This window comes from Pyrgilauda ruficollis, unplaced genomic scaffold, assembly GCF_017590135.1.
Source record: "Pyrgilauda ruficollis isolate IOZ18807 unplaced genomic scaffold, ASM1759013v1 scaffold43, whole genome shotgun sequence".
NCBI classification, from domain to species: Eukaryota; Metazoa; Chordata; class Aves; order Passeriformes; family Passeridae; genus Pyrgilauda; species Pyrgilauda ruficollis.
The window spans coordinates 5,048,161-5,120,249 of record NW_024525823.1 but is presented as its reverse complement, the minus strand read 5'-3'; positions in this window follow the sequence as shown (position 1 = coordinate 5,120,249).

The following is a 72,089-nucleotide window of genomic DNA, read 5'->3' as shown; positions in this document are numbered from 1 at the left end:
ATTTGTCTTCCCAAGTCACTGTTAAGGGTGATGAAGTCCTGCTGTTCTTGAGATGGCAGAACGCCTGCCTGTCCATGGGAAGCTCTGAATTAATTCCTTGTTTTGATTTGCCTGTGTGTGGCTTTTGTTTTACTTATTAAACTGTCTTTATCTCAACCTACGCATTTATGTAGTTTTACTCCTATCATCCTCTTCCACACCCCACCAGAGTGGGAGGGAGTGAGCGAGTGGTTGTGTAGTCCTTTGTTGCTAATGAGGGTTAAATCATGAGAGTAGTGGTTGGAAGCTTTTTAATCATGTTATCTGTACCAAGCCTTTCTCTTCTTTACCCTGACTGGTGCAGATTTCTATATTTCACTTGTGCCTTGTTTCCCTATTAAGCATCCTCATAAGAAAATGTCAGCTGAGTGATAGATTCCTCCTGACCAAGTATGCGTTGCTTGGGAGAAAGACTGTGGAAAGAGACAATGTGTGCGTGGGTCAACTCACAGCAGAGAGAGAACCTGCTGTGTGACCAGGTCACCGCAGAAGGAAAGGACAAGGAGATCAATACCAAATTGCTCTACCCTAAAGTAAGCACTCCTCCTAAGAATAACCCAACCAACCCCAACAATTTTTACCTTGTATAGACATAGGTTAAGCTGGCCAGTATCATGCCTGGCAATGAAAATCTACTATGTACACAAGGAATGATGGGCTTTCTGGGAAAGATAAATACTTGGAGCAGGTAGCAGTGCTGTGGCTCCCATTCCATGGTCTCATTTATTTCTTGGACCCTTGGAACCATGACATTTTTTCTTTCCAGTGCTGGCAACTTACCTAGTATCTTTTCATGAAAAATATGACAGGGCAATCATTCTGTCTTGTACAAGGAATGTTCTTTTTGTCAGGCACAGTACTATTGAAATAATGATGCAGTTGACTTAATAAATGGAGAGATAAGTGTTTCTGTTTCTGTATCAGTAAATGAAACAGTGAGTGAAAATGGTCCTGAGTATTGTAACAGCATAATGTTAAATACTGTTAAATAGGGAATCTTATTACCCTCCCACAAATTCTTTTGTGTAGCTCAGGCTACAGCTCACTCCCAGTATGCATGATCCATCATTTTGTTGTACAGAGTAAGGACATAAAGAGAGCATGGTATCAGCCTTGCAGGACTGAACCTTGCTGGTAGCCACAGGCCTTTCTAAGACCAGATGCTGCTTACATCTGAGTTTCCAGGCTGCTTGGGAGAACATACTAGAAGCCAATCTGGAGTTTTTGAATTTCATGATGCCCTCAAGTATCTGACAAATATTACTGAAGGTGAAATAGCTTGTAATTAGACAAAATATTTACTAAAAAAACATTTTTATATTTAAATTTTCCAAATCCCAACCAGTTTTTAGATCACAGATTTAACTAAAATGCAACTTAAATTACAATTTTAAAATACTAATTAGAAAATTGCAAAAAAAAAGAAAATATGCTAATGCATCTTGGAAACATATGCAATTTCCAAGTTTTTGGATTTTCTTTGCAGTGTCTCAATTTCCAGCCACTAAACCACCCCACAACAGGTAAGAAATGAGAAATTCTCAGGGATGTTGAATATCAGCTATTCTTCCCAGTGGCTGAGGAAAAAAAAAATTATATAGTTCCTTTCTTTACATAGGGTAATTTGACACCAAATAAGCATCCTGGTCCAGTAGAAGATTTCTCTGCAATGAGTTTGGAATTAGATGATCTTCAAAGTTCCTCTCCAATCCAAACTATTCCAGGATTCTAAGGTTTTGTGGTAATTAGGAGTAAATTACATAAAAATATTATTTTCCAGTACAGACATGTTTACTTTAGCGTTTATCCACTCCATCTATCTCTACTCATTTCACAACCAAGTTTTTTTAGAGCTAAAAATACATATTTTTAACTGAAATATAGTGATTTTTTATTAAATGAAGGAAAATTTTCTACTGGCATCCATGGAATAACCATATTATTGTGTTGAAATGCATTATTTTTTCCATTTGACCTTCTCTTTTGAAACTGTTAATGGTTCTGATATGGTAGTAAAATTGTTTGGAAACTTCTAAATCTCTAGTATTAGCACTCAAAAGTAAACTAAAAGTTCTTTAGCATTATTTTGTCTCAAAACATTAATTAGCTGCCAAGCACCAAATAATTATGAAATTAAAGATTTAGCTAAGAGTTGAAATTAATGTAATAGCTGTACTGCAGTATTAAAAATGTAAATAACCATGTGCAAAGCTACTTATAAAATAACTGCTTCAGCTTCTTCTGAACTGAGTGTTCTCTTCTGATATCAGCACTATCTTTATGAATAAGAATACATATCTAAGAGTGCTGAAATCTCCACAGCAGAACAACCTGTGGCACTAAGTCTAGGTCTTCTTGAAGTATCACCAGCTTTAAATATCTGTGTAACAAAGAACCTTTCACAGACATCCAGAAACATAGAGATTTTTTTTCAAGACTGAGACTAAATATTGTACTTAATCACCATGACAAAAAATTTAGGAGGACTGTGTGTAACATCTGAGGGTTTGCCACAATACTGACAGGGTACTGTCTTTCCAAAGTACTGTCTTCCACCCTGTTCATAGCCATGAATCTGCATCACACTGCAGTGCATGCAGGCTTAGCTTCTTGGGCTCATATTGAATTTCATCCAATTTGAACTTCACCAACATTTCGGCATTCATTCCCAGAGTATTGAAAAATTCATCACTGCAAGCTGAATAAGAAATGTCAAGAGGTACAATCAGTAGGAAGAGAGTTCATTTTAGTGTTGTAGCTGGAGCTACTCAATAAGTTTTTCTTCTCTCAATTAATTTATTTTAGAAACTTATTTGAATTTGAATAAATATTCTAGTACTTAAAACACTTAATGTTTTGAAGACACTGTTGGAATATTAATGCATTCTCTCAGCAACTGTTGTGATAGGCTCTATGCTACAATATTTTCTCACGCAGATAAAGAAACAAGCATAGGAAATGGTATTTTCATGTGTGCTGAGTTGATCTAGAAATAGAAGGTCTGTCAAAAATTGTTAGTAGTCAGGTATCCTTAGTCAGATAGCCCTTCTCAGACATTCCCTTATTATCTTCTACAGATCAGGTATGAAGTGATGTTACTTCGGTCTTGAATATCTTTCACAAGATCAGAGTTTTGGCTATTGGAAGGGTAAATGTCATGGTGTAGTTGTTTGCAGGGTTGAAGAAGAAGCTTTGAAATTTGTGAGGTACTTGCCCCATTTCATACAGTCATCTGTTTTTAGAAAGTTATGGCTAACTGCAGAAGGATTAAGGTTAAGGTCAGAAAAGCACTCTGGAAGAACAGCTGGTTAGTGGTTAGCATCTTATGTAATCTGCAGCTCTCTAGTCATGGGTATAAAAGTTATTTGGCTTGTTACAGAAACACTATAGATGTCTTGCTTTTAGCTATTGTGTAATGTTTTTTCAATTTTCTTTCAGATTTTGTTTTCTTTTTTGATTTCACTTTCAACTGTTTTCTGTTGAAAGCCCTCAGTGGAAATAAGCTGTTGTCCATAAAATGCTACTTAGAAAAAGCCCTCCATTATTCACAACACTGTAAAACTTGCACCAGACCAGTTAAGTAGGTTATTATGTCTCATTCTTCACAAAATTACAGAATCAACTAGGTTGGAAAATACCTTTGAGATTATTGAGTCCAACCCATGACCTAACACCACCATGTCAGCTAGACCATGGCACTAAGCGCCACATCCAGTCTTTTCTTAAACAGCTCCAGGGACAGACTCCACCACCTCTCTGGGCAGCCCATTCCAACACCTGATCACATTTTCTGTGAAGAACTTCTTCCTAATGTCTAACGTATTCCTCTGCCAGCACAGTTTAAGACTGTGTCCTTGTTAATTTACTGTCTCAGAATTTGTTCAAACTTCTCCTTCCTGAAAACCTAGATAGAAAGATTCACACTCCTTAGACAAAAGTTTTAATGATTTTTAGATTTAACTGAAAATGAATAGGTCTCTTCTCTATTTCACACATTATAATGGGAATTAAACTAGCTTTCTTCCTCACTCTTGATCTTGGAGTATCTGATCACTGCTTAATCTGTGCACTTTAGCCCTTGAAGTGGTTATGCAGCCCTTATCGGATATTGAGGAAGATACTTGCAGGCCCCAGAAAGAGTTGTTTATGGCCTTCATCTCCCAGAGAGTCAGATTGTTATGAACAACCATCTTTATAAAAATTAAACTTTTGGGTATCCAAGGGGCTTTCAGTCTTTACAGTTCTAAAATATTTTAACTAAATTTCTGGTGTTATTTTTTTTCCTAGTATAATCCACCATACAATTGATATTGGAAACTCCCAGCATTATAAAGACATCATTTGATGTTGGAAGTAAAATGTGTAATCTCTTCCTTCTACTTAGCTAAGTTTTGTAGAACAGGATGCAAACATTAATTCAGTTTAATTGTTTCAAGACGCCTGGGGGAAACAAATAAAGAGATTGATATACACAAAAAATTGATATTCATCAACATAACTTATTCTATCCAATGAAATTGTAATTACTTCTGAAAAGCATATTATATGTTTATCCTTTAAAAACCCCCAATATTAGGCTGCAGAAAAGAACAAATTATAGACCTGCATTATTCAAATGAAATATGGGAGTTAGTCCTAAGGTATTTCTGTTAGTTATAATTACATATGTTCTTTAATGTTTTAATATGATTGATTGCTAGTAATAAAGTTGCTATTAGACACAAATACTAATATGTAGTTGTAGCATTTATGTCCAATGGGAATGAAGTTCAAAGCAGTATGCAGTACTATGGAATGACAAAAGTATTTGCTGATTGACAGCAACCCTGTGGAGAAGGTCTTGGGGACACTGGTCAATGAAAATTTGGAAGAGACTCGGCAATGTGAGTTTGCAGCCAGAAAGGCTGTAGCATGACCAGCAGCATGTCAAGGGACTTGATTCCCCTCCCCCCCACCCCCACGTTCTCTTATTATATTATTTTTAGCAACAATTATTATTAATAATATTAATGTAGTTGATATCATTGAATTTTGGAAAATATTTCATATAAGGTGTATGGTGATTGCACCCACATACACCTTAAGTATGTTGGTAATGAAATAATTTAGCAGATTAGTTTCTGCTATATAAACACATTGCAGAAAATTAATTATTGAAATAATTCAAATTATAGACATGGTTGTCTCTATATCAACATCACAAATAAATTTTGATCAGGAGAAAGCATATGAGGTTGGAGAAGAACTTTTGTTCATTCACTGTCTTTTAAAGATCCTTCCTTCCTTCCTTCCTTCCTTCCTTCCTTCCTTCCTTCCTTCCTTCCTTCCTTCCTTCCTTCCTTCCTTCCTTCCTCTTCCATATAGACTTTGTTTGTGAGAGGTACCCTAATGTAATGGAATACAGTATCAAGTCTAACAGTAATGTCTAATCCACATCATGTCAGAAGAAAGTGGAAAGGTAGAGCATAAAATACAGTGTGCATTAAAAACAAAATATCTTTGCTACAAGTTCTATAGAAATGGAGAAATGTAAACAGTCTGAGTTTTTGAAGTGTAATTTAACAAATAATGTCCCACTATAGCTTTAATTTTTGATATCTTGGCCCCAAAATAACTATTCCTAATAAAGCGTGTTTTCAACTTTTTTTCATGGAGATCTTGTATATCAGGTTCCAACTCATTAATTCCAACTCATTCCAACTAATTAAATTTTTAAGCCATGACACTTCTTAGAAAAACATTTTCACTGAATATAAGGAGCAAGAACTCATACTACTGCAAGAATACCAGGTTCTTTCAGACAACTGCATGCCCATTAATTGGCAAGATATACTGTAATGTATTCTTTCTAAACTGTAAGCAAAACCCACATGTACACCCAAGGGAGTAAGGAAATAATGCATTTGTTTAAACTTCTTTTAATGATTTCCTCAGAGATATCTAGTAAGAAAAAGATAGAATATTTTTTCTCTATCTGTTTGAAACAGGCTTTTGAAAATCACCGAAGCGTAGGTTGCACTGCTGATAGATAGACATAAATATATGTAATCTTTAAAAATAAGTATCTTATATTTTGAAAGTCACCTGACTTTATAATTAAATCATGCCAAAATATTAAAAGAATGCAGTACAAATTCTAGAGAGACAGAGCAATTTATAATATAATGCATACTATTCTATCCTGTGCTGTACTATAACTCTTGAAAACTCTGAAGATTAACTATTGGCTCAAATAGTTTCCTGCACAATAGTAAGCATCAGGGAATAATAAGACTTTTAAAGTTTTTGTGTTACACTTGAATGTAGGGGCTCTTTTTCCTGACATATATTGTTAATGCTTTTGTAAAATATTAAGTGAAAACTTCAAGTTTTTAGTTCAGAATCTGAAACTTAGTTGCTTGATGAGCTCAAAGAAATCAATTTTGTGCTTAAAAATTCTGATCTTTAAAAGAAGTTTAAAAAGATCTGCTTCTTTGATTTATAGATTTGAGGTCAATTTTTTTTTCGCGATTTTTGAAAACTAGCCTAAATAGTTGGTACCCTTTTGCTCTCAAACTCCTTTCAAATTAATGGTGACAAAAGGAGGAATGGGAGTAGTCCTAAGGAATGTTACACAGTTTAAATCTGTTAGGAATTCTTCAGTATCATTTTCATGTTTCCAGTTAGGGCCACATTCCCATCATGGCTGCCCATACAGGTGAGAAAAGTAAAAGCTGTGATGAACATTACTTTAGAGTTTAATACAAGGATACCAAAATACTAGTTTACCAAAACTTTATGAACCCTACTTTTGAACAAAATTCTGTAGGCCATGATAGGGAAGTTATCAAACACAGGCAATTTCTCTATTAAATCTTTCAATCTTATACAAATTTTGATTAGTATTTAATACACATCAGCATTATGCTAAGTTATATAATCTTATTAATTATTCAGCTTATTTTGCCTTCTCTCTGGTTACATAACTAAGGCTAAAGTTCAGTCGCTTTTTGTGCTGTGAGGGATTGGAAGGATTGGTGGCTGAAAACACTTTGTGTGTTTGTGTGGGAAGAGACAGAGCCTTGCTCTGCTGTCCCAATGCCCTGCCCTACACACCCCACGCCCCTGGGCCTGTGTCCCAGCCCTGCAGTGGCCACCAGTTCCTGGCACAACGGTGGCAATGCTCCACACCTGCCCCCAGAGCCCCTAACCCAGCTCCTGAGAGCCCAAATGACCAGAAGTCACCCCTGAGGGAAGGGCTTAGGAAGGCCAACATGTATTTAAATCTGGACACAAGGCAAACACGTCTTGACCCTACATCCTCTTGGAATTTTTGTCAACTGAGCACTATTGGAACCAGGAGTCATAGCTATATCTATTCTTTTCTTTATCTCTTCTGCCTTTCTCTTTCTTCTTCAAATTCCATCTTCTTGGAATTTTTGAGTAACCGAAAATTGGACAGGCTTAGAGATTTCTTAATTGAATGGGCAAAGCTAATGCTTTGGGAAGTGTTTTATGTATATTAAATGATGCTCTAAAACTTTTTCCAAGGTTCTTTAATTTTCTAAAGTTTCAAGTAAAGTTTCTTTTGTTGTTGTTTTGAAAGGTTAAGTTTGACAGTAAGGAATGTCTCTTCTGCAGTAGAAGCAGCTACAGAGCAACTATTTCTTCAGTCTTAAAACTGATAATTTTGATAGTGCATAGTTAATTAATACATTTTAAAAAGCCCTAATTTTTCCAGGCCTTCTTTTATTACCAGCTGGAAAGTTTTTTAGAGGAAACTTTTTCCTCTTTCAACAGAGCAGAAATAATGGTAATCAATACATTAATACCATAACTAAATTTGACCTCCTGTTTCTATGAGGTTGCAGGGAAAGGAAGGGACTTTTTTTTATCATTATATAGATATGAAGCCTTTTTTTCAAATGAAACTATTTAATATCCCAATTCAAAACTCTCTGTTTTTGAGTCTTATTTCTTAGCATGTTAAGTGAGCTGTAGTGAATGAAATATAAAGCAAAATTGGGCAAAGCCTAGGTTTCATCTGTAATATTTATCTCTTGATATTTGCTGTCTTTTTCCATCTCTTTCCCTTCACAAAATGTTCAAGTGCTTCTAAGTAGAAAGATGGTGAAGGTTTGCTAATTTCATAGTATGTAACTCTTGGAAATGTCAAAAGAAGAAAGGCACTGAATAAGTTTCTTGTTCAATATTTGTTAAAAAGGACTGAGCTTGCATTTTTCCCATTTAGGAGCACTAAAGCATAAAAAAGTGGAGGCAGGGAAAAGATTTAAATCTCCTAGTAAACATAAACATGCTTATGAAATACAACGTATGAATGAATTAAGGTAAACAACCCTGGAACAGTTTACAGTTTTCCATAGCCCTTTCATAAAGATTTCCATTTCTGAAGCTGTTACTGAAAAACTCCACAACACTGTGTGGAAGATGATAATCTTTTTGTTATTGAAGGCACTGTCTTATATAAACATTTACTTAAAATGCCAGTAGACTGAAACAGGCAATTTCTTCCTTATCCTACAGAAGCATTACATGACATTTTAATTAGGGAAATATACAGATGGATGTGGGGGAAAAAATTACATTTGATACTATTAAAATTAATTTAATACCATATAATTACCCTCCACATCAAACAAGAATGGGCTATTAATTTTCATAAGATGACATTTACAATAGAATTTCTTCCCAAGAAAATAAAGCACCATGAAAATGCTCATGAGCGATATATACTACAAAGATATTAATGTAAAACTGTAATTAAATTGAAATTGTCATAAATCTGTTACAAAATACAACCATCATTGTTATAATACAAATAATTAAAATAACTATGAAAACTGTTTTGGCAACCAAGTATATGTGAACTTACCTTAAAACAAGGGCTCAGGGCATGTAAAGGAGACAGAGGTAACATAGATGGACAGACAATCTCTTTTGGTATAGATTTTACTTCTCTCCACCGACTGGATAGGAATTATAAATGCTTGATCTGTGAAGGCAAAACTGATCACTCAATTGGATGAAATTGAGGTGAAACAAATGCATCTCATCAGGAGATCTGAGTACCTTGCCAGGTTAAGATGGTCAAGATAAAATCATAAAAAAATTCCACTTAAGAACATACTGTTGTATAAGACCCCCATAAACCAAATTAAAGATAGAATCCTATGCCCAAAATCAAAACCAATCCCACATGTACAAAAAGAAAGTAAGAAAGAAACGAATAAAACCCACCATCACCTCTCCATAAACAAACAAAAAATTTCAGAAAAAATGTTTAAATGTTTCACCTCTATGCAATGCAAAGTCAGTGATGACCCATTTACCTTAACTCAGGTACTTTCATCTAATATTGTTGAACAGAAGGAGATAGTGGATATAACTTGGGACAACTGTGAAAACACTACAAAGAAACAGTTGTTTATATCACTAGCCCTCCAAATGATGCATCATTTATCCTACCAACTTGTACAGTTTAATAAGTGCCTGAGTGTCTCATTACATCATAATAGGAATGCCTCTAAGAGTAAGAAAACTTACTGCCAGGAGACATTAATATTTTCTCTCCATGTATTTTTTTTTTGTGAAATTGAATTGTTATTCCTTAATGCTTCAAGAAAGGTAGAGAACTGAATCTGTAAGCTGAAGTGTAAAGTATGAATGGATTTTCCTCTTTTCTTTTGAAGGATAATTTCACAATGCTCCTGTGTAAGCACTGTCTCAATAGAGAGGGTTCTTGACAAGAGTGGATCTTTCATTTTATAGGCTCTTGTAAGTATAATAGTCAATTGCCAGCTTGCAAAATTGTGCAGTATAACTCACAATATTTTTTGCACATAGCAATTTCTTAGTGCTTTGCATGAGACACAGAAGAAATGAAAAAACAAATTTTTGAAAATTAGCTGAAACAGATTAATGCATGAAAAGTGAGTGAAAACATAAAAGTTTACAAGCCACTTGTTTCTAATTTTTAAGGAATTCAGTGACTAAAAAGATAACTTAGGGAATATTGTAAAATTATTTCTACTAGAAGTTAATTTTTCAAGCTGGAGTCAGAAAGTCACTTTCAGTCTTTTGTTATCCAAAAGCTCACTTACAAGCCTATTTGGGATTGCCTATTTTTTGCTTGCCCTGCTTTGAATTGAGTGTGGTACTCTAACTGAGTGTTAGAGTTGTTAATTGAGAGTGCTGCTCTAACTAGGTCCCTCTAGGTGGAATTATCTTTTTCTGACTTGCTCATTATTCTACCAGATTAATGTCAGGATATACCAAAGAAGTTGCAGATGACAGAATGTCCAGTGATTTCAGATCTGGATTCTTTCAACATCCAGGTACCCTGACGTGAAGGAAATTTAGCTGAGAAAAGAGACAAACAATATTTACAAATGGCCTGGTTAAATTTCCCCTCAATTTTATAAGGAAACCTCACATATCCTTTAGTTAGGTGAATCTATGGCATTTAAGAAATCCAAGCATCTGGAAGGCAATTTAATTTTTCAAGTAAACTTCCAAACCTATATTTATTTACGTAAGAGACAACAATGCGCTTCCTGTCTTGCTGAGCATTTTTAGGTTGTTTCTAGTGTTGCAGCAAAGGGGATGCCTGCAGAATCACTTCTAATATTTCTCCTTATCATGTATAAAGAAACCCAAAGCTGAACACTGAAAATGTAAGCATTTAATTCCTATTCAAGATGCACATGCAAAGATGCATTGAGGAGAAAGTGCTTCTCTTCAGAACATATTTGAAGTCTTTCTCATTGGGATTATGAGTTCACAGGACAGCCGCAAATTTACTTCAAACACAATGGTAGGGAAATAAAATAACAACTTCTATTCATATTGATTTGTTCAACGTGCAGTGAATTGCACACAGAATTTAGCATCTAGTTGACATGTCAGGGCAAGAAAGGGAAGAAACATAAAGTGTTCTCCCTTTCATTCGTATTTATGGTTTTAAACCTCAAATGTGTCCAGGAACATGTGAGTATGTGCACTGTATGACATATTTGGATACCAATGGCACTTTCCACCTCAAGTATCTGAGGAGGTATCTGAGTTTTGGTCGGCTTTACTGAATTATTAATGTTCTTATCTTGGTCAATTGAGGTGGCTAGGAATTATCAAAATCAAATTCCTTGCTCTCGGATGAGTGGCTGTAACTGAAACAGCAGGTATTGGAGATTTTGCCTGTATTTAATCACCAAAATAATATTAAGAAGTGAAAACGAGTCCTGTGGAATTTGTCAAACTTGATTATAAATCAAAAGAGGAAAATGTACACCAAGAATTTCATACTTTCTCAGTGCAACTCAATTTTTTTATAATAACTGCAATTCTTAGAAAATTATTCAATACAGTCAAAGTATGGATCAGAACATGAATGAAAAATTATAGTACAAATATAAGTTTATGACCATTTGTATGTAGCAGTTATTATTAAATATTTTGTTTTGAAAACATTGGTCATAATCCACTGAGCTGATAAAAAGTCCATCACAAAACACTGTTGGAGGAATTTTATTGTCAATAAATATAAAATTGCAGCTAGAATTTTCAGGTATTTGAAACCAATTCATATAATTGTTCCATAAATAATGTGTTTCTCTCTGTGGGTAATAATATATATTGATTTGATTGTATAATGGTTAATTATGTATTTGAGAGAACAGAAAATACTATTAAAAAAACAACAAAAAAACCCAAACAACCCAAAACCCAGCAACATCCAATACCACAATGATACCACAATACTTCCTAAAGGAAATTTATTTCTATTGCTCAAATTCTCATTACATTTAACAAATATGCTGGTTTATTCACCTGAAATTCACATTTTTTTTCTTCACTAAAACCCCCCAAAATGAAGGAACCAATCAAAGGAACCACCCCCATAAATCCCTAGTTAAAACAGCTTCTGAAAACCAAAAAAAGCATAAACATGGATTTTAAATCCTGCACATTATTCTTCAGAGCAGGTTGTCTCTGAACTGTGTACTATACTCTTTTATCATATAGTCCTCAAAATGACTGGATTTTTGTAAGAAATTGTCAATTATCTTAGCAATTTTAAGATGAAATTGAGATGTTGATTTCTGACCAAATTTATATGCTGATGCAAAAGTCACGATGAATTTTGTGTCTAGACTTGTAATCTACATGTTTGTCCATATACATATATATATATATAAGGTTTGAATCAAATATCTGCATACTCAAAAATTAACATGCCACTTAGGCCCACAACCTGAACATCCTCAAATAAATTCCTATTCCAGCTGGATGAGAAACACTTGGATAGGCTTTCTAATTCTTGACTGACAGCAGAATTTAAAGAGATACAGGAGTTTTCCTGTGATGAAAATAGTGTAACATTCTTCTCTTCACCAAGAATGAGCAATTTTCGACATTTCAATTCTCTCCATTTCTGCTTCAGCTGTGGCTCAGATACTTGCAGGAGACTTTCAAAGTAACTCAAAATCTATTTGAAATGAAAAAAAAAAAAAAAAGTTTCAGAATTCCAAATTGAGGATGGATTAAGTCTCCTTTATTTGATGTGAACAATTGTTTGTAATTTGAAAGAGTCTCTGTTTAGCTATGCAATTAATGGTAATCCAAGTCGACTATAAATTAGAAGGTTAAAATTAATTAACAACCTGAACATTATTTTTCCTTTTCATTTCCATTTCCTCAGGCCTTTTTCCTCTTTTTTTTCAAATTTTTTTTTAGTAAGTTGTAAGAGCTTATCTCCAAAGGTTAGTTTTCTTGTATTGAAACTTTTATGTGACAAAAGATTGCAGTTGCAGAATCATTTCTCATTAGCGAATGTAAAATTCAGTGGAACAAAACCATACGTACCAGTGAAATTTGGATTTCTAATAGAAATATAATGATGGAGATTGGATTTTTGATATGAGATGCAAAAATACAACTGTACATCACTGGTAGCAAAGTTTTAAACTACACAGGGTAATAATTCAGAAGTTTCTTACTTTATTTCAAATCAAATAAATCACTCTGTTCATCTCATGTATGTCAGCAAATACATATTAATTTCATATCCATAGAAACCTTCTTCAAGAACAAAGAAAATACATTTTGAGAATTTTTTTTTTTTTTAAATTCCACATTTCATCTTTTTTGGCTCTGGCAAGAAAGGTAAGAAGATTGATTGCTAAATTTTTGTACCATGTTTGACCCAAACAGGTGACAAATAAGAAGCTAAAAACACAGTTTATATTTGAAATGCTAAAGGCACCTTAGTTCGATCATCATGGTTCTGTCAGTGCTGCTGCAGCATGGGATACATTTCAGTAAATTGGATTGCTATGTATGGCAGGCTCCTATAACCATGACAGAAGGTACAGTAATGAGCTAATTTCAACAGCTTGTTATGTAATGAATTAGTAATCCATTATTTATAAAACTTATAATTAAGTCACTTCTAAAAAAGGGATGGATAATCATTAATTTTCATCAAGTAATTTGCTATTGCCTAGCTTAGGATGAAAATATAGCTGAGAAAAAAGAAAAAAAATTTCTCACCTTCCGTCATTTAAACAGCCTTTCATATGAGAGCAAATGACAAAGGCATAACAGTCCAGATTCTGACAGAGGGTAGCTCATGGCATGAGAAACTCTAGGCAATTAATTTTGGCCACATTTGTGGAAAACTGTGCACTTACCACTGAAACAACAGAGCCAATGCAGAAATTCTACATAGAGAAACTTAGAAACTTCCATACGCAGCTGTATGCTTCCTTTTGTAGGAATATATTTAAAAAAGAAAGAAAATTCCTTAATCCTTTTAAATAGTGTGGAAAACATAGGGAATTATATAAACATTTCATTTAAAAAGTCAAAAATGTTTGCTCTATAGATTAATTGTAATCTTTCTTGATAGACAGGAATATGCTTACATATTTTTCTATAAAATGGTAGGTACAGACCTAGTCTCCTGCCTCTCACTGTACATACATTCCAGTGAGCTAGGTTGTGATTTTATCACCACTTCTCAGAAGATATGGCACTGATAGATGAACAGAAAAATTGGCATTTTGAGTTGGCCTCATTTTTCTGAAATAAGTCTGCTTTAAAAACAGGTAGATGACTGCCCAAATTAGTCACTGTCAGAATACAATAAGCTCTGTGAGGTTTGACTTTAAGCTCCAAGGTGCACATATCTCTTTTAAAGGAATTTAAAAATTAATATTTGTACCTTTTAAAACTCTCAGAAAACAATATATGATGTCTGTAAGCTGTGAATATTTAAATGCTTTTGTTTCTTTTTTAGAGAAGATTTTACTTATTTTTTATTTTTTATCTTCCTTTTTCTTTTGCTTTAAAAAAAATACCAAAAAGTTTCAAATAGCTAGAGACCTGACTAAATATACTCTTCTAAGCAAACATGCAAGAATTCTTTAAAGCAATAAAAAATCTGTAACTTTCCTTGAGTCATAAAATATAAACTTTGAATATGATAGAGAGCCAAACTGTGTGTTGATTATAAATCACTATTTTCCATGGAAAGAAACATTTACAAATTAATTTGAGATTTTTTAATTTAGACATACAGAACACCAAACACTGAATCATCCACATCCAACATGACTTACTTTAGAAAGCAAATATGGCAACACTTTAATGTCCAACCTAATGAGTAATAAAATATTTATAGAAAACTAAAAATAGGTAAAAATAGGTAAACAAAGGAACTCATAGACTATTACAATTTTTTAGATTCTAAAAAGTGAGAAATTTAGGTTCATATATATCCAGACATGTAAGCCAACATTGTGGTACTTCTGATATTACTATCTAGGTCTTTTTACTACCTCAGTCCTAAATAATATCATGGATATGGTCAACAAGATACTGCCGGCCCTGCAAAACTGCTCCTGAAAAGGCATCAATACTCCCCTTCACTATCTGGGGACCTTGTGTGTCTCTCACATAACTTTCAGTGTTAGTGAAATCCAGCCACCTCTCAGTACCGTATTCGGCTTCCTACTGGTGTTATTGCAAGTTTTAGGGTGAGGTGGCTCAGATGTTCAGCTTAAAAGCACATCTGACTCCTCTTCAGTTTTAGGCGAGGTGACTCAGTCCCGCAGTTGTGAGCCTCTGAGAAGATCCTGCCTGTTTCCTTTTCGTGTTCTCTTATGTGCTGTGTAGGCTGCACATTACCTCCTATAACTCCTCCAACCCAGCCACTCAGCTCTTCACAGACAGCACAGGTCCTGCAGGATGAAAAGCCATCTCTCCTGGCATTAAAGAGAGGTCCCAGGCACATCCTGAAGCCTGGGGATTAAAGGGCTGCATCTACCATCTGGGTTGGAACATCTGGTCCCACAGGGAGAGTTCTTCCAATGCCTGCTGGTTATTTGTTGTGTCCAGCAGTTTTCCCTGTGGTATTCAGTGATTTCTCATGATCTGTTCAGTAAGCTAAACCTTATCCAAGGGCTTGTTCATCTGCCTTCTTACCTTAATATTACTAAGCTGAAAGTATGTCAGCTTCGTACTCCTCTCAATAAAACATTAATTAATGGCTTCAGCAATTTAAATTCATCTGCTATTTCTTCCAGCAAGACTGTTCATGTGGTAATAATGTGAGGGTATCCTCATGGGCCCTATTATGGGCTTTTCTTTCGTTGCAATTTAATTTTAACTTAGCTTTTCATTTACATTCAAAGCCTTTCTTATTATTTAAATCATCAGCCTGTATACATACAATAAAAAAAATTAAAATCAATTTAAAACCTGGAATGGTCTGAGAAGCCAGATGCTGAACAATTGTATTCAGGGGAGCTGAAGACAGTGATAAAAAATAACAATTTTGTAGTCTTTAAGCTGGTGTAGGTAATTTAGTTAAGTTTTGTTTAATCAGTGAGACTGGAACCCATAATTGGAAAACATAAAGTTAATTTTATTTAGAAATGTATTACATTTCTTGGTCTTTAAATTGTAATTGATATTGCTTTTAGCCAATAAGCATGATACATACCTATATTGCACTCACAGACAATGACAATGCATATATATATAATATACATGTGTATATCATATTTATAAATCAATGAGAATATTGATTGCTCTAACTGTTAGTGCTAACTGAATGCTGGTGGCTGACATCAGATGAAGCAAAAGCATAAGGACAAAGGAATTTTATTCATGATCAAAAAGTTGTCATGACACAGTAAAAAATTAATGCCTTTCTGAAGAAACAATTATATTACAGCATTGAACAAAACAGCCTTAAATCCAGTATTGTTACTGAATTCATCTTGGTTACAGTAAATCAATTCAATATCCTCCTTTCATTACATTACATTTTACTGTTTGTTGGTATATATTATTTACAAACCCTTCACGCGAAAATCATTGTTAGTTTTGATTTAAGATTACTGAACTAAATGATTCAATGACAGACTACCACAAATTGTGTAAAACCAGAGCTATTATTTATTTAGTTTTTCCATTTGCACAGTCACATCTATCTATTCTTTTTCCTAAAATACTTATATATTTTTCACTTCTGTTCTCAAGGAAAAAAATTTCACCTGGAGTCTTTGGCTTTTGCTACATAATGTAGTGTTAAATTTTATATCATCAGGTCTCATTATCCCGAAGAGATTACAGAAACCTGGTTGGTGAGTAGATCAGAGTTTTCCTAGCAGAGATGGCTCCAGGTGTGCCTCTTATTAAGAAAAGCAGAGAACAGTAGAAGTAGCATGGCTGTATTATTTATCCAAACTGGACCCATTATCAAGTCTACCTGGATTGTTTCTTTTTGTTTTGTACTAATGCTTTGGTGTAACGGGAATACCATGTCTACCCACTTGCCTGGACAGAGAATTACTGTTCCATGAAATGCAAAGCTTCTAAAAATATAGTTTTGCTATTTCTACTGTTCTCTAATGTAAAGGTGTCACAGCAGATGTGGGTAAGGGCTTGGAAAGGAGACATATGTTGAGAAATACAAGTTCCTGAAAAGCACTGAAGACATGGAAAAATTTGTCTGGTTTAACATATTACTAGTATCTCCTGAATAGGCGTTGTAGATCAAAATATTACTCCTACATTCCTACTCCCATACTACTGGGTCTGCAAATTGAATAAATTGGTATCTATTAGTGTGGTGGGTTTACCCTGGCTGGATGCCAGGTGCCCACCCAAGCCACTCTATCACACTCCTCCTCAGCTGCACAGAGATGAAGGAAGGGTCAAGGAAAGGACAGGGAGAGATCTCACAACAATTACTGCCACAGGCAAAAAAGACTCCACTTCGGAAGACTATATGAAGTGATTACTAATAAAAAAACAGAGTAGGACAATGAGCAAATAAAGTCCAAATCTTAAATCCCACCTCCCCACCACTCTTCTTCCTGGGTTCAACCTCAGTTTTGAATTTTTCTCCACTTCTGACCAGTGGCTCAGGGGGATGAGGAGCAGGGGCTGTGGTCAGTTCATTGCATGTTTTCTCTGCTGCTCCTTCTTCCTCAGGGGGAGGACTCCTCACACTCTTCCTCTGTTCCACTTTTGCTCATACCTTCGACAGTGGTTCTTCAAGTGATCTGAATCACTGGTTCATGCCAATGTGCTACCCATACTTATCCTGAGGACAACGGTGTGTGAATAGAGAACTGGACGTTTTGCATTTTCTTTTCTTTCTGTGTTAAATGGAAGCTATTATATTTGTATTCAGTTTGTAATATGTGACTGAGACCTACGAACTTTTTATGCAATAAATACTTCTTATGGACTCTAAAATCAGTAAATAAGTACATATGATGTGGAAGTTCATTTGTCCCACAAATAAAGTACAAGCAAATGTAGCTTAAATCTGTAGAGCATTCCCAGTGGGATGATATGCCCAAGGCATCATACACATTGAGGAATGATGGATTTTCTTCTGCTTCATTTTGTTCAATGAAAAAACGGTCAATATCATAAAAATGAAATATAAGTGGATAAAATAAATGAAACAGGAATGAGAAAAGCTGGAAATATTAAAAGTTAGATCAATGTTTAAGGTGATAGTGTTTATGGAACCTTTCTCAATAGTATTTATGATTATAAAGGGGTCTTAAAAGTTGGATGCTTTTTCCATATAAGTAAAATGTCTATATTATTTATATAGTAATTCTATAGACAAGTCAACATCAGTACATTCCTGCAATGTATGACTCCCAAACATCAAACAAATCTGTACACAATTTATGAAGATGGGTAAGATGTCATGTCAATAACATTTTATTTAGCAACATATACCAATAAGGAAAACTGTATTGTATCTGATCTATTTTCCCCAATTAAATGCCCTTGGACATTTGAGACAATATTAGAAGAAAATTCTGTCATGTTTAGTTTCATGAGACTATAAAACTGAAATCATATGTCAGCAGAAAAGCTCATAAGTTAACAGCATCAAGTTCTAATAAAACGTAGGAAGAACTGATACCGATATTTATCATATCTGATCTTGTTCTTTAGAGATTTTCAATAACATCATTAAGGAAGGAGTAAAAACTGACAGTTAATTTAAAAACCTGGTTTAATGCTTAGACATCAAAACAAAAGACCCATGTATTTAATTAAAGTGATGGAAAGTATTTTGAAATTAAAAATTTATTCCCTTACATCCTAAGAGGTGTATATATTTATATATATGTTTATACATAGCAAAAGGAGGATTTTTATCAGAAAAGCCCATAACACTGTTCCCTATATCAATATATGTTGTTTAGCAAAGTATTAATGCAAGATAAAGCTTTTTTATATGAGAGGACTTCTATATACAGTGTGTCATGGAAAGCTGTATTTTTTTTATTTTTAATATCATCCTTCCCATAGGATGGATGCACAAAGCTTACACTTTTTTTCAGGACCTGTAATGGATTGCCCTGAACTGAGAGAAATAGACTTGCCATACTTTACAGCAACAGGATAATCAATCAACAGGACCCTCTGGCTCTAACATATAATGACAAGAAACTAAAAATAATCTAGAATGCAGAAGGCTTATCTCACAGTTGGCCAGGTAATGAAATAATAATTTTGTTTAATGTTACTTTTTTCTGTCTTGAGGGATCATGGAAACTGCTGAATGGCAGTATCAGAGAGGGAGCTTGAGAGGTCTATGCTGAAGTAGATCTGTTGTCTAATAAACTTTCAGCTGACAATATTTTAGTTTGCACCTAAAATTCATCTCTAAGTGGCAGGTACTGCTCTTCTAGTCTTAGCAGTCACTGTCATTTCTAGCTTGGAGAGACTTTCATTACCCTAAATTGAAGAGATGACAGGAGAGTGTCTGTTCTGTGCTTCTTTCTTCTACACTTCTCTGTTAGGTACAGCATTTAGAGAATTCCATAACATCTGAAGATGTGGAAAGGTTCAAATAAAGTCAGAAGCTTGTGCTGAATTTCAGCATCTTTCATCTCATATGTTCAAAAATTCCCACTGATTCCCTTTACAATATCTCGAAATTTACTTTTACCACTACTTTTCTGTTTTTCCTTCAGACCTTTGTACATAAGGATCCATCTTTCCATCTTCATCAGTTTTTTAATAGGTGTCTGCCAGAGAAAAATAACCTAGCTGGATTTTAATGATTTTTTTTTGTGTTTGTATATATCTTGGCATTTTCCTTTAAAATACAGGGAAGAAACTCTTCAATAATATCCCCAACAACAAAACAAAGAGCGGTAAACCAATATTAATAAAATTGTACATATTGCTAAATAGTACGCTCATTTTTTTTCAAATAAAAATATGAAACTGTAACTGCATAAATAATCTCTTTGAATTCAGTACAGAAATGACATATTCCAAAGCAGTGTTTCAAAACTTAATGGACAAGTGTAGTCACAAGTGGTAATTTAACTAAATTTTAACACTAAATTTAACAGATTTTTAAACTGAAGTATTGATTATCTTATAAATAATCATATTACTTATAAAATCTAGTGAAAATATTCCCCATTTAAGTCAAAATATGTTGGACAAATGCCAGGACTAATAGCAAAAAACCCCCAACCTATCATATATTCAATTGCTTTAGATTAAAATGAGTTAATTCACTGAGAAGTCGTAAAGCATGTTCAACAATTCACTGAAATTAAAAATTTATTTGGGAAAGTATGTAAGACAACAAAGAGAATATGATCTTTTTTTTTCTTTTTTTTTTCAAACATACTTATTTACTGATTTTCTGGTTATTTAAGTTGCAATATTTTACAAATCTTGAATACTGTTGGTAGGTCTAAAACTACAAAATGAAGTTGCTTCTTTAGACTAATGAGAGACAACCACCAGAAACCAGAACAGGATATATCACATTTCAGAACAGAAACAGAACATCATATAAGCAGAACAAAATCTGCATCCAAAAATGGAAATTAATAGCAGATTTACATTACTTATTTCATTCTTATTTTTAATTATATTTTCCTGTACAACTATTCACTGAATTTGGTAAATAGCAGAAGTTACCGAAACTAAGTTATCAAAAGTTTTTGTGAGTTCTTGAAAACTAGGAAATAATTTTAAATAGACAGTTTAAAATCATTACAATCATGGTGATAGCAATTCTGCCTTTCACAGTTGATACTGTGCATGCAGAAATTACAGGTACTTTCTTTCTGGGAGGAAGAAACTTGTTCTTTATTGTCGGTTTATTTTAAATATTAGTGGATTCATAGACAAAAATAGATAAACATCATAGTGTGATGTTTAATGATTAATTCTAGAGATGTTAAGAATACAGGAGGAAAAGTTAGGTATTGAAAGTGCAGGAAGGTTATTTGTCATCCTAATGTGAAGTCAGTTGTGGAGTGCGGGGAATGCAGAAAAAGTATCTCATTGGCTCTTAGATGAAGGTTGGTGCAACTCGCTAATGCCTTAAAGGATAATTTTTCCTATAAAGAACAATGAGGAATTTTGGATAACACTCTTCTACCCACTTAGTCATTTTAGACAAGTATTGAATAATGTTAAATTCATGTGATAACTATAGACCAAAAATAGAATAAGGTGATTGAATATTCTGTTGATTTTAAATTTGTAAACTTGACAATAAGATCCCTCAGGAAAATAGCCACAAGTTGCTGAAATTGGTTTAAGTGTTATCTTTCCATCACTATTGAGTTTGAAAGGGATAAAAACACTTCTGGGCTAAGCAGATATGCACTATCAGTATATCAATAATTATATAAGATTTTTAGTACAATATTACAAGAAAGAAAAGAAGGGGAGAAAAGTATGTCTTTCACAGAAGGAAGATCATTCAACTTCTAAATTTTTCAGAAAGAAATTAAAGCGGGGTGGGGGGGGATGAAAATACGGAATATACCAAGTGGAAACATTCCAGAGCAAAATGTGTACAAATACCTTCTCTTGGATTGATCAGTCTTTCCCAAGGTACAGGTTGAATCTTTCTGGGCCCAGTAAGATTATTCTGCCTCCACTACTACATCCTGAAAAGCTTTCAATCAAGATCTCTGTGGATTGGTGGTGGCTGGTGTTTTTAGATGAGGTTCATCTATATATTATCCTGTACTCCTGGCTGTTTTATTGACCTTTGAAGCAGTGCTTTCTGATTGAAATTATGATCTGAAATCAGTTGAAATAGTAATATTTATTTAATGATGCTTGCTTTTGAAATCTTTGATCCTGTCTTAATTTTAATCTGTTTGACTCATAGGAAGTAGGAGCAAGTTTTCTGAGTTTGATCCTGTTTCAGTTTATGGTGTCCGTGAACACCTCTCATGTTAACACCTCTCTTAAGTAATTTGATAGCCTTACACCTACGAGCACCTCTAACTCCATTGGAAGGTGCAGTATGGACTTCTGCAAGTGATAAATGAAATGCCAGAAATCTTAAATTTTGGGAAAAATGTTTTTTTTTGTTTTATTAGAACATGGGAATAGCACAATCAAAAGCTTGTGATGATGTAAGTTTTGTTACTGTTTGATAATTTCAGAATATTTTTAAAATTTAATGTAAATTTAATGAAGCTATGACAAACCTCATTGGTTCTGTACTTTCAATGTTATTGTAATTAATATATCTTCAAATATTCAAGTTAGGGGCATATTCAGGTGCATAAGAAAATAATTAAATTGATTTAAATGCAAAATTACTAGATGCCCACAGACTGATATATTGAGGAAAAAAAATGGTAAATGTGATGGAATGTTACTGCAACATCCCAGAAGTGCCTAAGTAAAATACTATGATAATAATAAAACTCAAGATTTTTCACATCTTTCTCTTGATTTTTATTTTTTGAATGTTTGAGGTTTTCCATATTTTCTTTAATCATTTTCATAGTAACATATTTCTGCCATTCAAGACATTCCTTCAAAAACAAAATGTTTTAAAGGAAACTTGTGAAACAAATGAACTGATCAACTGCAAAAACCTTCTTACAGTCTTGTAATGGAAATTTCTTTTCCCAAGAATCCTCCTTTCCTTTCCCAGAAAGTTTAAATGTCATTTTGTTGGCATCCTTCCATTTTTTTTTTGCCTGACTTCTTGTCTTTCTCACAAAGATGTTTTTAGCCCTCATTCTTTTAACTGCTTCTGAAAATTACAAACTGGCAACGGTGCAACATTGCACTAGTCAATTTAGTTAGATTCCAGGCTGCATTTCTTCAGATCTGCTGTCACCTATCTCTCCAACTTTTCCAGAAAGAGATGTTTATGCTGAAGGGAAAAAAAGAAAGAGATAAAACAGGCAAGAATAGAAAGCAAGCATAGCTAGTATTGTAATAAAACATAGACTGTTTGTTTCTATAAATATTATATACCTTACAGTAAAATTTCAGATATGATTTCAAAAGAAATCTAATGTCAAAATTGGAAACATTGTAACAAAGAAATATCTTACTGCAAGAAGAAGCAAGCAACATATAGTAAATCTTGTAATTTTTTTCATCTTTCTGACAGTCTGTTTTATAATGAATCTCTTTTCTTTTCCATTTCCGTTCATTACAGCTCCATTTGTGAAAGTCTGCTCATGTGTTTAATTGGCTTGAGTAATCCATGAAAATCTAAGGTGTCAGTGAATCTCCAATTTTCTTTTAGGTGCTGGATTTTTTTCCCTTCATTTTGTGACAAAGATTTTGTGCAGTGTTTAATTCAACAATCCAGATTCACTCAGAACTTCAGTGCATACCACAACTCTAATACATTTTTGAACTATTTTACCTCTAAACTTCATTGTATGGAACTGATATGATCATAAAGTTAAAGCATAAAAAGCAGGATAAATACTGCTTTTAGTAACCTTTCTAAAACAACATTTTTGGTGAAATGTGATCTTTAAGAAGCTGGTTATAGTTCCTAAGAGATGTCTGTTTAGGTTTGCAAGAAACCAGCTATGAAATTATACATGTATTGGTATCAAAAATGGATACAGAAAATATTTTGCCGAAATTTGGTAATGTCTGAGAGGTTAAAGCCATAGATCATGGTCTAATTTTGAGCATGCTCAATTAAATCTTTTTTTGAGAGATTTACTGGGAATGAACTGTCACTGAGTAAAGGCATACTGCTCAGTGTTTACATGAGCTGCATTAGTGATCATTTGATTATGTATCCTTTTAGATTTTACCACAATGCTCCAGTTCTCTTTCTTTAGCCTTCATATTTACAGACATTCTTTCTTGCTAAATCTTCTCTGGAGGTCCAGTCAGCTCCCATGCGTGGCAGAAATGCTATGTCTTATCCAGTAATTTTATTGCTGATGCTTCCTCTCTATCCCTACTTTTGAGAGGCAGCTGATTGTGTTCTTATTCATTAAATTATATTCCATTGCATTTTGCATCCCATTTTCTCATTTGAAGCAGCACCTATGTTCTTATCTTCATTTCAGAGAATATATACATTGATTCAAACCTTAGAATAGAACTTGTAATTTTTTAAAAACTATTCTGAATACTCAAATTTAGGAAAAAAAAATATCAATTTATCCTATTCCTCTGAAAGAATTTATATAAATCCTTGTGACGTGCATAAATTGTACTTAACAACATATTTAAATTTTCTTAATTCATTGTCTCCCACCCAGAGGGGGAATAGTATTCTCCAAGGAGTGAAAAAAGGGTATGAAATTTGATCTTTTCATTTTTTAATTACTGGAGAAATAAGCTATAACATTAATCTAACGATTACTTTCTTTACTTGTCTCGGGTAGGGCTCACACCTCTATTAGGTGAAAGAAAAGCTGCCAAAAAATTTACTTCGGACACATTTAACTATTTAATTAGCAACTGTACTTAAGAGTTAAAAAAACACATTATATAAATTGCTTTAAAGACATTATCAAAAAAAGTAAAAAATGAACCAAAAAAACCAGCCTTTTTACTGTGCCATATTTCAATAATCATTCATGTTAAACCCACAAAAAGTAGATGTTCACTATTGTCCTACTGTGGAAATTACAAATTTAGACCAATTGAATATCAGTAATTATTTACATATGCAACTATATGCTATTTCTAAAGTAATCAGCAGATGGAAAGACTAGAAAGAAAAAAAAACAGACGAAAAAACCAAAAAACCAACAAAACAAACTAACCAAACTACTAACTGTAGATATAATGATATTCTGGGGTGTAAGTGTAATGTGTTTGTTATTTACTTGAGTAACTGTCTTTTCCATGGTGGGTTGTTTCTAATTTTGAACAACAACATAAAACAATTTTGAACAATTATAGGTTCCATATGTTTCTTTTCCTCTATTCCTCAATCAGTTTACAGAAACTGTGGGGGACTCTTCCTATTTAATCATTACATTTTCAAATAAATTGTAAAGTAAGCAAATAATGGATTTGATAGAGACAATTATACATAGAGAAGGGTGAATTCTGCCAGATCAGTTCCTAGTGAGACTGCTTTATCGAGTTTATTAATATTAATTTACTAGAACTCTTGGAGACTGCCACTTTCAAATATCTTCTGTCATTTAGAGGATAGAATAGAAAAGAGAAAGTATTGCTTATTAATAAATCATGAGAATTTCCTACTGTTACAATTTATTAATACATCTTAAATTGTAATTAAGAGTGAGCATGATTAAGGTTGTTGCTGAAATAAAACGTTATGACACAAGTTGCACTGTAATTGTAGTTTCTTGGACCAAAGTTATTTAATATGTTATCAGAGGGGAACAAATTCAGCAAATGCTTTGTTGTTTACTCATTGATATCTGTTTTAATTGTGGAAATCCCACCAAACTCTATGAAACTGTGACCACAGTCACATAAACTGATAGTCTGTGACATTTACATGGAATCAGTATGAATCAAATATTCTTAATTTTACTTCTCATTTGAAAAAAAAAAATTCAAACATATTTCGTAACATTAATTTCTCTAAGATTTGTTAAAATATAATAAAAATTAGTGTATATTTATCAGGACACTGAAGAGGGGATTTTTAGTATAGAGAATATATCTTTAGACAACAATCTTTTGAAAGAATGAGTTTGTAAAATTTGTTGATGTTTGTATCTTGGTGTCCTGGATTTGACTAGGAATTTATTTTAATTCTGTTTTTAATTCTAGTGTTAGTGAATTGTAGTGTTAATATTTTAGTAGTTGCTAAGCAGTGCTTACTCTAAATCAAGGGCTTTCAGTTTCTCCTACTCTGCCAGCAAGCAGACACACAAGAAGCCAGGAGGGACCATAACCAGGAAAGATGACTCAAACTGGCCAAAGGGACATTCCACGCCACAGAGAATCATGCTCAGTACACAAATTGTGGAGATTTTCCAGGAGAGGCCAGTCACTGCTTGGGAATAGGGTGGGCATCAGTCAGAAGATAGTGAGGAACTCTGTTTTGGGTCACCTCTTTTTCTTGTGGTTATTCCTTTTTCTATCTCTCTGTTATCTTCCTTTTTGTTACTATCACAAACATCATCATTATTATCATCATCAACATTATATTCTGCTTTATTTTGATTTTTTCTGCTCTTATCTCAACCTATTATTTTTCTCATCCCACAGGAAGAGGGTAGCTACATGGTTAGCTTCTGGGGTTAAAATATGACACTTGCATAAACCTATAGCTTACAATGACACTGGGGAATCTATACAGGTGCCCAGACATATGACTTAGTATGGCTAATGACGTCCTAAGACATTCTCATAGGTCTCCAGCTGTCACTTTAAATTAAAGACATGAGTTTTCTTTACATCATTTACTCTGTGATACTTTGGGGCATTATAACTCGCGCGTGTGCTCTAGCTGTCCAACTTAGACCCCCTTGAGGCTTCAAATTCAGCTGTCTAACAAGCATGTGAAGTTTTCTGAGACCTTCCTGTATGACTAGTAGGTCTGAGACAAGACCTACAAGGGACCCACAATATTCTAGAGTAGCAGCTAGAATCTGGATGAAATATTGCAGGGCACTTCCAGTGTTCCCTTTGGTTAATTGAATCAAGTGCCACATTCTTATTGTGTGGACATCCACAGGACCTAAATATATCACGATGAACACAGCTCTATTTAGATGTCATAATCTCAAGTGTTACCTTATTCAAACTACTGAATCTTGAAGCTGAGTTAGGTACATATCACATTATATGGCAGACTGCAAGATACAAACTGACAATTCTTTGTTCTAGCAAGTCTTGCCAGCAGAGAGGAAAGGGCTCATCTTATTGCATTGCCTTGTACTAATGACTGTCTCATACCTTGTCAAGAGCTCTCCTACAATTTTTATTTCTTAATAAAGAAAAACTGTTTCTATTCAGTTGTAGCTCCTAGCTACATGGGTACTTTGCACATACCACATAATAGTAACTCTCTCTTCAGTCCTTTATAATGGCTAAAATTTATGCTTGATTTCTGAATTTGTGTACCAAGATTTTCTTGTTTGCAGATAATTTTGATTCTATCAATTTCCATCAACATTATGATGTTTAAAGCTGTCACTAAACCCATTTTCTCTGGCACAGAGTTCAAGATATGTTTTGCAAGGAGTGATCAGGAAATTGAATGTTAATGTTTGTTTGTTTTCTAGAAAAATAATATTTTACTCAGAATGAAAATGTAAACTCAAGAATTCAATACTGAAAATGTCATGGAAATGTGCTTTTCAAGCCAGACCTCCTGTGGCTTTCAGAGCAGTCCAGTTTCAGCTAAACTTCTAGACTTATGTGCTTCCAGGCTAAGAATCTCACCTTCCTAAGCAATGTTCTGTAAGAACAAAAAGGGCAGCTGCAGCCTGTAAAAACTGCAGTTTTCTGTTTTCTACTCAAAAAAAGCTGAGAAGTTGCAGCACGTTCAAACTATTATATAATTTTTTGTTTGCTTGTTTTTGGGTTTGAGATAGTTCTGTTTTTTATATCTGGGAAATTTCAAGGCGTCATAATTGACCAGAGAAAAAGTTGGTTTATGCTATTTATGCTGGCAACTTTTAGTGTAGACTGAAATAGTTCAACAATGGTTAAAAGTTCCTGCTTATCCTCTTTATTTTCACAGAACATTGTTTTTGAATATGTGCAAGTAAACCTTGATAGCGTGTATTTTTCAGGAATGGTTCCCAACAAGGCTCTGGGGAGCCATTGTAAAGGAACCATATTCAAAAATCAGCAAATTCTCTTTGTCCCTAGATGTAATAACTTAAAAAAGGCACCAAATCTTAGTGAAATTATTGGATGCCAAAGGATTTTGCTTGTCAGAAGTTTAAGCCTTTTCTTGACTTGGAGGAAAGTATAGTTTGTCCTAGAAGGAAGAGCTTTAATCCATATTGATAAGCATAACATATTTTAAACTGATTAAAACTGCACATGAAAACAATAGAAAAGCATAGCATAATGAATTACTATCCATTTAGACACAGTTCATCTACAGGACTGGGATGAAAACTGACCATGTAATTCAGACCTCTACTTCTCCCACAATGCAAATTTTAAACAGTACAAAGGACGTCTTCTATACACTTTTCAATGCAAATTCTCATCTGTCTGCTGGTGTCCTACCCTTTCACTGCTTTATTATTCTAATTTTGTCATTAAACCTCTGAAATGAGGTGGTGTCTGTACTTGCTTCATAAAATGTCGAACATACTGTGTGCACTTCCATGTTGAGGTAAAGATTTCTATCCAATTTCCTCCTTCAGCAATCATTACTTTCTCTTCATTTCTAACACAGCATCCAATCATAAGGCAGACACCTGTTTTTCAGCTGCTCTTCATCTAGCTTATAACTACCCTGAAATAATTTGCAGTCTAAGCCATATCATCTTAAACTGTGAGGTAACTAATTAGCAATTCTAAATGAAAAGAGAACTGGAAGCAGAAAGCTACACTCCCACAATAAATATGCCTGACAATTTGTGAAATTCAGGGCTTATAGCACTTAACGATAAATGTGGTGAAAAGGCAGAATATATACATTTGACATTTGGAACAAAACCCCATCTCATTATCAAGGCAGTCAACAACCCATAATTCTGATACTCGGACCATTACTGAGTTCATTAAGACATCATGAATCTCTGCAAACAGAAAACTTTTCTTTGAAATAATTCTTAACTGAGTAAGTTAACAGTAACATTACTTTAACCTTGCTGTGAAAACCAGAATAAATGAAATAGGTACAGGCCAGATCATAGGAGGATCTAGTGCCTTAGTGTTAGACTCTCAATGATCTCTATTTCTTTTAATTAAGTAAAAAAAATCTTAGTTGCTTTTAGTTTCTACTGAACAGATGTTTTCAGTGAATAGCTAGCATGATGTGCATGATATATTTTCCCCAAACTAATACAGGATACAAGCAATTTTCATAATTTCCTTTAATTTGCATTATATTATATCTGTCTGTTCCAACATATTCTAGTCACCAGTGGTCTACGTGACTGATTTCTGCAGCCCAATGAGGAAGGTAGCTGGCCAAGAACTCCTGCAGGATTTTAAGTAAATATTAATGGCAACAGCTGTCAGAGAGAGAATTCTTTAATTCCAGGGCTAAAAGGCAGAAAAGCATGATAAAAGGAAAGGACATTTGGAATGGAACCCTGGAGATCATTCAAGACAACTTGCTGTTCAAAGCAGTGCTGGTTTCTAAGTTAAACCAGGTTAGGAAAAATCCAGGCTTCCCTGTGTCTTGTCCAGTCCAGTTGTGAACATCTCTGAGGGTGCTTTTTCTATAACCATTCTTCGTAACTTGCTTCAGTGATTAAATATTCTCTGAGCAAAGAGGTTTTTTCTTTTGCCCAATCAGAATTTCCCTTACTGAAAGCTGTGACTGCTGTATCTTGCAATCACTGTGCACTGCTGGGGCAAGTCTGGCTCCATCTCTGCAGTTTCCCATTAATGGAAGTCTGCAGTAAGTCCTCCCTCAGACTTCTTTTCTCCAGGGTATAGAAATATGTTTAATTTGGTCTCAAACTATGTATTGGTTGCTAATCATTGCAAGGATTAGTTCCAGCTTACCTTGTATTGTGGGATGAAAAAGTTCAGGGAAAAATCACTTCAACTTTTTTTTGTACTCTTGTCATTGACCCAGTATGGTTGCATACCAGGTTATTTGCGAGAGTTGCCAGATCTTTAGCACATGTTCATCTCATTGTCTGCAAGGACCCTCAACTCCTTTTTTTAAATATTCATCCAGGATTTCTACAACACCACCAAAATCCATTTTCTGTTGTATTCTTCTTGCCAGCATCACAAATCGCTATCAAAAGTTAGAGGTAGTTTGGGAAATTTAGACCAGACCAAGAAGTACAGAGTGAAATGACATGGTGGAGGCACTTAATGCTTCTCAACTATCCCAGCAACCCTACATATGTTGCAAGACCAAGAGTTTTTGCAGTTCAACTGATACTGAACTAAGGCTAACTCATGCTTTTGTTCCTTCTGACTCATTGTTATATGTCCCTTGTTATCACTTTTAGAATCGATGAATTGTCACAATATTGTCACAATAACAATCACAAAACTTTTGCTTTTGTATCTCCCCAGACCAAGGGGTTCTTTTTAAGTTGCACACATAGAATGACTACATGATTCAGCGTTCACTTGAAGGTACAAACATCCCAAGTTCAGTCTGCCCACTCTGTCCCTATGACACTAATAATGTCAGCAAGGGCACCTAACAATAATACAATCAGTGTGTTTTGTGTCAGTATGAGTCACCTGCTCAGCTCAGGATCCGCAGCTGACTCAAGCTCATAGAAGATGACTGATGATGCATGCATGAGTATGCTTTTCAGAATAAATAAATAAATAGATTAAAAGTTCTTAATAAGCAATTCAAATGCTTCTTGCAAAATAGCTGAAAATGCTGCCAAGACCAAAAAAAGGCATAAATGATGATGTCAACCCCAGAAATTGTGTGCCTGCCAAACAGCTAAATTGAGAGAAATACAATTCCTTGTAGTGATAGGTCAAGAAGACAGTATTTGCTCTTGTCACTAAAAGCTGCTATAAACTTATGCCTCTGCCTTCTATTTTGATACATTTCTTTCCTATATTTCAGCCCTTCTACTTTCACAAGCTGACACTTCTGCTGGTTGGTGACTGTACAACATTAATAAGACAAAAGCAGTCTGTGTGTATTCACAAAAATCTGAGTGGGATTACAGCTGTTTATATTGATTGCTACTCTCTGCCATTTGCATCAGCTCACTGTTTTGAGATGACAATTTCATCTTTCCTTCTATTTTTTTCATGTTTTTCCCTCATCCCAAGATACAAATTTTCTATATTAGCTGCAATTGCAGTGCTCACTTCTCACACACATGCTGCCTTTGAACACTTCTAGGTCTGTTATTTTACTATCATGCCATGCATGAAACAGTGAACACCAACCCTGTGCTGTCACACCATGTCTCTCAGAAGGCATTATTAATCCACCAAATGTGAATTCATTTGGCCTCTCTTACCAGGCAGCAAAGTCAGTAGGCACTTTGTTGGCTTGATTTACCTTGCTCTAAAACAGACATCAAAATTAATTCAAAAGACTTATGGCCTAGGATTGCTTATTTTTCCTTGTTCACTACAAAATAAGCTTACAATGTCTTGATGTGGATACCTACACAGTAGGTAATTACCTGAGTTGAAATCCACTCAGTGTCTGTGACCACTAATGACTAAGCCTGGAGTATAAAATATTAAATAGTTATCAGCATTCTTATTTGATGGAAGTCATCAATTCCCGAGTGATGTTAAGATTATTTTTTCAAGCAATTGCTGTGGAAATCTAAAACCTCCATAGTGAAATGTTCAATGGAATGAGGTTTTTTTTTTTTTACTGGTGATAAAGGTGAGAAATTTTAAGTGTCTGATTTGCTTTTAATAGAAAGCTTGTGTGGCTGGTCATAGGTAGATGTCGTGGGTTTACCTTGGCTGGATGCCAGGTGCCCACAAAGCCACTCTACCACTTTCCTCCACAGCTGGGCAGGGCAGAGAAAATAAGATGTAAAAATTCATAGGTTGAGATAAGGCAGTTTAGTAAAGCAAAAGAAAGAGGTATTGCACATGCAAGCAAAGGAAAAACCCCTAAACATTTTATTCTCTACTTCCTGTGAGCAAGCAATGTTCACTCACTTCCCAAGAAACAGGGCTTCAGCAAGTGTAATTGTTGCTCTGGAAGACGAATGTTATAAATAAGGAATGTCCTCCCCCAGCCTTCCTCCTCCTTTTTCTTAGCTTTTCTGTCTGAGAAGATATCTTTGGCCAGTTTGGATCAGCTGTTCAGGTTGAGTCCTATCCCAAGATTTTGCCTACTCCTGGGCCTACTGGTGGGGAGGAGGGATGTTGGAGAGACAGCTGTGATGCTGTGCCAGCACTGCTCAGCAGTAGCCAAAACACCAGTGTGCTGTCAGTACTCTTCTGGCTCCCAATGCACTGCACAGCACTGTGAGGGCTGCTGTGAGGAAAATTAACTCTATTTCAGCCAGAACCAGTACACTGGACAATGTGGGATTTTAATGCTACATTTGGCATTCGGTGTCAATGTGAGGCAATGGAAAATAATTTTTTCCCAAGGCTACATGAGTGTATTTCTTTGAACATAAACTCATCCCATCGTTACTCAACCTTGAGATTACTTTCTTGCAAAGATGTAGTGTGCTGACAGTACTGTCTAATTTCAATTTTTATTACCTTCCTGTAGCTTTTAATGAGAATTTAAACTCTTAAATGTCAGATTTTAGGGCATATTTAGATAAGGCTAATGATCTGGTCTGGATTTTTTTCCTGACGAGTATGAAAACTGTGAAGTTAGCCCTGTTCCTAGGAGAATTGCTATTGCAACAAGATCTCTAGTTACTTCAATAGCAAAGAAAGTCCTTTGTGAGCAAATAATTATTGTTGCACTCACAGACAGGACAGCAGAATAGTTTTGCTGGTGTACCAATTTTACATATGAAAAAAGCTATAAAAATATTGTGTGTGCCTACTCCAAAACCTCAGGCTGCATCATCCTGGCTTACTTTAGTTCTGTGAGGGGAACAATGAAATAAAAAAGGCCTGTGGGGTAAAAGGAAGAAGTCTCTGTCTCTCACATTGGTTCACATGAGAACTGTGACTGTTCAGCAGAGCTACTTAAAGTAGCAGAGATCACAGTCACATATCTGGATGCTTAATAATGAGCCATATTAGCTGCATTTCAGACATGTCTTTTTAAACAACTGTATCTACTTCAGCTTATTAATCAAGGAAGACTATGCCAGTAGCTGTGTCTGTTGTCATGTAAATCTGCCTGCACAAATGACTGTATCTCATTTTACATGTATCAGTCAGATGCTGCTGTTTAGGAAGTTTGTGAATGCACAGTATTTAATGAAATGTTTCCTCAATCCAGTTTTAGAGGCACTAGAGAGAGTTTAAGAAGATTCCAGGCATAAAATATGCCATTTGTCTTCATTGTTTGAATAGATATGAAGTCATTTTAACATAGACCTGAGAAAATATTAAAAAAAAAAAAAATACAGCTACCTAACCAAGAAAACTAAAGTGATAAAAGCATTCATATGTACAACTTAAAAAGTTGGACTTTTTTACTTAAAACCCCATCTTTTCAGTAACATTTTGAGGTGTTTCCTTCCCCTTGGTAATCACAATCTGAAAAGCTACCCTGAAGGTACATAAGATGAGGGCTTTCCCTCTCAGCTGACTGTGGCAGCCGCTCTGGTTGCACAGCAGTGGTTGCACAGGAGTGGTTTTGCTTGCACTGAACAGGACACTTAGACAGAATGGGTGGACTTGTCTGAAGACAGGATTCCTGTGGTGGTGCTCTGTTAAGAAGTGCAGTCTTCACTGGGGTGCTTGTGGAGTCAGATCTTGTGGACAATGAGTAACCCAGATGATAAAGAACACATGCTTGTGCTGAAATATGAATATAAAATAAGGAACAATGTAGTGGGAGAGTCTTAATGCAGGTGGTCCCATAAAGATGTAAACCCCTACAAAGATGTGTCACAAGCTGATACCTTGCACGTACTTTAATCAGCACCAGTCCTTTGAGCAGCTGCATGAGGCACCTCTGCTCAGCCCTGAGTGTATTCCCAGCCCAGCTCTGCTGCCTGAAGGTGACCCCTGAGCACATAGATTCCAGGCTGGCTAGAAGACTAGGTTTCTTATCACCGAGGGAAAATTCACTCCTTCACAAGGAATCCTTCTATCTCTGGCATTCCTGCTTCCAGCAACTATAACTCATTCTGCAGTTGGACCTTCCTACCTCTCTTGCTACATTATTTCTCAGTCACAAATTGCTACTGCAGATAGTTAACATTTCAGAGAAGTGGCTGAACACATGGCCTATAAATTATGATCAGATACAGGAAATCACTGTCCAGCCACAGCTATCAGGCATAACTTTGTTTTCCAGCTACAGCGTCACTAGGAAGGAGAGACAAAATTAGTTATCTGACATATTTTCTTTCAATGTTCAATGCTCTTTCAGTGTTCAGTGTTATTTCACATTCTATTTTGAGGGCAGTATTAGCTATGCAGATGCTGCTCTCCCTGTCAATTTAATTCCATGTGGTTTTATTGATGAGAAAATAGAACAGGGTTATTTCTTCTGTAGAGGAGATGATAAGAAGAACACTAAAAATGAGCACACACCCCACCACCACCATCATTCCTTTCAAATCGTTGCAGACTTATAGTACATTGCATTTATTTCTTATCAAATATGTGTGAGATGCTTTTCTAGAAATACATTCTAGCACAGTTCTACACATTGAAGTACTGGTTGCATTACAGAGGTAGAAGTGGTATTTTACAGCCTCTAGTTACAAAGAATCGGACTGTATAGTCTGAAGAAAGCCCATTTGAGTTTATAAAACACACTTGTGATTTTATATTACCCATGTAAAATACATTATTTTTCAAAAGCAAAGAGGCATTTTATTTCTGGATGTAGAAGAGGATACGTATGGAGGTTCCCAGAGAAAACATATCTGCAGCTTTTCTGCAGAACATGACATGGCCATCAGCACGGAGACATAAAAAATTTCTTTTTCACAAGCATAATAAGCATAACTACATGATGTTCATGGTTGCAAACAGTGTACCCAAGGGCAACTCTTTTAAATAAGTGGAATTGCAAGAGAAAATAACCAACATAGATAAGACCAGAAAAAGGCCATTAAATGAAATTTCTATGTTATTTTGGCTGGTTTTGGTTTTAGTACTTAAATGTGGTGGGACTACCTTGGCAAGCTGTCAGGTGCCTACCAAGCCAATCTATCTCTCCCTCCACTCAACAGGACAGAGGGAGATAGTCCAGAAATTGTGTCTCCTGCCTTGTGGGTATTATCAAGTCACCTGGACACAGATGTGGGCCCTGCTTGACAAGATTGTTTGGATCTGAGAGTCTATGCTGTATCTGCATTTCTCCTAAAAAAGTTTACTCTTCATAACCAAATGTGAAGGTCACTCTTCCCTTCAGCTATGGTAGGGTGGAGAGGAGAATCAGACAAAAACGATAAAAATTCTGGGTTGGGATAAGATCACTTTAAACATTCAAATGAAGGGAAAAAAACCCCCAACCAATGAAAACTCAGTAATAAAAATGATAATAGCAACCAAGAGTAGAAAAAGTAAGGAATAAAACCCAAGAGAAAAAAAGTGATGCACAATAAGTTCCTCACCAGACTTCCTCACCAGCAAGGAATAGGTCCTCTTTATGCATAAACTCTGAAGCTTAGTATGAAGTTGACACAGTGGTGACTGTGTTATAAAGTCTCACATTTTATTTAGTCATGTTATCACAGGAAAGGAAGACAGTGAATGCAGTGTCATTTTCACAAAGGTTTTAGAAGACCTCTATACAAATAGACACTGGTCTGAGTGCATTTGACTTTTGTACCAAGCAAAGCAATCAAAAGTACAAGAAAACATAGAATTAAGAGAACATATGATACTGTGGTGAACATCAATACAGCTTTTTTTTAGAATAAAGACACAACCTGCAAGTTTTGAAGAGGTATTTAGTGATGTCAATGAACTTGTCAATAAGTCACATAACAGTATATATCAGCTTCCAAAAAGCCTTTAACAGTCTTCTTTTTTTTTTTTTTTTTTTTTTTTCAAAGTGGAAAAGTCCTGTCACAGTTAAAGAGTTGATTGAAAGCCTGGAAAAAAACACAGGGAAAAATTATCAGCTCCTGTAGTAGATGGAGAGCAATGACAAGAATTCCAGAGGGTTTGTATTGTACCTTTGTTGCTCAGTGTATTCATGATTTTTCTGGACCATCATGAGAAGTGGTTTGTAGTGCTGGTTGATGTTGAGTAATCATTAAGGTTATTCAAAAGTGACATAGACTGTGAATATCTCAGATGTTTAATCATGAGTCTGATTGGTAATGAAATGAATTTTAAAATACAATTGATGTAATGTTCATAAATAAAAGCAAGTGTACCAGGAGAAGTGCAAACCTCACTGATGATATATAGGGGTGGAATCAAAATTAGCAACTACCTTACAAGGAAACCACGACCATGGCATCAAATCCTGTAGAAACATCATTCTGTAATGCTCCATGATGAAAATTGTGTCTTAGAATTTAATAAAAGATGAATAGATGTCAAAAAACACTGGAGCATGGCAAGACAGTGAAGATTATCATAATAAAATTTTTACTAAGCAGACCATCACAAAAAATAAGCATGCAGTTCTATATACTATATGATATAATTATAAAATACAGCTTATATGGCATGTACAAGAACATTCATTTTATACTAGGAATTTCACTATGAGAAACAAAAACATAGAAGGGATAGAAGAGATGTAGATAAAGTAAATATAGAAAAAACATTATAGAGAAAAGTTGGTTCACATTTCTCATGTGACAAGATGTAATAAATTTCTTTACAAATGAAAATAAATAAGGCAAAAATAATATATATTTATCACATCTTGTGCACTTGCATTCTGTATCTCATTTTGGTAGGATGGTTTTTAGTCAAAAATTTAAAAAAAAAATCAAAACATTACTATATTAAGTCACTGAAATAATGAAGATCTATTAAAGCACAGCCAAAAAGACCCAACTGTTCAGGGAAGTTCAGAGAAGGCAAATCTTACAGATTGCTGCAAGCTGACAGGACAAGTGGCAATAGCACTCAGCACTTGTCCTGTTTCTCAGATCAAAATGGAACAACCAAGGAGTTTTATTTCTCTTGTGTGCCCACAGAACAAAAGTCTTTATTTTCAGCAGGAATGGATGTATCTGCTCTTTATTGGTTAACCCTTTTTTTCTGGTTAATAGTGGCTGGGTTTTTTGTTTTTTTTTTTTTGTTTTTGTAGAAAGATTAGTAATTTTATATTTTCGCAAGACAGGAAATTCTGGGGTCTGCCATATGCTAAAGGCAATCATAAAATCTCTACCTCTAGTTTGTGTTGTAAACGAATACAACAGAGAATAATTTTGTTTTCTATCAAGGTGACTTTGTCTGTCAAACTGCAGGACTAAATGTAAGAGATGATACAGTGGAGCAGTGATCAGCTAAAATTAGGAAGCACAATTGGATACATTTAGGGAAGAGAAGGAACTATATTCCTCACTGCAGCACCGTGCCATAGAGAGTCCTTTCTGTTAAGGAAATATTATCTCTACTGTTATTGCACTCACACAAAACCCCAGGGTTTCACTTTGTAAAGCAGAATTACGGAAGGAGAGGAACAGGTTTTCAGACCATTGGTGTTAGGAAGTCAGCATCTTGTGTGTATGTTTAACTACACTTATGGTGTTGGTACTCTTACTTCAACTGCATAGAACTCCATAAAATATAGGAAATGCTGTATTCGTATATCAGGTAATTAAATATTTTATGCTGACATAGAGAGTTATAGCTTGAATTAAAAATATGTTCTGGTACTCAGCTGTGTGTTTTAAATTTCCTATGATGCATTTTAACATATGGAAAGACAAATTAGAATGAGAAATAGTTTCATTGTATAGAATGATTTCTATAAATAGTTCACCAGAAAAGAATACAATACTACCATTAAAATAACTGGTCTTAGGAAAGGTAATGCTGCACAAAGGAAGATGAGAAGCAAATATGAGCATTGCTGAAATATTTAGGTTAGATTACAATTTGCATTGTAAATGCAAATCAGCCACATCATTGAAGCAAAGCATTAATGGCAAGACAGCAATGGGAAAAAAGGCAGTGAAGTAAACAAAACTGACAAAATTAAATTAAAAGAATGCAAGCCAAAAATTATAGAGATAACTTGCACTCCAAAAGCCAGTTTTGTGCTTGTATCTTTGCTTGCCCCTAGTTTGTGTAAACCTTATTCTTATTTTGCATAATGGTTGTAGACAGTAGGAATTTAAGACCTGAAAATGTGATGAATTTTCTTCTGCACATCTTTATTTCTAACCCTGAACAGACACTTGAGACACCAGCAAACCTGGTCTTAACACATACCCAGTGTCTGCCCAGGCCAGAATGACACAATGTGACCAATGTTTTAAAGATCTTTCAAAGCCAGAGTTAGGGACATTCAAATTTAAGGAATCATTCTCTGATGTTATTAAGACAGTCAGTTTAAACAATCCTGAGTTTTAGAGAAAACTGTGTAAATTCTATATTATTTTGTACCTGGAAATCTCAAGGACAGTTTTGAAGCTGTTTAAAAAATACTCCTTGCTGAGCTTATTGGAAAAAGAACATTGGATTCTAAAATTCTGCAACTCTTCATCAGCTGGACAGCAAAATCATTTCCTTAGCTTCTGTCTGCCAGTGAAATACTAAAATACTGAATTGCATCAAAGAAAAGGAAATTGTTTTAACACTATGTTTCACAGAGGACTAATGCTATGTGCTATCAACACAATGAAACTGTCTCATTGACAGAAACACAAGTGGGAATGCATGCTGCAATGTTGCTTTTGCAAAGAACTTACATCTGTACCCAAAGAAGACTTTCACCTGCACTTCATCTCCCTTCCTCTGAACAGATCACACAGGCCATGAGATCACCTGATTCGCAAGACCACATTATTCATACATAAAACCTACTGGAATCCATGTGCTAAGGAGTCTCCTGACAATATTCAATTGGGTTTTTTTTCTCTGAGAAGGCTGCAATGTCAATTGGGTGAGGTAGCACTTTCCTCCTTTTGGGATTTTATTACAGAATCGTAGTATTGTATAAAAGACTCAGACTGAGGCTTTCATCTGAGAAAGAGCTTTTGGGTTTTTTGCTCCCATAACAACATCCTCTTTATTATTTAAATTAAACATCAAACATGTGAAATACGGAAAGAATCTTGAAAGTCTGAACTGGAATCCAGGACTTGTTCAGAGTCCACAGGTTTTCAGACCTTTGCTTGATAAATTCTTGAGAGCTTTTCTTCCATATAGTGGCACAGTTTTATTGTGATAAAAAATAACTTGCTGTTTAAATGCTTTACATTCTTTATTGGTTCTGGTTTTGTAGCAATGACATGTTTCTTGTTCTTTTATCTTCTCTCTGGATTTGAATCACTGCAGTACCTCTCTAATCTAAAACTGTAGATTTTAGTAATGCAGCAGTTCCCTTACCAACAACTATAATTGGAATTATGTCTCTATCATTTTAATGGTGTTGTTTTTCTTCCCTGATACTCCTTCAAATCAATATTAATGTGAATATTTAAATCTACAAAATCTGCACTTAGTCTATTTGAAGTATTAGATGAAGCTTGCAAACCTGTTTTTTTATTCAGTTCGTCTCCTAACCTAGTCAAGTTAAAACCACAGAAAAGTGTCAGATTTGTGATTTGTTCTAAAAGCTTTCAGCTTTAATAGCTCAGTTTTGTATTTTAAATTATAGTTTTTTGGGAAGCAGTGAACATATATGCTCCTGTCATACATTGGAAATAAATGTATCATTTGAGTGAATGGCAGATTCTCTACAGAGAGTAAGAGAATGGATGAAAGTTAGAAAATACATTTAATAGGTACTTTTGCAGGGGCCTCTCCTACGCCTTTAATGTCTCTGTTCTGTCTGGAAAGAAAAAAACCCACCTATTTTCTGAAACCTTTTTCATATTTCTGCTTCCTTTTTCTACCTCCAATAAATACATTCATTCTTTAAACATGAAGGTGAGAAATTAGTGAAATATGTTTCAAAAGCAGATAGTTTATTAATTGAAAGTAATACCATCCAGAAAATTTCTCTGGACAAGTTATTTTATACACAGGTCTTTATTGCATTTACTGGTGCAAAGGTTGCCACCTTTCACCTGAGAAAGATCTTCGGGTTTTTTTGAGGACATTTTTACTGTGTTTATTTAAGGAGTACGACCCATTAATGTGTTAATGAATCCATTCATGGATTCATTTCCCCTTTACAGCCAACTCTTGTAAAATCTTCATTAAATTTGGGATTTGTTTCCAACATATGAAGGAGCTAAGGCATCAAAATGGCTGTAAGTTTTCTTTGGTTTGCTAACATCTCTGCAAAATTATTTTGTAAGGAAAACCAGCCATGCTCAAACACATTTTTCCTCCATGATACATTCACCATATGCCTTGGAAGGCATAACCTGTACCTGTCTCCTCAAGGCTAGTGTCTTTGAGCATTTGGGGAAGCACTCAGAAAAATGGAGACATTTTAGGAATGTAATTACTGCAGTGTCCTAAATTCTTGCTAATCTGAGTAAGTCAAGGACGTGAGTTTCTGTGCTGTGAGTTCTGGGAAGTATTTACTAAGAGAAACTCAAGCACATTCATGACACTTCTCTTTCCTCTAATTCCTGGTTTCTAGGGAACACCAAGGGGAGCTAATCCAGGCCATATGAAATCTGCTGTTTATTTCCTTTCTCCACACAGTTGCAAGGACAGCCTATGATGGAAGATTCCAAGGTTTCCTCTCCTTCATGCATAATCTCCTAAATGATGGACATATACAGTGCAATATGAGACAGCCAGGGCATATCTATGGAGGACAAACTTACCTATTCAATTTCAGGTTTGCCACAGGAAACATAATCTAGGTCTTCTTTTTCTTTATAAAAATATTTATATAAATATAAGATTTATGTTACTTTGTAGGAATATCAACTAGTACAAATACTAGTTTTCAAAGAGCATGTTATATTTTTGGAATGTAATTAGAAATAGAAAGTTTACATTTAGAGGATTATCTATTCCTCCCTATCCTATTCACAGTCTGTTTTCTATTAGAATCTGAAGTGCATCGCTGCATTTAACTGCTGCTGTTTGTTACAGATAGTGGAGCCTGGAAAGAATAGTATATAAGTAGCAGCTGATAAAGTACATAATTAGCTTATTTCCTGAGATTCAAAGGTTAGCAAACTTGCTTTCTGCTTTCTTGGAGGATGTAAAAAATATTTCACCTTATTTCAGTGGTTCAGTAATGGCGCACCTGACTTCTTTTTTTTTTTTTAATTTTATTTTATCAATATAACACAAAGTGGTGAGTTTGGGTTTTTTGTTTTTTGTTTTTTTTTTTGTTTTTTTTTTTTTTTTTTTTTTTTTTTTTTTGTTTTGTTTTGTTTTTTTTTTTAAATACAGATCATGCAGAACATATTAAAAAATGTGATGACAGCAAATAAATCTCTGCTTCCTTCCATGGAAAATGTGCATTGACTTGTCCAGGTAATATTAAAAAATAATGGACCCCAACCCTTGGGTTTGTAACATGCTAAATATTTAATTATTCTGTAGGGGGCAGCAGAATCTAAACAAAATTAGTATTAAAGTTGGGCAGTAGGACGAACAGGAACACTGAATTGCCTGCTTTTCACTTTTTGCTGAGAGGTAGCAATGTACCTGAATTGCTGCAAAATTAGCAACATTGCCTAATTATTATTCTTTAAATTATAAAACACAGGTTGCATGCATTCCTTTTTATCTAGTCTCTTATTTTATATACAGAACTACTGAAGCTGAACAAAACCAGTGAGATAAAATTAACACACAAATAGTTTTTTGCTCCCTTTGGGTGAAAAAATGCAATTTACAAGGAAAATGCAGTTATATATAAATATTTATGAAACAAAAAAGTCAACTAACATCAGTGGGGTTTTATATATGAGTGAGGTAGCAAAAAATAATACCAAGTTAGACTATTTGATTAATTATTAACATTTTCATTGCATCCCAATGGGGAATTTATTCTGGAAAAGAAACAGTTTGCTATTAGTTATTGTCCATAATTAATTTTTAAGTGGCAAGCTAGAGTACAAGTCAAAGAAATTTAGTTTTTAATTAACCAGTAATAGAGATCAATTCTACTTTTTCTGTCATGAAAGTAGTGAAATTAAAGGTACAATACAAGGACCTGCCATACTCCCTTCCACTCAACAGAGTATTGTTTTGGTAGAAAGAAATTAAGAAAGGAATGAGTATAAATTATATTCTTTCTTATTCAGTGGGGAGAATCCATTCTGGTCATAGTTTAAACGATATGACTCTGAGTAAATGCTACCATTTTTCTTTTAATGAGCGATTCTCAATTCTATTGAATCATGTGACTTGAAAACTATAGAATAATATAGCTTTCATTCTTAGGGCATTGGGTCTTTGAAAAAAATTATTTTGACTGTTTGACTATTTTTAACTGAAGATAATTAGGTGTAAGAAGATTCTGCAGTTGAAATCCTTCTGGTTTAGTCTTAATACACCACTTAACAGTGGGTTTTTCTGCAAAATAATGTGTTAGATTTTAATTTGAGTTTTATGGTTTATTTCTGCATTACTGAACTTGATGAGAGGCTTCTGAAAATCCCAATGAGTTAATAATATGATGGAAAATAACACAATTTTAAAGCAACAAATGGCAGCAACAACAATGAACTTGTACACAGCAAAATACCAGTACAGCTACATGATAGTTTACTGACACGTTTTAAAGCCTACGAATTGATATGTTATAAGGGAGATTTCAGCACTGCAACATAGCACAAACATCACACTAAACTGTAAACTAAATCAAACACACTAAGCAGTGATCTACCTCTAAAACAGCAAACAATGCTGAGCGTGCAGCAGGAGGCAGCTATAAATGCTTATATCTCAGTTTAAATACCTGACTACTAAACTGTCTTCTACCACTTACTGTTACATGAAATTATTTTGTTGGAGCCCCAAAGCTTTCTCTTTTCTCATGCTGCTGAGGTTAGAAAGAAAACATTAAGCTGCCTTACACTACAGACATTTTAGAGTACAAGGCAGTGACAACAAATTTCAGAGCATTTCTAGAGTTTGTTAGCATAACCAACCATCACAGCAGATTTTAGTTTCCTTCACACAAGAGATAATTATCCATCCAGAAATTAACTTTGAAAGGAAGGAATAGAATGAAACAATTTCACCAATGCAAACATAACATTTTCCTCCCTCCATATCTCACACAAGATCAGGGAGATATAATAAGTGTAGGCTCAGGTGTGTCTTCAGTGTGTGTTTGGCATGAACAGAGTGAACTACTGAGTCCCGTGAGCCTAAGATAACGTATTAAGAAGAGATACAAGTTCTTGTCCTCATTCCCAAAATGTGGCATTCTCTGAACAATCAATTCATAAAAGTACATTTTACAAGGACAAATCTGTCTTAAAATTAGAATTTTTAAGTGTTGCCAAGCATCCAGTACAGAAAAATCATAATTTTGTTTAAATTACTACATTGGGTACCTAGACATGTTTATAAGGGAAAAAAAAAAAAAAAATTGTGTTCTTTTAATGTGGAGCATGTTTCTGTTCAGAATTTAAAATCAAGATAAAAATGTGTATAGTACAAATGGGACTTTTCTAATTTTTAAAATTATTTATTTTGTATATTTTTTTTCCCCAGTAGATCTTTGAAATTGCTGAATGATACTCTATTTCAGAAAATTTACAGCTGGGTAGTGCTACTGTTGGCTGTTTTTTCTTTTGGACTTAAAAATTTTCTTTCTTTTTTCTGGTATGTAAATCCTGTAAAAATCTGATCTAAGAAAAATACAAGTTTTGCAGTTCAGAGACTTTTAAAAACTGAAAAGGCCAACATTTTCTGCCCTGCACACAACTGTGCACACCTTAATCTTTCTTCTCCAGAGAGAGAACACTCATATTCGAATGTGAAAAATACACAGTAAATAGTCTTCTGCTCACCAGACTTTCTCGCCTTCTGATAATCACAAACCAAAACTTCCATATGGCTAATAGCAGGAAGGCTTCCTCTACCTTGGGAAGCCATGGGCAAGAAGGAACTTACAAACTGGTCACATGAGACACTTTGGATCTGTTAAAGAGTTTTTTGCTCCACTATGGGACAGCACTGGGTAAACCATCAAAATTTCAAAGTCCCATCTCACTATTCCTTTTAACTTACTTTTGACAGGAAAGAAAGGACAGATGACTTCACTATCCCTTGTACAACCAGATATGATTATGGGGCCCACATGGATATCAGGAGCTCTGGATGGTCTGTGTGATTTTGGTAAGTCTAAAATTGAACCACAACTTTTGGGTAATGATCTCATGTGAAGGCAAGGATCCTTGTAGCCCTTACATATGAAAAAGGTAAATCATACATAATAATTTGTATCATATTGTTTTATCCTTTTACATCACTCATATATAGCTACAAGACTTCTAGGAATCTGGATACTCTATATGCACCAAAGGCATTGAGTAAGATTTCTCAAAAAATGCAGCATCTTTACAGTTTCATTTTCTTGTGCTCTGTATTTTGCATATTTTAACAGATTTTTTCCCAATTATCTGACCTACACTTCTGAACAATTTACATTCATATGTTTTATGAACAAAAACAATCTTCAAACACAAGATCAGTTATCCTAAATCAAACTTATTTCAATACTCTATTTCCAGTGCTATGTAGTAGTAGAACCATAGTAGAAAAAGCTGGCCTCTTAAAGGGTATGTATTTGTTATATGAAGGTTTTCAAATAACTTTTGTCTTCAAAATTACCTGCAAACTGTTCATAGAGTGTAATCAGCCTGACATGATTAGTCATACTCAATATTGTCAGCATACAAAGTTAAAAGACTACACTTTTCTAAGAGTCATTCTGGATTTCATGTCTTTGTTTGTTGGTTCATATGTTTGCTTAGAAGATTCATATTTCCTTTGTTTAGCAATAAAAGATAAAAAAGTATCCCCATGATTTTTCTTTGTCTGAAGCCAGTATATTCTCAGAACAAGGTCTACTGACCTTAAGATCATTAAATATCTTTCTTCTCTTGTGCTCTGCTCCAGGAAATGAGCCAAATGCTCAGACCTCACCATGTGTCCCTGGTTAGCTGCTCTTGTACATTAAGCTAAACACATGCATATCTGTCTGACTGCATCAGGGCCAAAGTGCTTAGCTCTAAGCAACTGCTGACATCCTGTATATGCAACACAGCACTGAGGCACACTGTATTCTGTGGGACTGGACCCCCCACCTCAAACTGTCAGAGCAAATAAGCAAGAAAAATTAGTTGAAAGTATTTTTCATTATCCATGGGTATTATCCTGCATTTGATATGTGATTACACAGTATTTTATGAACAACGTTCTCTCTGTTATAACACTGATATAACTCTGTTTCCACAGATAGAACAGACAGTCAAAAAACTGTGCCAAGATATTTGGGAAAAGCAAATACAAAGGATAAAAATGTATGGAAAGTTCACAAAAAAAATCTAGTGTTTTCTAAATTCATATTCATCCATCTTGAGAACACATAGGGAGTATTATAAATATTTTCCAGTTTTAAATGGAAATGTGATTTAAAATTAAATCATTATAAAGTTGGTGTGCATAAGGATCTGAAAATGTCAACAATGACACAGGAGAAGGAGTATAGCAGTGACTTCAGAACAAACATATGTGAACCTCACTAAAGTATCTTTCAGCTTCTGGAAAAAAATATGATTTGATTAAGTATTCAAAGATTATTTCTATGTAATCTGTACTGAAGGTTCATAGAGTCATAAAAATTAAAGTCTGTAAGACAGGACTGAAAATGAGGGAACATTTCTGTCATACTATTCTTTTGGGGGAGGACATTTATGTAATTCTATTTTTTGTCAGCCTTTGATGTAATATTTGGAAGAAATGCAAATAATTTTTTAAAAAAATGCTAGCATAGAAATTGAAGCTCAGGTTGGATTTCAACTGTACAAACAGTTATGTACAAGTAGAATCTCAGTTTTTGAACCAGAAACATTTGGGTTTTTCAAAACTGTCTGCTGGCTTGACTCAGTTGGACTTTCTATTTCAAGAATTTGGAATATCCTAGTCAAGAGGCAGGAGAGCTTTAACACCTGAAAAGGAGTATTTTTTATTTCTGTTCTCTCATATGCAATTCAATTCAGTGAAGTCACTACATCATGACTCTTTTTTTTTTCCCCCTGCATCTTTCACTTAATTAAAAGGGTTGTAAGGTGGTTCTCTACTGTGGTGTAACATTCAAAGAAATTGCATTATAGCACCCTATATTATTATAGAGTGTAAGGTAGTTCCAGTATTCCCTTGCAGATGTGTTTTTGTACTGCTTTTTTTTTTTTTTTTTTTTTTTTTTTTTTTTTTTTTTCTATTATCATTGTTCTTCTGTCTCCAGGACTAAAATACAGCAAAAGGAACACAAATGAGACACATCGGTTTCATGAGAGCCATATTCAGGTCCCTTAAGAGCTATAATTTGAGCACTAGTGCCTTAGAACATCGTTATCTGAGGCCATAAGTTTTCTGCATGCTGTTAGAAGACCAGAGTATGCATTAAACAGTGTTCTGTTGGTTTTTATTTTCAGTACAGAATTCAGTTCTTGAAATAGAAGTGCTTGACCTAGAAATAGAACGAGACAGAAACAAAAATGGTTACAGCTATTTAATACTTTTTCAATTTTCAGTTATCTAACTTGTTTTACATCAAGGAAGGACTTAATTGTTAATTTCTATAATTGGCTGGGGGTGGGGGGGGCGGGGGGGTCTTCTTTCCAAAGCAGGTGTAAAATGCACCAAAGGGGAGAAATTTCTTTCAGTTAACCTGCCCATAAAGTGTCAGCACAAGGCACGTTCATGGTGGCATTTTTTTCCAGATTTACAAAATAATTTAATGTAAAGCAATGTCTTGGTGATTTTGAAAGCCAGATGTGGCGTATGAATCAAGGCTAATGTCCTTTTAAAAACACTGTCTTACTTGACTGACAATAGCTGGTATTGTGAGTTTGATAGATGGTTTAGAAAAGAGAAAAATGTTAAGAGGTATTTAAATAAGTATATTTTGCCTAACTTAAATTTGTATACCTCACAAGTGTATACATGACAAATTTATATATATATATATATATATATATATGCTTTTTTTATATATGCTAAAGATCATGTGCTTTTCATAGAGAAAATCTAATTTAATATATGAGCATAAAATCAGCATCCATCTAGCTTAGGAATGACCAGATAACTGGTCATTAGATAAGTGGCTTAGTAGATAAGTGACTTTTGGTAGGGAGAAAATCAGAGACATCAGCCTGAGGCTGTGTGACAGATGTGGCCATCTGTGGCTTATGCTAACAAGCTAAGTTAGGAAGTAATAATTCAAGAAAGTGGTGGCCCTTTGGTGGAACACCTCACCAAGTGACTGACCCTCTGAGGATAGCGAAGCTTGGGGTGGAACCAGCACACATGGGCTAGCTGCCATCTGGGTCATGGCCCCCTTGCCCAGCTTGAGTGACCACCCCCCTTGTGGGTGAGGAGACCATTCTCTTGGCTTCTTCCATAAATATGTGGGTTGATGCCTACCCATTGACACAGAATATATGTTGGAGAGCAGAGGATGTCTGCCACCTGCCAAGTACCTTTCTGGGGCCTGGGCATGCGTCCTTGAGAGATTCCTCAAGAAGACCCACTCTGGGTGGCAGGTTGGGTGACAGGAGGGGTGATGATACTGGAAGGGACCTTTGTCGCTTTGGAGAGAAAAAGGGACGTTGTAGGGACATGTGTTGTACCTGGAATGGACTTGTGTGGTGGGTAGGAGGGAAGAGTGTCTGGGAAAGGCCATTGCTGGGTATTGGTGGTCAGAGTAATGTAAGTAAGCCCCAAATGCCTTGGGGCTTGGCTCTCACAGTCAGTCCCTCTCTGTCCCACAATGTCCTGTTTCACTTTCAGCCTCTGCCCCAGCGCAGGGCCTTTGTGTTGCATAGCGGCCAGAACAGTGATGGGCAGTGCAGTGAGCCTCCCCAAACTGCCTGCTCCAGCAGTGTCATGTGAGGGATCAGGTCCATGGGGAGATGACATGAAGAGCCTGTCTGTGCCAGCATAGATTCCCAACATGGTTTGTAGCCAGATTCATGGTTTTCTGAATTTCAAAATCTATGAAAGTAATTTTTTTTCTTTTTTTAACTGATATTTCAGTAGCTACATGAACTAAATCTCTCCACACCTCTAGAGGTGAGGAAAAAAATGAAATACAGTACATAAATGGTGCTACAATAGAATTTCTTTGAATGCTACAATAATACCCATCTTCTTAGTTTTTTGTTTTGTGGGTTTTTTATTTGATTTGGATTTTTGTTTTGTTTTGTTTTGTTTTCAGGGGAGGTATTTGCTTCTTTTCTGGTGTTGGATCATGAATGCTACAAATTCTTTAGTTACATAGATATGCATAGAGAATGATAGGTTCACATAAAACTAATTCTGAATGGCATAGGCTCCAAACAATGAAGTGGAAAGAATTTACTAAATTTAAATGGCTACATCCACACTAAATTTACATGACACACTGATAAATATCAACAGAACCTTTTTATTATTAATTATTTTTTAAATTTGATAGCATGCAATTTGTAAGCAGAACTTTCCAACTTTCAAGCAAATAGAGTACACAAGTTAGACATGCTCTCTTATGTTTTTCTTCTGCTGCATCTTTCCCACTCTTTTGTGGATATTCCACTTATCAGCTCACTCTTGCTCTATTCAATTATCATCACACGTAACATGAGCTGCAAAAATGCTGCCAGAAGTTTTCTTCAAACATTTGTTTCAAATTTTAATTATGATTTTTACTGTAAACTGGGATTACATGAATATTTGATAAAGTTGCAAGAGGAATATTCTTCAAGATAGCAAAAATTTGAAATAATTTTATTAAATATTTCTATAAAAGAACTTTTCATTTATTAACATGAATAGTTACACGACACATCTGCTTTTGTATTATTTATACAACAAGAGATGGAAACTTGAAATGTTTCTCAATGTTCCTCACAATCTCACTGTCAACTTCTTTCCATTAACTGAGCAATTCAAAAGAGCAAAAAGTTGAATTTAATTAATTACTTACCATATTTGATTCTGTAGCTCTGATCCACCCATTGATTAACACTGTTTAAATTTTATTTTAAGGATGATACCTTAATTGGCTACTCTTTACGGAGAAAAAGGAATGCTGGAAACCCCTACTCCGGAGTTCTGCTAGCCGAGGGAAAAGCCAATGGGGAAATCTGAGTCTGCACAGCTGAGCCCATCCTATTACTTATTTCAGAAACAGCACTTCATGGCTCTGGTTATGTTGGCAGTTGCTTAATGGGTGATAATCTTGCCAAATCCTTTATCTTGAAAAATCTTAATTTGAGGAAGGACTGAATGGAACAAAAGCAATTTCCCATTTCTAGCTCTAAGATGGGATTTACTAAAGTGTTATAAAGAAACTGTGCTCCTTTTGCATATCTCTTGTGAGAGATATAAAATTGCCATGTTTCATCCCAGCATGACTGGCCAAAACAGCTTAACATGCAAGAACTCCTAGTGATGCATTTGGAATCAGCTTATTCATGAGGGAACACATATTTGATAATTAAGTACAATAAAAATGAAACAAATATTCAATAATCCCAGTCATATACAATTGCCTTTCAGTAAAAGTACGATATTGACTGGATAACTGGTACAATGTAAAACAGAAAGGTAGCATTTTTTGATAAAGCAATAAAAGATCAAAATATTTTTATTTATGTCCATCAAAAGATTGTTTAGCATATGACATTGCTACATTCCACAATAAATAAATAAGTAAATAAATAGGTAAATACATAAATAAATAATCTGATCCTCTATTCTCTAAATGCATTGTTTTCATTATTATATTTTTCTCAGTGTGAAGTAATATCTGGAGATTTCAATTCATTCTTTACAAGTGAAATGTCTTTGAGCATGGTATCTGACACAGACATGTCAGACTTACATATTTATGTTACACTTGGCTGCATTCCCTCTATCTTTTAGGAAAAAAAATGGAGTTGCAGCTGTTGCATCTTGTAAATAAATTGAGTGGCGTGAGCTACCTAGTGTACCTCCTCTTGCCAAAGGAACAGCTCATTGTACTACCACAAATAGATCAAACATATCTGGAGAGGATATAGGTTCTCCTAAATGATTGGAAGACTTTTTTCTTCATTCTGTGCTTTACTTCTTCCAACTGCCAGAAACTGATTAAAAAAAAATCCAACAACTGAACAACTGAAACAAACAAACAAAAAACGCACAAGTGAATAATTCAACTCTACAGTAACTCCAGGCTTTTTTCAGTTTCTGCTCAGTTGTTTGTTTTGAGTATTGTATCTTTCAGGAATGCAACAGAGATGTATTTGTGTGATTTATGCCTAATGCTCTGATAGTGATTTCAGGTGCCCAAGTTGTTCTTGTGGACCTTGTTCTTAATGACGCCAAGAGCAACAAGTTCTAGTAATCAAGCCTTGTTTATTTAATCATGCACTATAGAGTATGCAGGGCATACTTAATATAAAAATGAAAAACAGAGAAAACAGGCATTTTTAAATTTATTTTGCTTCTGGGAGTGCATATTTATTTTAAAAAACATTAAAGCTAAAAAATGGCAAGTAAAAACAACATTGGAAAAGTGAACATAGTACCTTAGGACATAGATATATATCCTACTAAAATTCAAAAGTGTGCATACAAAATTCTGCCCTAGCTAAGTCAAATCAGCTTTCATTTAAGTCAATAAACACTGTGAGTGAAGATCTAAGGCAAAATTTTCTTCTAAATTTATCTCTGTACTACCAAGACCCAGTAAAACACAAGATCTATTCACATCAAAATGAACAAAAGAAGTACGCTAGGATCTAGAATTTAGTCATCTCTACTCCTCATCACAAACTATTTTTCCTTAGGGTTAGCCTAATACATTATACATAACACATACCTCACAGAACTGACAATACCTACGTAATCAATCATTACCATTTCCATTTTTGTTATCTTGCTCACACAAGGAATAAAGGTCTTGCTTTCTCTGGGCTTTACATGAAGATCACTGAAATCCATGCAAGACTCCTGCTGACTTCAGGTGGATATGAATTGGCTCTGAATGAGCCGAATTTAACATCAGAGTAGTTTAATGCTGACCTAAAAGGCATGACTGTGGCTCACCGATCCTGATGATCCTGGTTGCTTTTGTGCCAGACTCATTCCCAATTTCAGCCTTCTGCAAACCATCCCCAATACAGCAGATAGATAAAGGCAAAGGTGGGGTGTAGGAATACTTCCTAAGGAGTTCCTTTGGTGAAAAACTTGCAGAAGCACCACTGGGATGGAAATGTCTCCCTGAATCAGAGTAGCTTCAAAGAGTACTGCAGAACTGGAGAAAGGAAGGAGTGTGTGGGTGGCCTGAAGAAAGAACCAGGAAAAAATTGTGATGGGAGCTAACTTCTATTACTTCTATTGCCATGAGATACATTGGATGGTGTGCTTTTTGTGATGTGTGTAACTCCCATTATAAACAAAAAAGATTCAGCTTTTTAATTTGCTTTTTAGGTTTTCAGTTAATCATGACATTTATAATGAACCTCAATTTATGTGTAGAGATACTTTGCTTATTATTAATTGTGCTGTGGGCTTATGTTGTAGAAGCATAAGAAGCATCTACTACAAGATGTCTTTGACAGTGTATAATTTTTTATTTCTTTCACTGTGCCTCTGTTCAAATATTCAGTCCTGGAAAAGTGAAAACTTTTCATACTATTCACAGATGTTTCCTCCCTTCAAATTTCAGAAAAATAAGGTTTATACTTGTGAACCAGATTAAAGTAAAAGAAAAAAACCATAACCAGTTCAAAAAGGGAGAAAACTTCACATACTTTGAAAAAAAATAATTGAAAACTTCTTAGTAATCCTCTTTTCTCTTAATCTACCTGGTTTACATAATTACATTCTGTTCAAGAAAACTACAGATTGCATTTCTTCAGTAGAAACTTATTTTCACAGGAAAACACAGGAATATTTTTTCACATGTTACATACTCCATATGACAGATGCAGTAGTTGGATATGAGTTTTCTCCAAACTGTTATTTTTGTTACTCTGATCTAAAGGGTAACAGAAAGGAATATTAAACTTTGAATCTCCAGTTTTAACATTCCCCTGTGGCCCATCCACACTAAAATTGTGATGCAGAGGTAACAAAACAAAGTCTTTGGTATCTGGAGAAAATAAATAAATAGAACCAGAGGCCTCAGAGAGAGGTAGGACATGATTCAGTGGAAGCTGGAGATAAGGCGTGAGCCAGAATTTGAAGTGACAAAAAGGATTTTAGATCTAATATGAAACTTCAATAAGAAAGCTAGGCCTGAAAGAAAGATAGGCATTAAAAAAAGGATTATTTCAGGGTCAGGTGAAAGAGATGAAAAATAGTTAGTATAGCCTATTCTCCAGGATATAAAATAAAGCTCTGGTTTAGTGAGGTTCAGTGTTCCTCTACAGTTTGTTTATTGATAAGTGTATCCATTCTAACTTATCTATGCAGAGAATGAAAATCCATTAGTGACAGCAATTAGCAGATAAATGCACAGGTACGTATTATGGGGCTACAGACTTCAGTCTTTTACATTATTTGTGCAAAAGTTAGCTGCACTCTGTGCCATGGATCTGAATTCCTGCCTTTTACAGTTTGTTCTTTAAAAGGTTAGAAAATCACCCACAAATAATCTGTGTTATTACTGTTCACATATTAAATGCCCATAATATTTCAGGACATGTTAGCATTATTGGATCCTTATTTAGTTCCCTTGTTCATGTGTCATGATACAGAATATATCTACTCTGATGACATTTTTCTTCTTTTATGCAACAGTTCTCACTGTTATTTGATACACAGCATGCTCCTTCAACATCAATGAAGTAAACAAAAAGAAGTTATTATCTCTATTACCTCTACTGTACAAGCTGGGTGATCTGGACAAAGGAATTGAGTCCACTTTCATCAAGTTTGCAGAACAACACCAAATTGTGCATGAATATCAATCTGCTGGAGGGTAGAAAGATTCTGCAGAGGGATCTGGACAGGCTAAATCAATGGAAAGAGTCCAACTGTAGGAGATTAAACATGGCCAAGTGCCAGGTGCTGTTCTTGGGTCACAACTGCCACATAAGATGCCACAGGTGTGAGGAAAAGTGCCTGGAAAGCTGCTCAGCAGAAAAGGACCTGGAGGTGTAGATCAACAGCATCTGAACATGAGCCAGCTGTGTGCCCAGGTGGCCAAAAGAGTCAAAGACATCCTGGCTTGTATCAGAAATTGTGGCCAGCAGGGCTTGGGAAATTATTGTCTCCTCGTAATTGGCAATGATGAGGCTGCACCTAAAATCCTGTGTTCATTTCTGGGTCCCTCACTACAAGAAAGTCATTAAGGTGCTGGAGCAAATCCAGAGAAGGACCATGAAGCTGGTGAAGGGTCTGGAGAACAAATCTTATGAGGAGCAGCTGAGGGTACTGGGTAGTGCCTGGAGAAAAGGAGGCTTAGGGGGACCTTATTCCTGTCTAAAGCTACCTGAAAGGATTTTGTGGACAAAATCCTGACTGTGGGGATCAGTCTCTTCTACCAAGTAACAAATGATAGGACAAGAGCGAATGGCATTGTGTCAGGGACAATTTAGATTCAATATTAGGGAATATTTCTTTGTGGAAAGATGTCTTAGTTTAAGACAATTATATGGGGTGGAAACTCCAAAGTGAATTACCTCCCTTTTTAGATTTTTGCTGCTTCCCTTTTACCAATAAGGAGACAAATGTGCAAAGATATAAGTGAAAAAAAAAGTTTACTGTGACTTGCTGGAGAAGGCAGCAGCACCACACCCCAGCTGCGCACAAGCAAATTTTGCAACACCTTTCTGGTCACTCTTGCCATGACAATCCTATTTCTGGAACCAAGGAGGAGGTTTCCTTCAGACCTTTTCTTTGCTGCCACTCAGGACAGCTACACCAGGACCTCAAACTCTGTGAGTTCTTCAGCCATCACCCCAGTTCCAGCCACTCCTGCTGACTACTCTGTGAAGCAGTATTTCATAACCCCAGCTGCTGCCAGAGCTGTCACCAGGAGCGCCCCTGTCAGGTGAGACAGCAGGCAGCACTGACTCTTGTTTTTGAAAAAAAAAAAAAAAAGGTCTCCAGGTTTTGCTTTTTTCCCTGCTTCCATTTGGGTACTGTCTGGGGAAGAAGGGAGTTTTGTAATCATAGAGACTTGTGATGTTTTTCCTTTGTTATCTCTCTCCACCACGTGGTCTGGGCTTCTCTGCCATATTTTTTTTTACCTTCTGGTCACAGAGTTGCCTATGGAGGCCACCATGTATTCGGAGGGGCTTCTCTGCCAGCTTGTTTTCTTTGTTGCCAGGGAGTCCCTGGGATTCAGCACCTTTCTACCTAGTGGCTATTACTGTGATCTTAGTTGCAGCTGCTTTGTTTTTCAGTAAAATTGTATTTTTTTTTCCACTTGTGTCTTCTTGCATTCAGCTCTTCATTGGTGAAGAGGAGTGGTTAAAAACTAAAAGGGGAGATAATGAATTTTGGAGTCTCCACCTCATATAATTGTGTTAAAGACAACCTTCCAAGACAAAAGGTTTGTCAGGGAAGTGGTTGAGTCACCATTCCTGAAGGTATTTCAAAGACATATAGATGTAGCACTTAGGGACATAGTTTAGTGGTGGACTTGCCAGTGCAGGGACAATGGTTGAACTTGGTGATCTTAAAGGCCTTTTCCAACCTGGATGGTTGTATCATTCGGTGAATCTGTGATTCTGTCATATTATCCTTGAGAAGAGGACATGAATTTCCTATAAAATGCTGGGCAAGACTGTCAAACCAGACTTCTCCTTTCTCTCCTTCCTCTCAGTACTCAAACACATGCACCTTCACACCCTGTTCTTTCACAGTTATATGAGACAGGCAGGCAGAGGCAAGCAGAGCTGCTCAGGGACTGAGCCCAGATCAAAGAAAAGGGCAGTGCCTTAAAGTGTGCCTAAAGTGTCTGCCTATACCCTAACATAAATATTCAGTATTCAAATATAAAACTGAAATAAATGAGGACCATGATCTGAATATAGATGATGATATAGAACAGATTAATTCTGTAAACAGAATATGAAAATAATAAAAAACACCTCACACACTTGTTATTATTGTGAAATTCTCAAATGTAGTAGCGGAAAACAATATCACAGATGGAATAATATAAGAGAGTCTGTGACTGCAGAAGAGAATATTTTTGTTATATTGAATGTGAACCTGTACACTTAATAAAAGAACAATGTGAAATCTGAACAGCTGCCACTTAATTGCACACTGTCTATACAGGCTGCTGAAAGAGGGTTTGGTCCTGTGGAGTGAATAGCATGAAAAATGTGCAAATGATTATACAGGGAGTACTTTTCAGTCTACTACTGATCACAAAGCATGGAACCAGACTGGATTAGTAGAAAAATGGATTTGTTTCTTTCCTGTTGTGAGTCTGTCTTTTCTGTTTTGATAGGAGTCAAATATTGTGGCAAAGCACAAATTCTCCTCTCCTCTCCTCTCCTCTCCTCTCCTCTCCTTGCTGTAAAAGTACTGATTGCATAAAAGGACTTTCTCAAATGGGAAGAGATTTTAAAAATACTTTATGACCTTCTTTGTTACATTTGAAATAAGGACAGAGCAGCAATCAAACTGTTGTCTAGTCTAGCTTTAAGAGAAACAAAAATGAAGCTAGGTTGTCTTAGAAATCTGAGTACATAGCTTTAAAACTATTCCAGGTTAATGTATTAATTAACTCACGCATGACTTTCAGAGAAATCTGTATTTCAGTCAGAGACCCTAGAGGGAAAAACATTTCAAGGTTACTGTGTGATTATAATACCTTGAAAGTTTAAAACTCCTTAAAAATATTCCTCTTATCCAAAGTGGGGGGAGCATGGGTTTCACTGTGTGTCCCTGAAAATTTCAAAACGGTAGATTGGATCTGATCTTCAGCTCTGCTATAGAGTTCCTCAAGATCTGATTTAAATGGAAACAAGCAGTAGATATTTGTGTTTTATGTTTACATTTATATTTACTATATATTCTACCATAATGTTATTTCAGAACTTTATTAAAGAAACCCTTTACAGAATAACCAAAAGTACTGCTGATACTCCATAAATTTTAGCCTAGGGCAAATAAAGAAATATCTTCAATGATTCTCCTGGGAAATTCTTCTGAGTTTTTATGTTGCGCCCATTGTGCCCCCTTTCTTGAATTCTATCCATAATTTTTTAAAAGAAAATACAGTGGAAAAGGTTTGCTTCACGCATTTCCACATTTCTTTCACCTGTTGAGCATTTTAACTAGCCAGGCTGAATTAGAGATAACTGCTATAATAAAAAAAGTTTTCTCACTGTGTTATATGACTAGTTCTACCGATTTCAGTGTCTTATGTATAGTGTGTCTTTTGTAGTTTTTTGATCAGACCTGAAGTGGTGTGCTTGAATTTCTCAACACACACTTTAGATTTTTAATTTGACATGATGAGAGAAATTCAGCTTATCCTGCACTTTTTAAGAAAAAGATAGGGAGAGAATGTCCTTGATAAATAGCACTATGGCTTGTATCTGAAAATGACTTCTTTGGTTCTAAACCCTTGCTTGGCATAAATCTTCAAAAAATCAAGATAAGCGTTAGCAAAGCAGTTTGGAAAATTGATATACAGTCTTAGAATAATTTTAAATCCCTGTAGTCCAGATGTCATAATTTTATTCCACATTTAGCTGATATTATGTTTTCCCAGTAAAAGCTTTAGTGTGTTTAAGTAAGTTAAGGTCAGTTCTAATCCAGTGTTTTTCCTTTGTTGAGATGTGGGCTCTTCAGGAAAAATGATTTTGCAAAAATAGTATGTGGCATGTGTCTTGTCTAAAACTCACATTTTGTCACAAATTGGGTCAAAGAAGCATTGCACTTGCAGTATCTTCCTCTCATTCTACCCTGAAAGTGTTTTCATATAGCAGAAAATGTCAGGTATTAAGATGAACTGTAAGATCTGCTACGTAAATCTGTTCTTATCATCAGTCCATGAGCAGTTTCTAGGAGAGCAAAGGTAATTAATATATGTACGAAGAGTTCCTTTTGCTGTGCTGTTATAAGGGGATCATGCTACTCAGGCTGGGGAAGGTAGTGTTGGTGAGGCCACACGTTTTCCCTTTCTACATAAGTAATTATTCAATATGATCTCATAGGTGTGCAGATAAGCGATAACTGTTTGTGGTTGACCGAAGGACTCATATCCTGGCCATTTGAAACACCTACCTTGATTTCGTGACAGAGTCATTTATTCTTCTCAATGGCGGTGTGTACAGCTTTAGGACTTCACTAAGCAAACCTTTGATTATAATAAAGATGGTGGCTTCTTGACTTCTTGAATGCCATAGCTATTCAGACAACCATCTCTTGGTAAAATTATAGAATCACTGAGTAATTCAGGGCAGAAGGAACCTCAGGAAATCTTTATTCTGACTTCCTGACCAAAGTAAGTTTGGCTCTGAGGTCAGCTCTCAGGCTGTTCAGGCTTTATGCAGTAAGCCTGGACTACCTCCAAGGACAGAGACTCCACAGCCTTGCTGGATAATCTACTCCACTGCTTGGCTGCAGAACTGAAAAAGTTCTTTCTTTTACCCATTTTGAGCATTTGCTCTTTTAGTTTATGTCTGTTGTCTCATTCCATGACATTTGTGTGCCATTGAAGAATCATATTCTATCTTCTTGGCAGACTCTCTACAGATCGTTGGGTTGGGTCTTTAGGTCCCCTCAGAGCCATCTCCAGGCTGAACTTGACAAGATTCCTCAGTGTGTCTTCACAAGTTAAATGCTCCAGTTTCTGTCTATTAACAGGCATATATCTTGGGGATAGCAATGTCTTTCTTCTACTTGGAACCCTCAGATGGGTTGCAATATCCAAATGAAGATTTCACCACAATTGCAACCTTTATTAGCCTCTCCTTTGATCCAGACTCACACACTCTCAACCAATCTGTCATCCATCCCACAAGAAGTCTTTGTACACTCAAGCTGCTCATTCACATGAAGGGAGCACCCATTCCTCATTTTCCTTGCTCATCATTCTTTGTTCTAGTCTCTCACAGCACCCCGGTCTTGTGAGCTGTCCCACTAGCAATTTCACAGTTCTGTGACCTGAGGAGTTCTAGTTCTTCCTGCATGTTTCCCAGGCTGCACACAGATGTTTGAGGTAGGTTTCCTTTCAACCTTTCTCATCACTCTGACTTCTCTTTTGTTTAGATATCCCTGACTTCTGTCTTGTTTGTATCTCTTTGCTTTCCATCTGCTTCCATGGTTTCTTCATTGACTGTAGGGTTAATCTCTTATCCAGGTGTTAATGTAAAAGAGAATATGGATGCAGATGTTAATTGATGCACTGAAATGTACAGGGCATATTTTGCACTCACAACAACAAAAAAAAATCCTGCCACAGTCTTAATTTCTTAGTAGCAATTAGGTGTCCTTAGTATCTCGCAGCATCTGTGCTAATACAATCAATAGCATGACAGTAATATTTTAACCAATTAAATATAAGAATTCTACTATGCCTTAAAAGATTTTAGCCACTATTATATTGCCTGTGGACTTGCCCTTTCATGACTTATTAATGTCACTGGGAAATTCTTATCTTTTAATATTCTCACATGGTAATATATTACTGTGGGGGATGAAAAAGAATGAACAATGGAAATAAAATTATAGCAGGAAATAAATAATTTATATCTGAATGCTAAATGTAACAAAATGGGAGAGAACAGAATGTTTCATGTAAAGACAGAACACAATGAAGATTCATTTTTTAGTACATGATGTTTTGTCTGTTCCTCATAGGATAGAGAATCAGAACATGGAGAAAATTGAAATGGCTGCCAGTTTTTAATGCACATGTTGGAATGGGTCAAAATAACAGCATACTCCAACTTCTCACAGAAAAGAGAATATATTAGCATTCAAAGACTTCATCCAAGTGACAGAACCTGTATCTGTCACTCATTAAACAGTGCTTTAATCCACTTGGACACTTCTGAATTTCATGGTTATTCTCACAAGTAATGGGAACTCAGTCAATTTGGTAAAGTTAGATGGCTGTTACACTCACTACTGCAAACATCAATGCAAATGAATATTATTCCTCATAAGTAGATGTTATTTAACAACTGTCATAACTATTTTTCAAATACACAGTAGCCAAAACTGTTCTCTTACAATACTCTGTGATTTGTATATTCAGAAAATGCCACTTCCAGAATGAAAAAGCATGCAAATTCACAGCTATGAGAACATTAGTTCTAATTGTAGTTCCTTTAAAAATACTTTTAAAAATGTGTATAAGAAAAATATCTTTCAGGTTCTTTTTCATGCTTATCTCCCTTAATCCTTTCACTCATTTTATCCACTTGACCATAATCCTCATACCATACTGATAAAATTATTATCTTTTCCGCATTCTGTCCATAATCTGTCTTGACCATGGCATCTTTAAACTAATGCTCATTGGAAGGATAAAATAAACTATCAAAACTATCAAAAATTCAAGCATAAGTTTAATGCATTTCACTTCAATATTTCTCATCCCCAAGAAAGACAGAAAAAAAAATTCATTTTTTATCTTCAGAAAGGATATCTAGAACTTATATCTTACTTAAGATGATTGGTAGAGTTCTCATTATTAAGCTTATTTTTATAGGTGTCATCTACTCCATAGCTGGCCCATAATTTTTGTTATTCCTCATCATTTACACTGAAAAGTACATGAATGAAATAATTTCTTATTAGGATTTTGAAATATATTGGAAAATGTTCATGTGGCATGCTGATGAGGAGAAGACTGCTGATCTTGGTCACAAATTTGTGCATTTTGCTTCAAAGGCTCATTTACACTTTGTTTTCCACCATGGCAACATTCTTTCACGAAGTCCCAAAATTCCAGCTTTTATGACTCAACTCCTTTCTGTCATCTTCTTGAATCATCAAAAATCATAATTAAGTCAATCCCACACACTTCACAACTTTTTCAAAATCAAATGCAATACACATTTTACGAAGCACCTTAATTGATATGCTGTATATTTCTAAATTTATCACTAAATTCTATTACTATTTTTGTGCTTTTATTTTTCTATCATGATACTTCTGGAGTTAATACTTTATTCTCTGTAGTACTCTTCACACATTCCTGTATTCTTCACTTCCCCCTTTTAGTAGCAAATTTTTTTATGTTTACTTTTGTATGCTATTTCTCATTCTCATCTCAAATTAAAAGTGAAGGACTTTACTTGAAGGCATTCTGGTTCTCTGCTTTGTATAATTTTGTGTTCCTGTGATTATGTTCTACACTTTGTGTAGCATGTGTATGGAAGCTATTACACAAGACAAAGCTGTATTGCAGAAGTTTAATAGTGAAAAATTTATATCGGACAGCAAAGAACTGAATAGTCAGTGCATGAAAACATTTTTTTCAGATAAAAGTATAATACCCAGCTCTTCAGAACCTCAAGAACAATGGGTAGACTGTAGTTAAACAGACTGCATTTTGCGGCTTTGATACACAAAGTTATTATGAAGCACTTCAGAAACTCAGAATGAAGAATTGCAAGGCTCCTTAAATAGCATTTTTAGCATGAATTATTAAGGCAACACAGAAAAGCAGACACAAAGAGTAAATCTCTGTAAGCAAACACTTTGATAAGCTGACTGAAAGTGTTCCAAACAATTCCATACAAGAAAGGGGAAGATAAAGAACTAAATGTCAGAAAGATTATTGAAAAGTAAAAATTAAGCATATGAAAACAAATAGATAACAGCACATTCCAAAACAGTAACTAGGCAATGGAAAGACGTAATTAGCTAGTCAAGGAAAAAAAATATTTTCAACAGTGAACATAATTAAAGAAAAAACATTTCATAAATGGACTGAATTAAAGCTCTGAACAATCCCTGAGAAAACCGGGTCATGTGCTTTAAATCTGCAGCTGCAAATTGGACAATTCTTAAATAGCACAGTTTAAAGGAAACATTACTTGACATGTGATATTTTGTTTCTCCATATGCACAACAATATGTATTTGAGACTTGTTGCAATAACCCTTTTCCAGGCAATACTTCCAGCTGACTCAGTGAAAATGTGACTTCTGACAAGCTTGCTGAACGGCTTGTTTTGAATGTAAAGAAAATTCACTATCACTGTGTGATTTGTTCTCTTTTTTCCAGTGACAGCTGGGTCTCACAGTTAAGACAGCTCTGTGGCACTGATGGCTCTTTTGTTCTATTAACTGCAAGATGCTCGCATGTGTACAAATTCTGATGAATATTACTGATAAGGTCGGCTAATTGCACTTTTTTGGGCTAGTGGTTGATATATCTAACAGCTCTTTCTGTGGGTAGAGTTTGGTGTCTTCAGCAGATGTCAGCACTGGTATTTCAGTCTTTAAAATGTGAATGTTGGGAGTGAAAAAGATGTGACTTGAATGCCATCCTTTCACATATTTGCCTTGGATTTCAAAAGCTTAATTGCTTAAGTGGCTTCTTATCCATAGGTACTTTATTTACTATTTTTTCATTCTTTCTTTTTGCAAACTTCCATTATATTCTGTTTGAATTCTTGGGAATGTACATCTTCTGAACATTGATATTTCTGTGATTTTATTTATTTCTTCAGTGTTAATACATTGTCAGTTTAACAAAGTAGATATTGCTATTTGCAGCTGATAGCAGTTGGGTGCTAAGAATCACAAAATAGCATGGCATTTTATCTCCTCAGTCCTTTGATATTGTGAAGAACAACTTGACAACTAGGACTCTAAAGCAATGGGCAACAGGAGAGAGGAAATATTTAGCTAATCTTTAAATATTGTGCCACATTTTCTGAATTATTTAATTTAAAAAAGAAAGGTAAATCCCAAATTTTTAGAGAGTATGGATATCAAAATATTTCCATCAAATTAATATTGCTAAATTAAAAAAAAAATGCTTTTCCACTTTCACACCTTTTCCTCCTCGTCCCTTCCCCCTGTCACCCTGGAAATTTGTCCTGTTTTTCTTAAAAAGTTGTTTAATTTTATGTGGAAGATATTGGTGAAAGGGATAATTTTATTGAAAATCTGGTTTTGTTTCAAGAGAGTTAAGTAGGAAAGATTTACCCAGACTTATTTTACTTGCTAAATTCATACCAGGAGGTTGCCTGCTGCTCTGTTCTCTTTTCTGTCTAAAGAGCACATATGCACTCTGATTACCAGCCCTCACTTGGCTACATTAATTTCAGAATTCAAAGTAAAACAGGGAAAAGAGTCTTTACGCTGCATATTGTGCTCATCCAGTCCTCATGGAGTTGGTGAAACTTGGTTTTGTAACTTGTGTTGAAAAAAAAGGCGGCTTCAGACCTTGTAACAACTCCCAAGTGTCATTTGTATGTTTCAGAACAGTTGGAGCACTGACACTCCGTTGTGTTGACAAATGTAACTTAAATACTTGTGCAAAGCTAGCTGGGCAACTTAAATTCCTTTAAAGGAATTTCTCTCAAATCAGAAGAATTCTGAGTTGGTAGAGTCTACATTCTGTAACTAAAGCTGATGTGACAGAGGTGAAATGTAGTGTGGATCAGAATCTGTCTCTTAGTTTCCTCTAGCAGCAGGTTTTCTTATACTGGGACTTTTATCTGAAGAGGGGAATCCTATTCAGCTCTCTGCTTGTGAGATTATTTTAAGCAGAATATGAAGTGGTCACAAGCAAAAATTAACACTCTTGCATAGTTAAAACAGTAAACATGTATATTAGAAATATATACAGCTTGATTTTTTTTTATACTGTATAACATGCCAGGTCTAGTGGATGAGTCAATATTTTATTTACCTTGTCCGCCTTTGCCATAAGTTTTTGGAGTGTTATTTTTTCCATAAACTCTGTGGATTTAGTACTTGTCTGAATATTTTGTATATCCCTTCTATCACTTGTCTTGCTTGAAAGAAGAGTGACACTTTTTCTGAGTGTGTAAGCCCTAAATGTCAGACCTTGCTTTACTGATGTCCATGTTCTTTAGTCTTTTTTTCAAAATGTGACTGCTAGGAAGCAAATGTGATGTGCTCTCCTGTTTGAGACATCATATTGTTTCAGCACAGTTTCAGCAACAATTTTACAAATCTTCAAAATATGACTGCTAGGAAGCAAAGGTGATGGTGCTCTCCTGTTTGAGACATCATATTGTTTCAGCACAGTTTCAGCAACAATTTTACAAATCTTCTCTGGATTACTTGCAGTTGGTAAGTTTTATGGCACACAAAGAGGCTTCAGGCAATATTTGTGCAGTTCTGCAGTGAACAGTACAATTATTTGTTTTCTACTGTACATAATCGATATAAAGTCACTAACAAGGAACTAGGCTACACATTGACATGATCTAATCTTCCCAGCCCAAAGGAGATACACAGTAGGTTTCTGCTGGTTGGGCAACCTTCAGCAATGGGGAATGGTCAAGTATTTCTTGAGGAAGGCCTATGCTTAATGTTTTAAAGTTCTATTTATTTGTTTGTCTCTCGTCTGTTTTTATGGCTTATCAGATAGTGTTATTCTTCATGTGTCTTTGAATGCCTAATGACTGCTATTTTATGATTAATCTACTCCTGTGCTTTTAAATTTATGATTTCCAACTCTTTTAGCTTGCATAATTTTTCACACCTTCACAATGTCTTCTTTTCTCAAGAAAACTGAATTAACATGGCGCAGCTGTGTTACACCAGTTGTCTTCAGATGGTGCAATACTATACCCAAGGTTTTATTGAAATTCCAATTAATTGGCTAAAAATTTACAGTGTTTCTGTTTTTAAATTATACACGGCAACAACTGCAGTATAAACATATCCACATTGGTAGATCTTTTGGTAAACCTTCAAAGGAGGAGCAAAAAAATGAGTGAATTAAAAATAATACATAATAAAATGTCTTGAAATATAAAAACTGTTTAAAAACTATGATTCTATCTTTAGAAGCTATCCAAAATAAATAATTTTTTAAATTTTTTTTTTTTAAATCAGACCAGTAAAGATAAAATTTAGAAATGTAGAAATGTTAACTGGAAAGTTATAGATTTATGCACTTGATAGGAACAAGCTATGATATTTTTACATAAGACACTTTCATAGTTGTCTTTGTGCACTCTCTTGCAGTAGAGTTCAGATTGTTCACGAACATTTTGAAAGCTCTCTACATGCATCATATAAAAAGAGGCAAAATTAATTCTGATTAATTTTCATTCCCATTTTCTTGCACATTAATTTCCTATAAAATAGGGATTTTTTAGGCTATACTAAAAGTTGTTAGGGGAAACATAATTTAATTTAAAAACAACTTGCTCCACAACACATTCTTCCATCAAAGAAAATTGCTATAAGCTAATTAATAATGGATATCCTTGTGAGGTAAAAAACTTTGTGGGATATTGTACTGAATAAAATACTGCAATAAGAAAGCTTATGTATGGGGTTTTACACTCCAACATAGTTGTGTTAGCTTCTGTCCTTCTTTGGAATATGAAAAATGTGGAATATTTGCTGCAACATAATATTAATTTGCATTTTGCAGGGATTCTAAAAGAGAAGTCCATCCAAATGCTACTGAGGTTTTCAATCCATTTGAAATAAAAGTTCTCTGAAAAAGGCTCTTGGAGCATGTAAAGGCATTTAGTACAAATGTTCAAAAATAGTGTAAATGCAAAAGTCATTCCAATGCTGTTTCTGCTTCTAAGTAAAAATCTCCTGTCACTTGTTTGAGTCATGTTAATTTAATTTAATACAGCTGACTGCAGGGTGATTATCTATCAAACCAAAATAATGCAGGACACAGGCTTTATTACACTTCTCCAAGAAAAGATCCTTTTCAAGCTCACTCTATTTAGTATTGTGCTGTCACTGCTACATCCACAAATTTAAAAAAAAAGTTAAATTTTAAATGGTTTAATTTTCTATTTTTTATGGAAAATTTAAATCTAAATGGACTAGAAGTTTTTTTAAAATCCATAGTTAATCTATGAAGCTGTTTTACTGTCATTTGATTCTTATGCATTATTCCCTTGTTACTCTTAGTTCCACATTTTTATGTCTTCATGTCTTGATGTTATCATGCTCATATTCATCCCCTTGCTTGAATATAATTCAGACGTTAAAGTGTGTATAGATTATGTGATATGGAATCTTTAGGGAAAAAATCCCATTGCTTTCATATAGTAATAGAAACATCTTAATATTGACAGCTCTATTTTTTGTATAAATAATTCAAACAGTAATCTGTCAGAGTCACCTAAGTATTAGACTACAGGAATTTTTGTATTGTAGATGAAAAGGAGAAAGGGTAAAATTTGAGGCAAAGGGGTACATTCTTGCATGGACAATAGAGATAGGTAATCACTACTGATTACTAACTATTTTTATTTTGCTCAAAGTAAAAAAGTGCAAAAATTACAATTTGCTCACAAAAGCCTAATTCCGGTTTTTGCTTATTATTCCTGTATGGCTTTGAAAAGGTAAGTAATTTTTTAAGCGTTTAATTCTACACACTCAGGGAGTATGTAAAATTAAACTCTTCAAAACCATGTCTGTGAATTATACCTTCAGTTTTCATTAAGAAAGGCAGAAGTACAGTTCTTTGCTATTTTTGAATAGAAACATCTATAGCTTCTCTGTTCTGTTAGCACTCGTTTTTATTAGCATGTGCTGGGCATGCTATGACAGGGCTTCTAAGGATCATTGGACCTTAACCAGAATATCATTTACTTTCTAGCCAGGCTGAGTCACATTAAAGGCTAAAGATATCTGCATTGCAAAAATGGCAGTAGCTCCAAGCCTCAAGAAAAGCAGATATTTTTGTGGGTTATGGAACTTCACAACAAACACTGAGGCTTCTACCCAACATTCACACTGAGTTTTCAATAAAAATACTTCAGAAGGCTACTCTAAAATTGGTCTAGATAAGAATTTGTGAATTTTGTTTGGTTTGTGGGTCTGGACCTAAGCATCAGACTAGAACTATGTAGGAATGCATAGCAAACTACTATGCTAATTGACTGCAATTAAATGCAATTTAATTAAATGTAATTAAATCAAATGCACCCATTACTATTTAGACTATGTAATGAGAACAATACTTGTGAACAAAATCTTGTTTCAAAAGGCTCTTTTGTCTATTCCTTTTCCAAGTGTGTTAGCATAAAATTGTTCTTTTTTCCTAAAAAAGGTAATTTTCTACAGTAATAAGCCTAAGGCTTTAATCACCTCAAAGTTTGCATTTGTGGTTTCATAGCTTATAGACTTCATTATCTAGACTCTAAATGAAAATTTAAGCTCTAATCAGAGGGATTGGAAGATGAAACTTTTTTTCTCCCCTCACTTAAAAATTGCTTTTTTTAAATAAAGAGTTTATATCACATTTAATTGTTTATATATCTACCTGTTTCAGAAATCAAAGCCACTCACAACACTCTTTGAAAGCAGAAACTGCCTTCAACTGCTTCTGAGATTAAACTCTGCATGTAATACTCTGCATTTAGGACCCATTGGTATGAAACCTACCCATTTCAAATAACCTCTTTTGAAGTATTCTGGTACTATTTATTTTTATGAGTATTTAAAGTTCTGTACCTTTTTTTATAGACCTGTATTTTGTAAGTAAATAAAAGAAGTGGTGTAGATCATAAACAAAAATGTAGACTGCATAATACACATCTACAAAAGTTTCAGGAATGTTTTTCTTTTTAATATTCATCTTTATTAAACATAGTTTCTCTTAGAGTTCATGTTTCTGAGAGCTGTATTTTCATTGCAACATGCTATAACGCTAAATCTTATATTTTAGTAAGCTTGTAAATGGAAAACCTCTCAGGTACTCAGTCATGTTCTGTGCTGTGTTCAGCAAACCCTAAGTTGATCAGGAAGTTTTAAGGAGCTGCTCACAGAAGCTCATTGCCATCAATGAAATTTAGGTGGAGACAGGAAATTCCATTCTTCCATAGAAACCATGTTTCCATGCTTGCAAGACCAATGCTACCTCTGGTATAATGCTAACTCAATAGATCTATATGAGTGGTATTCTCTGAGGTGGTCATGACATTCACAAAATGTCAACCTTTACCAAATAAATCATATTGAATCAAACCCAAACAAATCAACCTTCAGAAAATACAGTTTTAATAAATGACAAAAAAGCTCATGCCCTGCAATAAGAAATCCTATCCTGAAAAATGGAGAAATACCAGAGATTTGGAGGACTTTATTAAGGAACATCACCACAGCGGATTTCTCATGGATAGGGTTTAGATTTAGAAAATGGCAAGAACTAAATCTAGATTTAGATTTAATTTTATATGTTGCATTTGGCACTGAAAAAGTTCTCTGGCAGTGAGGGTCTGTTGCTATGGTGAAGTTGTGGAAGCTCCAACATCCCCAGCAACTGAGTGCTTTACAACAGCTTTGTGTGAAGAGGGCAGGTCCCAAACAGCTGCTCTTTCTACTTGCTTAGACTTCTCAATAAGTTTTGGATGGTGAGTTAGACTTTCTCATCCTAAAGCATGTATGTATCACTGGAGTAAAAATGTACTGTCGTTATGTTGATTCTGCTCCACAAATTGGATGACTTGTATGAAGGGAGTGGGTTTTGACACCTGGTTAATAGGAACCTGGTTAATGGTAATTAAACATGAAGGTCAACACCCACAAATCCTATGGACCCGTAGATATTAGTGACCCTAGCAGAGAGCAGAGTGCTGATTGATGGGACATAGAAAGGGTCACCTTGAAAAACTTTGTGCAACCGATAAGTTAACAAACTGATGTCTGGTCAGGATAATTGTGAGACATATGAAAAATAGCAGATTTATGGGATATTTGGGGGGCTTTGTGTGAATTTCAGAAGCTTTCGGTGTTATGTTTTAAGGGAATTGAGTGTATCCATGAAACTCATTACAGAACAATTAAGGAAACTGAGGGATCGTGGAAAAACATGAGGGCAATAAGTGAGTGGAAATGGAGAACAAAGGGTCTGATCAGGTATAAGAGGCTTGCTCGTCAGCATAACTATATAGTGAGACCTTTATAAGAGCTATGTTCCTAAATTCTTTTCCTGCATCCGTATGTTCATTTGCTTATGTGTAAGTTTTGCTAGCCAGCCTGGAGCTGAGTTCTCTAGGATGCTAGCCACCCATGAGGAAAGAGCCAAGATCAGAGCCACTAACTGGAGAAGAAGCCCGTTAATAAGAACTATTAATGGCTCTTTTAACAAATGTTGCCATCCCATTTCAGACTTCAGCTGTGGTAAAAATATACTCACCACAGATATATAACAGAGAAATTTATTCTGCCAAAGATTATAAATTTAATTGAGCTGCAATGTCTTAAAGAATATTGTAAAGGTTTTAAATCTCAAATATTAAGCATGAAAGCAAGCAAAAAGTGAGACACTGGAATAATAAAACCTCACCTTTTTCAGCCATGTTGACCATAGATTTTTGTGTAAAATGAGGGCAGACAATGTCAGTCCTTATTTTTGGTTCTAATTTTTTTTTTTTGGGTGGGGGGCGGGACAATTTGGCAGTTTTCTCTCCTTTTCTTCATACGAGAGACTATGGAACTTACCTTTCTGTAAGAATGTAGAGGTGAAAATGTAGTCTACTCAATCTTATGATTTGGTTACACCACAGCTATGGCACCGTAAAGAATTGTGTGTTGCATCTGTAAAGAAAGTGCTCACTGGTAATATTCCAAGGTTCATCTCTCTCCGTGGTATGACTGATCTGTGGAATCACCCATAAGAGGAGCAGGGTGCATGCAGTATCCTGTGTTGGGAAATTTAACTTTTTTTTGTATCTTGAATTCTGAATCTGTAGTGATATTTATACAGCCAGCATGTAATGATGATATCATCTGCTGGAAACAAAATGTTCATTGTTTTGATTTAACAAAGCATATGAAGTAGGATCCAACTACCCTTAGCTTCAGGCATTTAATCTACTCTAAGATAGGATCTTATCTTCACTGAACAGAGACAAAAAGTCTAAAAATGTTTGCCTGGAGAATTCAAAATATATTGTCTTCATGTCTTTGTCCCCTGACCATAAAAAAAGACTGTAGAATGACACATACGGGATGCCTAATTTTTATTAAGTTAAAAATAAATATTGTCTGGGGTATGATGTGAAAAATTCTAGATCCACACAAAAAAATATCTGCCATATTAAAATGACCTATAAAAATGATAGGTAATAAAGTTAAATATTAGCCAGAACTGAAACTAGGGCACTAAAAATAAAGGTAATATAAGAGAAGAAAGAAAAGTTATTTACCAAACGTGAGAACCTTTGTTCAGAATAGGGGGAAAAGTGTCAGAAACAAGCTGAGGTGAACCAGACCTTAAATTTGAGTCACTAGTAATTCCATGGGAAATATGCTAGCAAAAGCTTTCCTTAGACTATTCAAATATTGCCTTGGGTATACAAATATTTATGTTGCCTCCAAAATGTATGAGTTTCTCATGTTTTTGCTGCATATTGAAAAAAATATATGACATTGTTGAAAGACCATTTTTGTACCACCTGTCAGCAAAAGTTCTAATAGTGTTCAGTGTCTGCGGGGCTTTTTTCCTCCTTTTTGAATTTCACCTCTCATGATTTATCCTACATTTTGTCATAAATGAAACAATTTCATGCTTTTATCCTCTTAATAGGAGAAAAATGTATTATTTCCTTTCAGTTTTGCTCCTCTTAGCTAATTGAGTGCTTAATCTCCTTGAGGTAAGCAATCAGTTGTGTAAATAGTAACTTCACCACTGCAGTTACAAGAAACTGTAAATGTAATAAAATTTGAAGGGAAAAATTAAGATCAACTTTATTAAAGCAATAGTAATATTTCTTGTGTAGTGTGTGAAATGGGTATCAATTATGTGAGAACCTCTCTTTGAATTTAACTGATGCACAAAAAAAGGATTGACTGAAGGTAAAAAACCCATTTATATATCAAAATACAAACTTCATAGTGAAGAGACAGTTTTTTTGGGGAGAGGATGAACATGACACTACAAAAGTATGTGTGATGTAGGGTTAGTAGCAGTAACTGTTCACTGTCTTCCAATGTAAGCACTAGACAGCGTTAACAATATTTTCCAGGTGTCAGGTTAAAAAGAAAAAAAAAAAATAAAAGAAAATGGATTTGTGCATGAGAGAGGTAGAATTGTCGAGCTAAAGGAATTTTATTTTTATTTTACCTTTTAAGTGTAAACAGTGCAAGGGAAGCTTGGAAGAGAAAGAAAGAGAATCCTGCTGAGGATTAGCAATTCGGCAAACTGTGACAGCTTAGAAGATCCTAAGAGCAAGAAGTAGCCAGGAAATGGGAGCATGATCACTGGGTTCCTTATTCAGTGCCATGTTCTTGCTCTTCTTTCAAAATAAACCTTGGGCTGATATTTGAGACTGTTTGGCTTAGACCAAAATCTGGTACCTTAGCCTGAACTATTAAACATAATAATTTTGTGATGTGTGAAAATAACACAATGTAATTACAGTAGTGAAGCTAACAGCAACTCAGAATTACTCACTACAGCTAAAACCCAATATATTATGTTAAACTTATATCTGTGTGTACAGACATATGTAATTTGAACCTCTTTTTAAAATTGCCTTTACATAGCTGTATAAAAAGACTGAGATGCTGTTCTATCTTTTTAGTAATAAATTAGTATTCATATTTCTTGAAAATATTACAAAATCTTCTTTGTATTCATGCAAGTAACTCTGTTATACTGAATAGAAATTAAATCACTCAAACTCACAACAGAAGTCAAAAGAGATGCCCTGGTAGAATTACACCAAAGAGATGGCTTTGTTTTAACAAAGAAGACAAAGTTAGCTCAGTGTTGGAGGTATTTTTCAAAGAGCTAATGAGAACTAAAATCTTAGCTGTGGTACTTGAACCACGTATTGTTTGTCATCATCTGAGCTATTCTAATGGAACTGAACAATCTGGCCTTACAAACTATTGCCACTTCGTACTGGCTTGAAGCTGAATCAGCTTCATGAACTTAAATTGGGTTTTTTTTTGCATTAATTTCATAATCTTGTAAGAAATTGTAAGTTAAAAGTCCTGGAAAATTTAAGCAATAGATGAAAAACAGAGAAAGAGTCCACAATGATTTTGTTTTTAACAATAAGTATTTTTTTTTACAAGGAATTATTTTTCTTTTCACAATATATCTAGAAATTCATAACATATTTAGACTTTCATTATTTCATTCAATTTTTTGCTATTTAAAAGTGATAGAATATATGTAGGCATTTCTGTGTGTTCTAAAGGACTTACTAACAGGAAAAAGGTGATGTGTAGTGGTCTGTAGGTATTACAGTAACTATTTTTCTGTGGAAAGAAGCCCTTGAATTACATCACAATTCATAAAATAAGCTTGTAATGACCTACTTTATAACCCTTTCACAAAAATGAAAATTCAGTGTTCTACTTTTTAAATAGGATTGGAGAAAAAAAGATCTATGGACTTTAATTTGTAGTTAAAAATGTCTGGTTTCAATCCCATTCTTCTGACATTTAAATTGGCTGCAGAAAGTTTATTTAATTGAAAGGCCATTGCAAAACTAATTGAATATGTGTTCCATTAAGCAGTAATGCAATTAATCTGGCTATGGCTGCTCATAAATAAGCTTTGAAAAAAGTTTTTTGACTCATTTCTCTTTCACTTCACAGGCACATGCTTTAGAATGTCTTTGGGATAATTGTAGAAGGTCCAATGAAGAACTACAAATAAAAAAGGTAATAAAAAACCCATTTAAGAATTTCTAAATGAATCAGGGGAGATGAAGAGAGAGAAATAGATTGTACCATCAGTATCTAGAAACAAATCTAGCTCTTCTCTCACAGGTGCTGTAAGTTTACCTACTATTACTTATATTGCCATTATCAAACATTAGATAAATTTGTACTTTGCTTTCCAGTCAAGGGAAGTTTTACTTGGTAGCTAGCAGACTTGCTATACTTTTATCCTAGAAACTCCATATTTATAGAAAACTTGCTCTAAATGCAGGCTGTTCTGACTCCCTCTTGGCTACAAAGGAGCTTAGGATAACTAAGATAAGCCCAGTTGTCAAATTTTGAAATGTCAAAACACGAGATGAATCCCTCAGAAAGAACTGAGCTAATACCACGACTGCCTTCTGACACTTGGGCACCAGTATAGGAATTTTTAGTTTTAAATGTATTTCCTAAAATGTTGCCAACTTGATTCCTATATATACATATTTATAA